General features: G+C 41.1%; 1 protein-coding gene across 2 annotated transcripts; it reads right to left on the reverse strand.

Annotated features, from left to right (window-relative positions):
- Nucleotides 1-13929: 13929 nt before the first annotated feature.
- TMEM65 (transmembrane protein 65) lies at nucleotides 13930-54433 on the reverse strand. Of its 2 annotated transcripts, XM_036031412.1 has the most exons (8): nucleotides 53612-54433; nucleotides 38861-38941; nucleotides 30813-30857; nucleotides 27748-27815; nucleotides 23304-23358; nucleotides 22181-22223; nucleotides 20301-20406; nucleotides 13930-17336 (listed from the first exon to the last, which is right to left on the reverse strand). In XM_036031412.1, exons 1-8 carry the CDS (start codon nucleotides 53910-53912, stop codon nucleotides 17235-17237), a joined length of 801 nt encoding a protein of 266 aa, XP_035887305.1. In that variant the 5' UTR covers nucleotides 53913-54433; the 3' UTR covers nucleotides 13930-17234. The 2 variants fall into 2 exon arrangements, with proteins under 2 accessions (XP_035887305.1, XP_028389661.1); XM_028533860.2 differs by lacking the exon at nucleotides 38861-38941 and having other exon boundaries at nucleotides 53612-54429.
- Nucleotides 54434-60948: the final 6515 nt, after the last annotated feature.

Below are 60948 nucleotides of genomic sequence, written 5' to 3' on the forward strand. Positions count from 1 at the left end.
AGTCGGGCCAGGAGTAGTTGCACCCGGAAGCTCAATGGTAGGAGGTCACTCAGGCCAGCTCGCACCATGTTCCCTAAGATGTAAATCAATAAATCTTTACGTAAAGAGGATCAAAGGTACACTGACCATTGAGGGTTCCGGCCATTCACGGACTTTGGCATGACACTTATGCAGAATCATTGTCCTTTTTCAGAAAAAGTGGTACTCTTTGGATTTTGACAACATCCTTTTTTTTTAAAGTCCCTGTGCTTGTTTTTATCCTGGAAACACCTGGTTGCAGGCTGGGCCAAGGGACACTGCACACAGGTGACCCCAGGTCCTTTGGGTGCACATGTCCCCTCCTCACCCAGTTCACTTTAACTCAAAAGACCCCAGAGGCTTTGGGGAGGCAGGTTGGACTCCTAGTATTTCTATCACTTGGGATGTTAAGCGGTAACCCCACCCCGCCCCCAGGTTAATTTTCGGTGCTACTAATGTGTGGAGGACCCGATGCTATCAACGAGTCAGCTTTAGTGGAATGTGTTCTCACCAGGGGAGAGCCTGTCTCTGTGCTGCCCCCAGCGGGGCCCCTTAGTCAGAGACAGCCAGTGCCTGGGTTCCGGGAAGGCACGGCTTCAAGACCCAGGGCCTTTCCTGCAAGTCCCGGGAGCCTTCTTTACCTGCCGCCATCCACGACGGCCTCACTTTCTCCCCTCACCACCCCCGCCCCTCTCTCTCTCAGTATCTAATGGTTAAGCATGCAATTATCTGATTGTTTCTGATTGTAAATTCCTGAGTTTTGTGAGGTGGAGAAGAGCAGGGGGCTGTCTTATGGACAACCATAGCCCCACACAGGCCGGGCCCAGGGTCCGGCCCACGTTCGCCCAATCTTGGCCAGCTGTCTGGAACCTGTCTGCGTCCTCCAAGTCCTGGCTACAGTGTGGCCTGCTCCTGGAATTCCTTTCTGTGACTTCTGTTTCCACTTAGAGTATATGCACTCAAAAAAAAAAAAATTGGAGAGAGAGACATGCGAAGCCAAAGGAACAGTAGCCAAGATCAGGGCTCTAACCCTGGAATTAGAACTGGCTCTTCGGGAATGCCCCTCTCCTGCACACGGGAATCTCATTTTGATTAACGCAGCCCGTTAGGGGGGTAGGTGCATTCTGAAAGCAGCACCGCGGTGTCTGCAGAGACCATGCTTGGAACAGCCACTTAGCTGTCAAGTCTCTTTACAATGATTCCAACTTTCACTTCTGCCTGAGCCTCCCCTGTTCTTCTGTCTCCCTCTGCGCCCAGAACTGAAAGTGAAGTCCATGAGAGAAGTGATTTGTGGGGTGGGATGAGGATGCGCTTTGGGGTCTGACAGGAATGGGTCTGAATCCCACCTCCCTGTCTCAGGGGCTGCGAGCTCTCTTGCAGGGCTTCTGCCCTGATTGAAAGAGACTATGTGTACATGTGTGGAGCACGGAGTAAGGGCTCTCTACGTAGAAATGGCTTGATTCATGTCACTGGGAACCCTGAACACACCTCGCTGTCACAGCTGGTTCTGCCCGGCATGAACAGCCATCTCTGCTGTTGCCACCCTATCCGTCTTTTCAGAGGTATCGTTAACTGATACCTCTTCCAGGAAGCAGGCCATGATTTCCAAGTCAAATAACCCATCGCACATGGAAATGTGACCATGTCCTTTCCCTACTCAAAGTCACTGGATGACTCTTCATTGTCCAGAGAACACAACCTACTCTCTTTAGGGAGACCAACAAGGCCCTTCATGATTTAACCTTTGTCCCCAATCCTTCTGCAAACTCTGCCTTCCTTTCACATTCCAGCCATACGCATCACTGTGGTTTCCTGAATACAACTGGCTCCCTCGTATTTCCCTACTGCTGGTGGCTGCACCATGAAAACCAGGTGGTTAAATCAACTTGCACTTGGATTTCTAGGACACGGGGCATGCAAACCCTGGGGCCCAGTTGTAAAAGGGCACTTTGAAAAGTTCTTTCCTTAGAGAGACATCCAGAATCATGCCCAAGGTCGCTGGGGTCTTTGCGTCTGCATCTTGCAAATAGAGCACTGTGTGAGTTCATCTGCGGCCACCCTCAGGATGGCCATGGCAGGTGTGCTTGTGGCTCCACTCCCCCAGCCAACCTGTCCTGCCTGCCCGCCTGTCAGCAGTCTGGGCTCGGAACTCCGCCACTGCCCTGTCCGGGTGAGAGCAGCCCCAGGCAGAGGCACTCCTGTGCCAACCCTGAGTAATCACTTACCAGCTATGGGACCTCAGACAGGTTTCTGAAACCCCCATTTCTTCACCTGGGAGAGGGAAGTGGTAATAACACCCCAAAATGTTATGGGCAGTGGTACCTGGCATATAGCAGGTGTGCAATAAAGGTTTACTGTTATTAGAATTTCTGGAAGCAACAGGCAATAGTTCCTCTGAATTACCACTGGGCCACAGTAAGCGTTTGGGCCGGGTTTGCACTGTCTGAGTAGAATGACCCAACCACCTTGAATTTATCTATAGCTCAACATTAAAGGGTCAAGGTCATATCCTCTGTTCTCATCCTTCCCTTCCAGAGGCCTTCCTGTGGAAATCAGTTTATAGAGTCTGGTAAGTCCCGTCTCTGGAGCAAAGCATCTCTGTGCTCAAGGGAATGTGTTCAAGAACTCAGCCTCTGCAACTCGACTCTTCAGGACTTATTGTATGATGTGTGGGTTATGGTGTGAAGAGAACCAAGAGCTTGGAGGCAGAGGACCTGAGTTCTAGCCCTGGCCCAGCTGGTTACCAGCTGAGCTGTGTGATTTTGGCTAAGTCACTTGGCCTCTCTGAACCTCAGGTTGCTCTTCTGTTAGTACCTGGTGGCTAACTCACAGATACAATGAGACGAAAGGTATTTTGTAAACTACAAAGTATGGCTCAGGTCTAAGATTCTTGGGTTTGCTTTTTTTTTTTTTTCTCTAGGCCTATTTTATTATAGGTTAAAAATCTCTTATCCACAACTCCAAAATGCAAACACTTCTGAGAAATGATGTTTTCTGTAGCTCATTTGGCTGCAATACTTGATCTGAATCGATGTGAGTCTATTTACAGACTATCCCACGTATGGTGGGTATTCAGGTTTTACTGCAGAAATAATAATGTTTAATTTGGGAGTGCTGTTCCAGTCACCTCTGGGGGTGAAAAGTAATGCACAAGATACTCTGAATTCCAAAACACATCTCGCCCTGAGAGTGTCCCTTGAGTAGGTACAAATTCCTATTCTAGGTGCAGATCCCGCGTTGTGGTCATGCATATACCACTTTTCTGATCTTTGTGATATCCTTTTTGTTTGCTTTATGTATATTTTAACAGATTCTGTTTTCTTACTTTTTTTCAAATCAATCTTTTTAGAAATACATGGTAAAATAAATCCTAATTATATCTGAGAAGTGTCTGTCCAGGTGATACCCCAAACCAGGCCGCACATCACAGTGCAGGGATGCACCTCACCACACTCGCGGCAACAGTGATCCGGCGCCGGTGCAGCACGCTCGCTCGTCAACAGCCGGAAGACCAAGGAAGAGGGTGACCATCATGAGGTTGGGGCTCATCTTTGAGCTTCTCAATTGCTATAAATATTCGGCAGTTCAGTTCCATCAGGTGCTGCTGCACCCCTGCTGTGAGCCCTGGACTTGATCGCATCAGCCCTTAAGTTCTGTTCACACACCACGAAATGGCCGGCGGAGGTGGGAGGTGAATCTCAGCTTCCTAACAGCTCATGCGCCATAACTTCTTCACTAACCTTGCCACCGCCACCTGGCCTCACCTCCACCCGCAGCAGAGACAGTATCAGGAGGACTGGAAACGAGGGCCCCAGGCCCGCCCTGGCTGACAGCTCTGCCTAAGATCTCACACATCACAGGCGGAGCGGAGCGCACCTTTGGGTGTCTGCTGCAGACACAGTGGGTCCTGGTCTCGCTCTTGCTCACATCAGGGCACTGCTGGTGCCCCTTTTCTACCGCGGGTTCATTCGATGATACTCACAAACGGCCGGGTTTTCCAGCCCACTCTCAGCCTGACACAGCCCCTCACGGCGCAGCTATTATTCTCGGCCACTTCTCCATGAACAGGCTCCGTCCACAGTGGCTGAATGAGTCTGATGAGGTTTCGAGCATCTTCAGGACGGACCAACAATTAGGGGCCTGTCTTGGCATCTGCTACAAAGTTAGGGGAACAGCAGTTTATGGAAATGGGGCAGAGCCCAGAAAAAATCTGTTTCAAAGCCATATGACACCACAATTCAGTGTTTTGGTAAATATCTTTTAAAAACCACGATTTCTGGAGGAATCCAGAATTTCCCAAATATCTAAACAAGGAAAGAAAAATCGGGAGTTCCTGCTCTTTCTTTTCACGAGAATCACTGATGTTCCCAGCTTTCCTCTTTCTCTCCCACGTGCGAGGTCCTGAAAGAGAGATTACGCTGGGCATCAGGAGCCTGCGTCCTGAGCTCTGGCCTGATGCCACCCAGCCCCGCGTTGATGCCACCCTGCCTCCTGTAGACAGACGCAGAGGCACGATGCTCTAAGGAGCCGGCCTGCAGCGCAGCGTGGGAATCGAGCAGACATGTTTCCGTCCCAGCTCTCGCCCTTGGACACGTCATTTAGATTTTTCTGAGCCCCCCCTTTCACCATCTACTAACCCTATCTCAAAGACGCTAATGAGAATTAAAGAACAAACTGGACCACCCGATCGCTCCCAGAGTGACTTTTTGTTTCCCCAGATGAAAAAAGTCCTCGAAGGGAAATGTTTGTTGCTGTGGAAGAAGTGAAACAAAAAACAGCAGAAGCACTAAAAGGCATGGAAATCGACCCGTTCAGAAACCGTTCTGAGCAGTGGGGAACGCCATCTTGACAGGCGCACTGCATCAGAGGCAGAGTACTCTGAAGGTGACTGAAGTTTAAATGTATAAGAATGCATACACCATTTTTAATAAGTAAACTCCAGAATTTGGGGTCCCCCCTTGTGGGTGTGTACACCGCCCCCCTCCACCCGCTTGGATGGGGGAGGACCAGGCCAACTACTCTGCCACTTCTAAGTTGCACCCTAAGTTACTTTGTCTTAAACTCTGGGCTGCAGCTGGTTTCGATGCGGCTCTAATCAGAGGCCAGCCCGTGAGGAATCGGTCTTGATGAGTCAGCCCTTACTTCCCAGTGGGGTAGCAAAGAATACTCTTTGTTTCCCATCTGGGTTCTGAACTTCTGCAGAGACAGATGAACCAGCAGGTGAAGCAAACAGAGCAGCCGTGCTGCTGATGAAGCCGGGGTGGACGTCTGGGGGAGGCGCCAGCGACCACGGCCTTTCTGATTCTGCGCTCCAGAACGGGGCAGGGCAGCTCCCAAGACACAGGTATCCTTTGTGAACCATGGGCCTCTCCTGGAGGCAGCAAAATGTTTTCTAATAAAACCATCATGTGGCCAATTTCTCTGTGCAGGCAGATCCCAAAGGGGACCCTGTACGTGACAAGTTCCCTTCAATCCAACATCATAAGCAAAGTATGTTAGTAGGCAGATACAATCCGGGGAAGGAGAGGAGCCAGGTTAGTGACTGAGAGGCTGAAACTGTTCAAACAGATGCCCCATGAAGAAATAAGTGCTGTGAGCTTAAACATCTCCTCTTAACTGATTCTGAAGATTGCAGCGACCTGTAGTTAGTCCTGTTTCCCTTGGAAATGGGGTGTGTCTGCAGTTTTCCATTAAACTGAGGTCCACATTTCACCTCCACGGATGTTCAGTATTATTACAACTTAGGATAACAGCTACCCCCATGGCAAAGCCACCTCCCATGCACTGTTTTGTTCAACCCTAAAACGAACCTGTGGAATGCCACTCATCACGTCTAGTACTCATTTGGCAGATGAGCTCAGTGACTTGCAGAGGATCAAACAGCTAGGAAACCGAAGACCTGAGACTTCCACTTAAATATTATTTCAATAAAACTAGAGGAGTTTTGTAGGTTTTTACAACACGCAAGAAAAATACTGGGAGGCTGCACGCCATTGCACCTCAGTGCAGGTATTTCAGGGGCAGCAGGGAACAAGGAACTTCAAAATCACGTGTTTGATCTGGATTATGTTATGGTGGCTTGAACTTTCATCAAGGATGTGTCTGATGAACAGAAATGGCGATACTTAACACAAAATAAAGTCCCAGCGTAAATGCCCAAAGAGAAAGTGGAATGTTTTCACTTTCCAATGATTCCTGAGCGGTGTTTTTTCCTCCCTCTCTTTCTCCCTTCCTTCCCTCCTCTCTAAAAATAAATAAATAAAATCTTTTGAAAAAATATTCAACAGTTTTCATTTTTCTTTCAAATCTTTAACCACCAAAGGGAAGACAGGAGAAAGTCCTAAAAAGCACTACCTTCACTACAACCATTTACTGAGCCCTTCCACATTCTCAGCACCTTCTATAGCCACCAGGCAGTATAAACACATGATCTCAATTCCTAAAACCCTGTAAGAGATGCTATTGTCTTAACTGTATAAACGGGGACAGTCAGAGAGATTGGTCCTCATGTGTAAATTCCCACAGCGAGGACTTGATGGACTCAGAGCTGTTGGATTCCAAATGACACATACCATTAACACAGTTTCAGAAAAGCAAAGGACCTCAGCTGCGAAAGCAGGTCTTCCTCTGTGACCTGCTGCCGGGTCTATCAGCAGCAACCACCACCCTCAGAGGCTCAGAGGCTGAAGGCTTAAAAGGAGCATTGACAACAAGTGAGTTTAAATCTAGCCGTGTGCATTTAATGAGTTTACAACTCTCCCATCAAGCGTCCAGAAGTTCAAAATACTGGTGCTAAAAAGACATAGGGGGGGGGTAACCTGTAACATAAACGGTGATGAACACCAAGGGCACAAAGGAGGAGATGCAGCCCTGCCTCCGCGCTGAGATTTCTCAGAGGAGATGTGTGCCGATGTGCTAATGTGCCAACCGGGAGTGGGGCCGTGGAGGATGCAACTCATGAATTTACACAGAACTGTTTAATACATGAAATGTTCCTTCGCTACGTTTCATTTATATTTTTCCTGAACTGAAGTAATTTACTGTTGTTATTTAAAGGTTACTTACATCTTCCTGCAGAATAAAGATGAACTAATGTGAATATGTCAAGATGACTATCATTTTATATGTTTATGTAAGAAAAACTATTTCTTTTTTTTTAAGAACTTATTTATTTATTTTTAGAGAGGGAAGGGAGGGAGAAAGAGAGAGAGAGAGAAACATCAATGTGCGGTTGCTGGGGGCCGTGGCCTGCAACCCAGGCATGTGCCCTGGCTGGGAATGGAACTTGCGATACTTTGGTTCGCAGCCTACACTCAATCCACTGAGCTACGCCAGCCAGGGTGAAAAACTATAATTTCTGTATTGCAAGAACTTAGCAGCGTGGTGGACCACGTGGGTCACTCGGAATCACACAGTTCTGGAGCCTGCAGAGTGCCCAGAGATTGCCCATCTCTCTGGTACCAGAAGACCCTCCGCAGAAGACACCAAACCTCACGATTCTGTGGACCCCCATCCCTCACAACCCGGTTCACTACTGGACACCCAGCGCAATGGTAGGGGCGACAGCAGAAAACAGTTTTTCTTCTGAGCTGCGTTTTGAATTTCTAAATTTTGCAGAAGCAAACAAAAAAGATGCCTTTTAAATTAGTTAAACTATTTATTAGTTGTCTGAGTGGGAAGAATATCGCAGGGAGATATAATTATAAAACCCGAATATAGCTGGCATCCAGCCTGGCGTTTTCAGCCTGTTTATAAAACATGCCAAATCTCAGATGGCACGCAACTGGTAATCTGTTAATAGCAGGGAACCACAACACAGGCTGCACTTTCCAGGAAAGACCAAAGACTTTGACTAGGCTTTTGGCAGGGCTGTTCTGCAACATGCTCCTTCTCTTGAAGTCTAACTGCTCAGAAACAGAAATTACTTGCAATAAGTGAGGACAGTTTCTTTTAAGTACCCGAAGCATGGTTCTTCCGAGAACTTTCATTTTCTGTACAAGGGAATTCAAATATGGAAGCAGAGCAGCAACCACCGGAATATTCAGGCTGCGAACACCCGTAAGAAAAAGGAGCTTCCGGGCGAGATGGCGACAGAGGTGGTTGCACCCCACCTCTTCACACAGCCACACCAAAATTACAACTAACGCACAGAACAATCACCACTCCGAACCACCAGACATCGAGCTGCATGGGAGTCTGACAACTCCGGAGCTAGAGAAACCACACCCACCCAGACCGGTAGGAGGGGCGCAGGCGTGGAGAGGGCAGGTCTCGCACGCACGTGTGGCGGATAACATTTTGGGAAGAACATCTCAGAAGTGAGCAGACCCAGCCCCGCATCGGGCTCCCCAGCCCAGGCTTCCAGTGCCAGGGAGATATGTCCCCACCACTTCTGGCTGCAACAAGCAGAGGGGATGGAATTGGTGGAAGAAACTGCTAGAGCCACGAGCAGTTGCTCTTAAAGAACCCACACACGGACTCGCCTACGCAGGCTCCCTTGAGCCCCAGCGCCCAGGGTAGCAGCTTGAAGGGCACCAGTGGCGTATGAGGACAGGCTGAAGCACCTGGCATCGGGGGGAGCAGAGGACACTGTCCTTTTTCTGAGCCCTGCCCTGCAGAGCCATGGAGCTGGCAGGCTGGGGCCACATTTAAGACTCCATCCACCTGGCTAACAGTCTGACCTGCGCTGGAGATCCCCAGAGACTCCGCCCCACCCAAGTTGTTAATGGTGACCCTTTCCCTACAAACGGCTGCTTCACAACCTCCTGAGTCCTACCAAGCAACAGCTGGCCTCAATGAACTCCAGGCCGGGCACTAGCAGCAGCCAGCCTAGATTCACAGCTTGGCTTCACCTGGGACTCTCCCAGCCCAGCACAAGTAGCTGCCAACTCAGATTGCTTTATAGCTCAGGAAGGGTGTCCCTGAGCAAAACACAAGCGGGGGTTGACCTTGGCCTGCACCACCCAGGAAACCCCAGGGCCAGCGTACCTGGTAGACAACTACAGACCACGTCAGAGCACCACCACCCTGCCCCTGCACAGTGATCCTCCACGGAGGGCGGAGGTTTGTGGTAAGTGCAGCCAATCCTTGCAGCTGACTGGCCTAGGTAAATCCTCCCCATTGATCTGCCAACAGCAACCAAGGCTCAACTATAAGAGAAGGGTGTACTCAGCCCACATGAAGGGCACACCTCAAATACCCAGCTTGAGTGACAGGGGAGGCTGTGCCACTGGACCCTACAGGACGCCTACTCCATTAGGCCACACTACCAAAACACAGAGTCAAAGCAGCTCTACCTAACACATAGAAACAAACACAGGAAGGCTGCCAAAACAAGGAGACAAAGGAACATGGCCCAAATGAAAAAAGAAAAGAAGATAAAAACTCCAGAAAAAGAACTAAACTAAATGGAGATAAGCAATCTATCAGATGCAGAGTTCAGAATACTGATTATAAGGATGCTCAAGGAACTTAGTGAGGACCCCTGTAGCATAAAAAAGATCTAGTCAGAAATGAAGGATTCACTAATTGAAATAAAGAACAATTTACAGAGAAGCAACAGTAGAGTGAATGAAGCCGAGGGTCAAATCAATGATTTGGAACATAAGAAAGCAAAAAACAACCAATCAGGACAACATGAAGAAAAAAGAATCTGAAAAAACAAGGGTAGTATAAACAGCCTCTGGGATGACTTCATTTGCATCATAGGGGTGCCAGAAGAGAAGATAAAGAGCAAGAAATTGAATCTATCTGAAAAAATAATGAAAGAAAACTTCCCTATTTTGGCGAAGGAAATAGACATGCAAGTTCAGGAAGAACAGTCCCAATTGAGTTGGACCCAAAAAGGCCCACTCCAAGACACGTCATAATTAAAATGCCGACGGTGAAGGATGAAGAAAGAATCCTACAAGCAGCAAGAGACAAGCAGAGAATTACCTACAAAGGAGTTCCCATAAGACTGTCAGCTGATTTCTCAAAATAAACTTAACAGGCAAGAAGGGGCTGGCAAGAAGTATCCACAGGGATGAAAAGCAAAGACCTACAACCAAGATGACTCTGTCCAGCAAAGCTATCATTTGGGATGAAAGGGCAGATAAAGTGCTGCCCAGACAAAGTAAAACTAAAGGAATTCATCATCACCAAGCCATTATCACGTGAAATGTTAAAGGGACTTAATTAACAAAAAGAAAAAGGTCAAAACTATGAACATTAAAATGACAACAAACTCACAACTATCAACAACTGAATCTAAAAACTAAACACAAAAACTAAGCAAACAATAAGAACAGGAGCAGAATCATAGATATGGGGATCATTTGGAGGGTTATCAGCAGGGAGGTGGAAGGGGGAGAAAGGGGAACAAGGTTCAGGGATCAAGAGCATAATTGGGAGGGAGAAAATAGACAGGGGGATGTGAAAAATAGCATAGAAAAGAGAGAAGCCAAAGAACTTATATGCATGACCCATGGACATGAACTAAGGGGGGGACTGCTGGAAGGAAGGGGTGTAACAGGTGGAGGGGGGACAGAGAAAAAAATTAGGACAACTATAAGAGCATAATCAATAAAATATACTTTAAAAAAACAAAAAGAGAAAAAAATGCCCAACCCCCCCCCCAATTTATTTACCCCCTCTCCATAATGTAATCCTACAACACCTGAAGGAAGAAAAAGGGGCCTAGAATTCGGAATCAGAAGAGTTGTATGTAAATAAAGGTCTGGTTACTTACATGACATTGCAACTCTTCTCATTTATAAAATTGAGAAATGTATTGCCCTCACCTATTTTGCTATACAAATGCTATAATTATTAAGATATTCCAATGGCTCATCAATAGTTGCTATTTGCTTTTGCCTGCTTTGCTGTCATTGATTTTAGCAATGGTTTTATGGATCTGACTTCAAAGGCCAGGGCAACAGCAAAACTAAACAAACAGGCCCACATCAAGCTAAAGAGCTTCCACACACCAAAGGAAGCCATCAAAAAACCAAAAAGGCAACCTACTGAATGGGGGAAATAGCAAATCACATATCTGATAAGGGTTAATAGTCAAAGTATATAAATAACTCATACAACGCAATAACAACAACAAAAGATCCAGTTAAAAAATGGGCAGAGGATCTGAACAGACATTTTCCCAAAGACAGACAGACAGCCACCAAGTACATGGAAAGATGCTCTACATTACTAATAATCATGGAAATGCAGATGAAAACTGCAATGAGGTACCACCTCACACCTGTCAGAATGCCTATTATTAAAAAGACGATAAACAAGTCTTGATTAGGATGTGGAGAAAGGGGAACAGTCATGTATGGTTGGTAGGAATAGAAATTGGTGCATCCACTATGGAAACCAGTATGGAGATCCCTCACATTTTAGAAATAGGACTACCCTATGATCCAGCAGTTCCACTTCTGGGTATTTTTTTTCTTTCTTTATTTATTTTTAGAGAGGGAAGGGAGGGAGATAGAGAGAGAGAAACATCAATGTGTGGTTGCTCGAGGTTATGGCCTGCAACCCAGGCATGTACCCTGGCTGGGAATCGAACCTGCGACACTTTGGTTCACAGCCCACGCTCAATCCACTGAGCTATGCCAGCCAGGGCTCCACTTCTGGGTATTACCCAAAGAAAATGAAAACACTCATTTGAGAAGGTATACGCAACCATATGTTCACTGCAGCATTGTTTATAGTAGCCAAGATATGGAAACAACCTAAGTGTCCATCTATGGATGAATGGATAAAGATCTGGGGTGTGTGTATGTATGTATATATTTATACACACATATATACTGGAATGCCATAAAAAAATAGAAATCTAGCCATTCATGACAACACAGATGGAACTTCAGGGTATTAAGTTAATTAAGTCAGAGAAAAACAAATACTGTTTGATTTCATGTATATGTGGAATCTAAAAAAACAAAACAAAACAAAACAAGGAACAAACAAAACCAAACCAGTGTCACAGACACAGAACACAGACTGAGGGCTGCCAGAGGGAAGTGGGTTTGGCGGTGGGCAAAGTGGGTGAGGAGGATCAAGATGTACAAACTTCCAGTCATTAAGTAAGCCATTGGGATGTGATGCACAGCTTGGTGACTACAGTCAATAATATTATATTGCAAAATTGAAAGCTGCTAAGAAAATTTTGAAGTTCCCATCACAAGAGAAGACACTCTGTAACTCTGTCTGGTGACAGGCAGGAAATAGGCTTCGTGTGATCACTTTGCAGTGTATGCAGATGTTGAACCATGATGTTGTACACCTGAAACCAGTATGTTGTATGTCAAGAATACCTCAGTAAAAAAGGAAGACTTCTTAATTCTCATTAAAGTACCTTAGAGTTTCCTTTGACTCAATTACCCCTCTGAAACCCCATTTATGTCCAGCATCTGTGTATTTTATAAATTATAAAGCATGATATAAATGGACAGCTTTCATATTTATAGCAAATGCCGAGTCTCCATGAATTTCATTGTTCTCATAAAAATCCCTTTACCCCACAGTTTTAGAGGGTTCTCATCTCCCTGCCAAAGCAGTTCCTTTGAGTTTACCTTTCCAGTCATCATCTCACATTTTATTCATTTAAACAAAAAAAAATCTGTCTTGTAGTTGTAGAGAAATTATAAGATCCCTCAGATGCCTACTCTTTAAACTTAGTAGGAGTTAAAAAAAACTACTCAAATTTCTTTCATTCATAAACTTATCACATAAAAACCAGTACATGACACCACGTGCTTCATATGGCAGGCAGCATAAGATCAGTAGACTCTGAGGGTCCTGAAACTTCAAAGTCAAAATTAAAATTAAGTTGTCCCTATTTTAATTACTATTCCACTTCAAAAATCTTACAGGAGAAAAAAACCGATGTCTGTTACAACTCATATGCCAATAGCATTTATTGCTTTGGTGAACAGAGATCTGCTCATAAGGTTTCATTGTGAGCACACAACAAACCCTCAATGATGTGCCAACGGTCAACTGCCTTCACGAATTCCAGGGTACCCTCCCCATGCTTCTGGGTCACCTCCCTCTACTGATGTCTGCAAATATGCAGGGGCATTAATCTTAGTATTTAAATACTAATCTTTCAGGTTAATCCACAAAACCTGAGTAATTAAAAAAACCCAAAAACATCATCAGTGCATTCCAAAGTGAAATATATTTCACATGTTGGATGTTTTCTTACCATCACTTTCTAGAACCTAGCACGATGCCCTCTGTTCGCAGCACTGTTGATGCTTTCACAACTCTCAGGGTTTCCCTGACCACTCTGCATAAAAATAACCCCCACCCCCACATATGACCACTGGTACTTCCTGTCTTCCTTGGTCATTTACAGCTACAGAGCTTATCACCATCTGGCATAAAATACATTTAGTGCACATTTGCTTTTCTGTATTCTCCTCCCCCACAGTATAAGCTTCACAAAGCAAGGGATGTTCTGGCTGTTCAGTCGGTGCCTTGAGCAGCTCCTAGCACACAGCATGCAACCAAAACACGGGATTTGTGGAAGGAGCCTTGAGAGAGTAAGCACCATGCCCCTGGGTTATAGACGAGGAAGTGACTCCACAGATGGGCAGGAAAAAGGAGCCTACCAGAGAACAGACGCTACAAAGCCCATGCAACTGATGTCCCCATCACACAGGAGTCCAGCGCATGGGCTTTGTACTTGGGCAAAGCTCGATCCCAGCCCACTCATTAGTAGTGGCATGGCGGACAAATCAACCTCTTCATGTCTGAATTGATCCAGCGTGAAATAGGAATAATAACAGCACCAACTCATTGTTGTTATTAAAGTGGTTAAACGTGCTAATGGGTGTAAAACATCACAGTTCATAGCAATAAATAGTGCTTAATGGAAGGGATCTAACTCTGTATGTATCATCACCATCATCATGTCGCTCAGGCTCCACAGTCGATTTATTAATATTTCCCAAGTAATTTGTGGCAAAACTCGCTATCTAGTTTCTAACACCATACAGTAGCCAGGAAGCAGAAAATTAGAGAAACAAAGCAATTGCCAGAAATGAGAGCAGCAAAAAAAAAAATAAAAGGGAGAGAAATGAGAAATAAAATACAGATTCCCGAGATACTGCATTATACAACACAATACACAGGTCCAAGAAAATGATGCTTAGCCACTAAAAAAAAAGTTACATTACATTTAATATACTCCTAAGACAGCAAGAAAATATAATTCTAAAATTGGAAAGATTTACTGCAGAATGGTTTGGACAAACTTTTGTTGTAAAAGATAAATTTCCATTACCTTCACAGCTCACCCTCTAGAGAAAGGCAGCAAAGTAAATGAGGCATTACTACATGGAAGGCTTGACTGTGACTGCTGTGAATGCCCATGGGTGTAATTCATGCCAATCTTTCTAAAGGTTTTTTCGACACCCTCTTAAAGATAAATTACCCCCATATGGGATCCTTCTTCTCTCGTAACTGTTATGCTGTACCGCAGGTGTGGGTTTCAGTGAGGCGATAAACAGTTCCGCTCCACTCTCTCAGGAGCATTGCTAAACCCTGCAACATATCTGATCCACTAGTCCCATATCCTTTAGTGACACAAATAACCAGAACTTTCTGAGATCAGGAAGAAAATCAAATCTCACAATCAAAGCCACATTCCAAATTTCTTAAAAGACTTTTTTTGTTCAGCTCTTTTGTAAAAACATTGGTCACCATTTAACGTACAGTGGCAACGAAACACACCCAATTTACATGCATCCAGAAGTCAATAAACCGTAACGCATGGACAACATGAATTTTAAGTGAACAGTACTAAAAAGCAGCTCGCGTTGCATTTCACTGCAGTGATAGTGCTCCCAATAAATAAATAGCTGATATGAGAAATGAGAATTCCAGTTTCAATCTGAAATAAGGTTCTCTGTGACAAATAACAAACTAATGATTCCATAAAGTAATTATCTTAAAGGGACCCATTTTTCAGAAATCACTCTGTGCAAAGCACCAAACTAGTACACAGCACGATCCTGAAAACAATGTGTATCTTAGGTTAAAGACAAAAGGGCGCCATTTTTTGAAAAGTAATTACCTAAATGATGCAAATTTTTATTGTGTCCAAAAATTAAAATACCTTTCAATACAAAGATTTTATGTTACATGACTGGACACCTTAAATAACTCTGTAGATGTTCAGCTAAGCTGAAATATTTTGTAGGGCTGGGTTATTTTAAACAGAAAAACAAAACAAAACAAAAAAAAAACCCCAGCACTCAAAAGCCCTTTCTCAACTCACAGGCAAGGTTTCTGGATATGGGATTTAATTAATAAGAAAAAAATTTAAGCACCACAATAAAACACTTTTTCAGAAAACAGAAAGGTCAAGTTAGGGACAAAAGCATGTAAACATAAATAAAAAATTTTAATAAGCACTCTAGTCCTCTCCTCTGAAATAACAAAAGCAAAACTTGGTGTGTGTCTGGTATCCTGTTTAATAAGATAACATGGCCTATAATTCTAATTTGATCAAATGAGACTGTCATGTATCTGTACATAAGAATAGTATGTATTTATTTTCATACTGTATGATTTATTTTTTTCCTTAAAAATCCATGATTAAAGGATAGCACTAAATTCTTTTGAAGTGCACCAAAGAGAATTTATGATAAATTGCCTAGTGGGAAAAATCAGCTCCTCTGGAAAAGAGCTCAAAGTAAACATATGCAAATAAAATTTTAAAATAAGGTGGCTGTATTTACAGCCACCTTATAAATTTCCTTTATTTTGCATCTATTTATCAACATAAATAGCTTCAGCAGCCCAAGTAGTAATTTTAATTTCAGTTTTTCTCCTCCATGATGTGTTTAGTTACTCTTACAAGTAAGAGTCATTTTTTAGCATGGGTAACAACTTTAAGTGTTCATAAAATTAAATTTTATGTTTCCCACATGGTTATATTTAAGTCAGATATACAAGACTGAAAATAAGTAGCTTCAGCCTAGAATATGATTTAAATACCACAAAAGAAAAAAGACCAACAAAAAGCAGAATTTCAACTCATGTAACTTTTGACAGACTATATATAGCAAAAAGATATATATATATGTATATATATAAAATATTTAGTTTTCACCTCAAAAGAAGTTATCCAGAAATAAAACTCACTAAACAAGATGCAACACACAGGATTATGAGTAGGAAGTAGTCAGATTCACTCAATTCAGATGACAAGACACTTTGGAGTGGGGGGAGGAATCCTTTCCAAACAATATAAATTATATCTCATTAACCTTACAAACATCCTTTCAACTTTACCTTTTATACCATAAATCTTCTTGACATTTCCCATTTTCTATTTCTCTAAAAAAAATTTTTAGCCTCTTAATTTCCAAGTGTCATGACAAACCCCTTAGCTCCCTGTAATTCCACAATCACCATTAAAAAGATCCCAAAATAATATTTTTCTTCCTCTCAGGAGTCAAAAACCACCATGTGATTATGTAAAATTGAGAAATTAAAAGTAAAAACATCAGTTCAAAATAATATACTTAGCGTATATGATATTATGTAAGTAGGGAGACCACATAATTAATTGCTCATTCTGACTGACCTCTGGCACTTGAGACAGTAAGGTTAGAAAATTAAAATAAGTAATAAACACTTAAAATATTTAAAGTCTACATCCATCTGGAATAGACATGGGAGTAAAAAATGATGACAAATTATATAACTGTGAATGTTTACTGTGAAACAGTACAAAATTGATGTTGCCAGAAAGAGAGTAAAAAATCTCCAACTGATATTAAACATCTTAAGTAATTTGGAGAAATCTTAAGGTTGAATTGCAGCTATCCAGCGCACAACAACGGAAACGCTTGCATGCATGCACACGTTAGATGACAAATAGGCAAACCCCAAGTCAGTACACTACACCAATGACTGGTACTTAGATGATATTTGGATATACAAAGAAAGAGCAGAAAAAATAAAACGCTGATTGCCATTGATGGAAAAGCATTTTGACAATTTACACAACATGATACTAAACAGTTTTTTTTTAAAAAAAGATGTCCTAAGAAAACCAAACCACAATAAGTTAGTGTTTTCCACAATACATGCTGAAATTATTTGATCCCGTATCTATACACTGTTACTGCCTTAATTCCTAAATGTCGTGACAGCATAGTTAATAATTGAGGTACATTAGTTTACATCTTTTTATAGGTACTGTACGAGGGTTAATTTTTCTTTTCCAGTTTTTCATCTTCTTCACCTACTCCAAAGAAAATCAAGGGGAACATTCCTAGAATGCAGCCAATCGTCACCCCAACAGCTTTGCCCTAAGGAAACAAAAGAAAACATTTTTTGACAGTTATTGTATCCCTGTAGGAGGAATCCTTGCTTAAGTATTTACTATAAACAATGACTATGTACTATAAAATTCAACTGTGACTGCATGTCATTTGATCATAGTAACTTAAATATTAAAAAAAGTCCTGGCTGTTGTGGCTCAGTGGACTAAGTGCCCAACTGCGAACTGAAAGGTCGCTGGTTCTATTCCCAGTCGGGACACATGCCTGGGTTGAGGGCCAGGTCCCCAGCTGGGGGCATGTGAGAGGCCAGCAATCTATGTATCTCTTGCACATCAACGTTTCTCTCCCCCTCCTCCTCCCTCCATTCCCCTCGCTAAAAATAAAAATAAATAAATAAAGTCTTTTTTAAAAAGAAGCTACAAAATGATTCTAGAACAAATGATATTTAAAGTTCAACACAACCAGGAAATTTTTTTTATCAAACAGGAATAAAAATAACATCAAAGAAATATTTAATTAGAAAACACTTACTAAAAATTGTACATATATTTTAATGTCAGAAGACAAGAAAAAAACCTCACTTTGATTCTTATTTTAACCTTAGATGATGTTGTTACTTATATATACACTTATAGAGACCATACTCTGTTTTAGATTCCTGACTTCCTCATGTATATATATATATGAAATGACCACTGCTAATAGACTCGGCTTCTGCTTCCCACCCTTTCTGTTAGAATGTCTGCTACCACCGTCCACGAAAACCAAGGCTTTCTTCCCCCGCACCGGAAGGATGCCAGTCAACAAGCTCCAATCCAATTATCTCAACTGGCATAAAATCAATAGGCAGAGGAGGAGGAGAGAAATGGGACTTCCTTTTCTGGCTCCCTGGTCACACATTTTCCACTGTTAAGAATAGTTACTTACATGTATTATTTTCAGATCTTATGATACTAGATCCTGTAGTTAACTGTAGCATACTGGAGCTAACCAAGGACTTAGGTACATCCAAAATATTGTTTTGCAAAAAAAAAAGTATTTTCAGAGTTTCAAACAACCAAATTAACAAATGAGGTTTTTAAATACAACATATGTCAGTTAGAAGCTGCACGTGTGTTGGCATATATTCTGTTATGTAGAACTTCAGAGTTAGCTCATGTCATCACTAGATGGCTGATCACTAGCCTCAACCACTAGGGGCTGTTCATCACCAAACGCTATGTTACCGAACAGAAGGTCTGATCCTAACATAAAACGAGCAGAGTCAGCAACTAAGGAAAATGCTTATGGAGTTTGATCAAAACACACACACACGAATACATATATATAATTAACAGTTTAATAACTGAAGTGCTTTTGTTATAGGAGAGGGAAAGGGACCTACTTCTAATATAGGAAGAAAACAGAATCATCATTTATGTGAGAAGACCCCAGGACAATACTCTCTTGGTCCCGACTGTGGTGGTAAACTGTCAAGCCAAATTACGAGAATGTCAGAACATCCTTACTCCTCAACAACTCCGGCTGATGTTAGCTAGCTAGTTCATCACTTCGGTTCACCTACAAATGGCAGATATGGACACGCGCACACACTCACGTGTAATCTTTTATACAGCAGTAGACAGGTGTAAGGCAGGGCCTGAGAATCCGCACATCTAACAAGCTCCCAGGCACCGCTGATCCTGCTGGTCCCGGCATCGCACGCAGAGGACCACTGCCCTCCACAGTCGCCTTCCCTCACGGTTTTAACCGCCACCGGCCCTTTCACTGAGGCCTGCGGCGACCCTCCCGTGTGACGCTGCGGTCTGTCTGCGTCCTAGCATTCCTTTACTCGGCTCGGCTTTCTTTTTGCTTTAATTCCCGTAACACTGTGAGCTTCTAATATAATAAATATCTCATCTGCCGGGGTTTTAGAATAGCTTTTCTCCCCTCAGGCTATTAGAACATAAGATTCGCCAGAAAAAAAAAACCAAAACCATTTTGTTTTGTTAGCCAGTATATTCAAAACTCCTAGATCTGTGCCCTGCATATTATAAGTAAACAATAAATATTTGTTGAATGAATGAATGATAACATCATTCTCTCTGTGTCAGAACTCTGTAAAACTTGACCTTTAACCCAAATACCTACTAGGTGTCACCGTTTGAGCATCCTACTAGTATCTCAAATGCAGCATGCCCAAATCAGAACTCATTCTCCTCCCCTGCAAACAAGGTTTTCCTCCTCTTCTTGACTTAATTGGTGGCAATGTGATCGCCTGGTTTCCTTCCTTCCTATTTAAAATAGCCCTCCATCACCTAGGTATGAGGTTCAGGCTCCTTAGCATGATTTATACGTCAACAGGAGAGTGTCTTTCTCATCTGATCCGTTCTTGCTGCTCCAGTGCTGTGTTCCACTACTGCTTCTACCCACGACCACTGCATACTGTATCCCAGCAATACCCAGTTTCTTGTATCTCTCTGAACACACCCTGCTTTGATCGTGCTTTTCTGCCTGCTGGTCAATATACTTGGAATCTCTTGTCCACCTAGTAAACATCTCACCAATAATAAAAAAAATCAGCTTAGATCTAATAATCACCAAGAAATCTCCTCGACAAAAGAAATTTCTCCCCAATAAGTGTTCATTCTTTTACTTGTGCTATTATTATATCTCCTGTAAAATTCTATTACCGCACCTGTCACACTAAATTATAATTTGTTTAAATGTCTGGTTCTCTACCTAAACAATCCTCAAAAAGAACTATAGTTAATTATTCACTTTATGACTAAGCTATAACTAATACCTCAAGATTAACTGAGGTATATGAAGAAATTTTTAAAAATCAAGTACACCTACAAAAAATAAGTCAAGAAAAAATTACTCTTTCACTGAAAACTGCCAAGGCTTGGACAGTTTAAAAACTCCATGCTAATAAATTTTTGTCTCAGAAGGGACTGAACTTGACCTGGCTGCCCGAATGCACCGTCACCAGCCACACGAAGCACTTACCAGGTGTGAACTGACACGCGTCTGCCACATGTCCACTTGCTTTGGTGTGAGATCAGGGATTGACAGGCCCAACCTGGAAGCCAGAGCTTCGACGTAGCCTGCGAGTCTTCAAAATACATGAGGACAGAACACAGGTTGTTAAAGAGACGCGCAAATATTCTCGGGCAGTAAAAAACTAATTATTGCAAAGAGAAACAAAATAATTTTAAACCTATAATTAATTGGCATCTTAGAAATGCTATAAACATTTTCATAAACTTTTATTTTTTATTGTGCATAAATGTATCCAATTTAAAACAATTTTCATTACTATATTAATACATAGATAAATTAACTAACTTAGAGAAATTATTCTCTACTATTAATTTAAAAAGACCAATTCAAGGTATATAAAATTGTTTTACAATTACAATTTATGCATTTAATCTAAATTCAAAGTAAAGCACTTTAATATATGGTATAAATTAATAATTGTTATCAGAAAGCAAAAATTTCCAAAATTTATCAGATAGATGACAAAGACAGCCTAGAATGTTCAGGACAATCTCAAGTATTTATCAATTCTAAGTTGCCATCACTTATTGGATACAATCTTACTTTGTAAACTGTAAAAAAAGAAAAAACCGCCAATGCCAGATACATTAAGTCTCAAAAAAACTGTGTATCTAAGAACTGATAAACTGTGGTATGTGTTAATGATTTTTTTTTAAGGCAGAGAAGAAATAGTTCTCAAATATAAAGTCTTCCAACAAAATCTTTATCTATAAACAAAAGTAATTGTTTTATGAAGCAATCTAAAGCTAAATGGCCTTAAAATCTATTAAGTCATTTTGTTCTATTAAATATAAAATGCTATCACAGAAGCTATATCATTATTAACTTCAATATTGGAAACTGGGAAATGGAATGCTTGGGGAGTGATATCATTACAGATTTATGCCAGAAATTCTAGGAATATAAAATTTCTGCCCTGGCCCCAAAGCAAAGGAACTTGGGTTTTAAAACCAGTAGCTTTGGCCCCAACTCCAGTGCAGATCACTTACGCAGCTGCCTTTGCCTACATTTCAGGGCTAAAGAGGCCTCTATTAACCCCAAATCTAAATTTCAAAATTTATCACTCCAACAAACCAGGGAAGGAAGAAAGAGAACCAAAAATTGAGTAAAAGAGAGTATAGTTATCACTATAATTAATGCCAATTTACTCCCGTTTATACTGCCCAGACTTGCCCAAGCTCAGGAAGCAGCCCAGGCCTTTTGTTGCTTGGAAATGAGGGTAAAAGGAGAGAACTGGGGGCTTTTCTCAGTAGACTCCCTCAGTTTGTTTCATCATTCCTGCCACATGAAGTAAAAAGACAAAAACTGGCCAAATACATACATGTATGCTTTGGCCATTACTCCCTGCAAGTTTCTCTCTCTAGAAAATATTCCCAGCATCCCCACCTCTGAGCCGTATCTCTTCTCTTTGGGCTTAGTGGGAGCAGGGTGGGGTGACATAGTGATAGGAGTTCTCACAATTAATCCTGTCCCAGCCTCGGAAATGTATATAAAACACATACATATAAATACTTAACTCTGCTTACATTGTGACAGTTTTAGAAAATATTGTGCATATCTCAGAACTGCTTGAGAAGATTATTAAACGCAAATATCAGGGCCCCATCCCCAGAAATACTAATTCTGTACGACTGGGGTGCAACCCTGGCATCTATATTTGATGCACGACAAAGATTTAGTACTACTGATATAGAAACTTTAAAATTTAGTTCTAAAACACACACAGAAATAAACGTTTCTTTTTTAGCCTTCTTAATCACAGGAGAAGGAAGAAGAGAAAGACAGCAAGTACACACATGCACAGATGAAGAAATGAAGGGACCTACCCAAGTCCAGCCAAATCTGACACAAGATTTCCCAAAGCAGCAGCTAAAAAAAGTGGAAAATGACAAGTGAATTGCTACATGGAAGTCATTAAAATCATTATAATACATTACTTTGTCATCAGTAAGTCACTTGTCTGGAAGCGTTATCACATTTCTCAAACTAAAACCACTGTCTGCATTCAAAGTAACTCCCTGGATAGCTCTGCCCCTCAAGAACTCAGAGTAGAACACAGTTCTTCTGAGATTATAGTATTCACCTCCATCAAGGAGTAGGGTTTCTGTTGTAGCAGCCAGTTTTGATTTTGGTTTCAATGTTAAGATGTGTACAATATTTTGTAGTTGTAACTTTCAGACAATATTTGTTAAAGGGAATTCAGATATTTGGAAGAGAGTAAAGCAACATGTACAATTCTGAAATTCAAGAAAACCAAGAAGCAGTATCTCTTTCATTCATTCATTGACTTCATGTGCTCCACATAACACATACAACACAGGACTAACCCCAAATTTCAGCATCATGAACAGAGTGTTAACTGGGGGAAAAGATGAAGCTAGAACCAAAATGGATTTTCCATCATGTATTTCCTTCTTTGATTTTTCTACCCAACTTAAAAATAATTTAATAGAGAAAAAAAGGGAGAAAGGTAACCAGTAATTAAAAGAAAAACTTTGTTTAACATAGTCAATACAGTAGATTATTGTTACCCATTAACTAACAAAGTTCCTAAAATTTCTCAGAATGTTTCATATACAAAATTAAGAATTAAATGAATAGGATTTAGGAGATAAACTAGTAGACATTTTTTAAAGATTGTATTTATTTTTAGAGAGAGGGGAAGGGAAGGACAAAGAGAGGGAGAGAAACACACCTATTCACTGCCTCTTGCACACACCCCAGCGGGGGCAAACCCAGGCATGCACATGCCCTGACGGGAATCGAACTGGCGAACTTTTGCTTTGCAGGACGACACCCAACCAACTGAGCTACGCTGGCCAGGACAAACTAATAGACATTTTTATGAGTAAATTCATTCCAATAAATTATCCTCTTCTAAACTTAACCTACTAAAATGGCTTTTAAACATATGGACAATACAATGATAACATTACTATTATTAAATACCTGCCATAGTTGAAATTCCCAAAATAATTCCAATAGACATCTCAATATGGGTTCCCTGAAAAATGATTGCAAAGAAATTAATCTTAAAATATTAAAGTTCTAGTGACTATGCAGTAATTCATTTAATTATTAAGTATATGCACTAATGCAGAAATAACAAATATTTTCTTGATTAAAATTAGGTTCCCATTAAAATTAAAAATAGCAACACATATACAAAACATATTAAGAATCTAGGATTTATATTTTCCTGTCACAGAAAAAGCTGCTTTAAAGCTCTTTGAGCACAAAGATAACACACTCACCTAAATTTTACATTTTGCATGCTACATCTATACTATTGCTATTTATCCTACGAAAGATCAAAAAGACAGACTACACCAATTTGTAGGGACCCTAAACATCATTAACTTCAGCAATTACCCTTATAACACTTAGTTCTTTAGTCGTTAAGTAGTGAGACTATCTGACTCGTTTATGAGTAACAATCCCATTAAATACAATAGAGCCAAAGCAAAAATGAGGCTCCATTGTATTTCCACGGCACTCATTTCCTGTACTCCTCCATACACGGCAGAGTACAGGTATTCTAATGGGTAATTACACAGACTAATGAAGAAATCCTGGGATCTACAGTGCTAGTTCAATTCTAATCCTCGGACAATGCTTCCATAAATGAACTTAATTTTCAAAAGTTCTCCTGAATGCGAATGCTTGAAGTGCTTTTAAAATATGAATGATATTTGTGGAAGAGAAAAAAAAGAACGCCCTATCTGGTATGTAGAAATACTGAGTTAATCAATTATTTATCAAACTGAAGAGAAGCTAAGTTAAGCTTTCCTCAATTTTCTTTCCCCTAAGCCTTTTGGTTTTGCCCCTTTAAAATCAACTCTTATAGACCTGATACACAGAAGTCTCCCGGGCACTTAAAATTACAAGGTTGCAAAGGTACCCAAAGAAAGAGATTTCTGAAGAATAAAAACAAAGGACAGGCACAAAGCATAAAGACGTGTATCTTTATAGATGGATACAAAAACAAAACAACGCTGGAGCTTTAATACTGAGGAGAAGCACCTGACAGTTACAGTGTATGAAAAATAAATACAGCATCTTTAACAGCCATGAGTCATTAGGAATGACTAAAGAAGAATCTGTTTGCAATATGTGTTTAAAAAAGTATTTAAGTGCTTAATCATTTAATTAAATTTAAGGAAGCTGAAGGTTCTTCCAAAAGCATAAAAAGCCTCATATAAAGTCAAAGTCAGTTTGAAGGCAATAGACAATCCACTCCTTTACTTTTTCGCATGGTTCAATCAAATTTCATGTAACAGGTGAGTTAGAAGTTATAAACAAATCAAACACTAGTTGTCTTAAAGTTATACCTGGTCCATCACCTTAATACAATTCATCTACTCCAGAATTCTAACAAATTCTATCCTAATTAATTTGCAAGAAAAATAATCCCAAACCCCACTAAATTACAGAAAAAAATCCCCATAATATAAAAATATAATTTTAAAAAGCTATGAACTAAAAGCTCAGTATGAATAGCAGTTAACAATAAAGGTTGAATCTATCATAGGAAGTTACATATAAATTTGTCTTTACTACTACAGCTAGGGCAGCAGCAGCCCAGAGAGTACACCTCAGAGGGAGGAAAAAATACCAAATGTCCATGGCACGATGGGGAAGCAGAACCAAATAGCTCCCTAACTTACTGTCTTCCCACAGTGTTAGGAGGCGGTCAGTGTGCATGTATGTGTGTGTGTGTGTGTGTGTGTGTGTTTTAAGTAAAAAAATTCTTATAATAGTAATGATCACTTGTTTCCCTTTTCATAGATTCTACAGTTATATTATTTATGTATTTTAGTCTCAGCAGCGTATTATAAAACCTCTTTGGAAAATTTCTCTGCCCCTGAACTAGTCTGCAATGATTACAGGATAATATTTTTGCCATACCTGCTACTCTCAATCAGGTATTGAAGCCAGCGATTTAAATATGTATTTTAGTATTATGTAAATGATAACCTGGTGATAAGTCCCTGAAACTGGATTTCAGTGTAAACTAGAAAAACAAATGTCACTAAACTGGAGTCTACCATCTGGGGCCTGCAAAAATAGTCCGCCCTCACACTAATAATGAGACATGGGCCTAAAACACACAAAGCAGGGAACAACAGTGCAATAATTTGACTCTAGAATGTGGGTGTTTTGTTTTGTTGGTAGCTCTCTTTAAACATAAGTATCTGTTACTTTAGATATTTATTTTCCAGCCAATGATAACACCATACTTGAAGGTCTTCTTCGGGACCTAAAAAGCTACCCAGTTTCCCTGGTCTGATCCCCCTTCAAAATCTCCCTGAGCCCCTCTTGATGCAAAATATGTCACCGCAGCACTTCCCTGTAGCGAGGTCAGTCTTTCAGCATTTGAATATCTAAGCTCTACCCTGCTGAGGTAAAAAAAAAAAAAGAGATTTTTAAGATGGCAGCATGGAAGCTAGCAGCTGTTAGTAAAGAGAATCTGAATTCTTGAGTGAGTCATATAAAATTAAAAGAAATATTTATCACAGACTTTAATTCAGACAATGTATTGAAGAAACACAAGTCTTAACTGGAGCTTATAAATTCATCATAATGAGGTTTTCATTGCAGTTAGATCTGACTTACATTAACTATTTAAATAGTCTAACCAATTCAGCTTTTAGTAATTTCAGAAAAGTGTCATTGTAACTGGCTAAGTTTTCCACATTCCCAGATACCTAAATTGGCCAATTTGATTCTTTTTTAAAGATTTTATTTATTTATTTTTAGAGAGGGAAGGGAGGGGGAGAGAGAGAGAGAGAGGAGAGAGAGAGAAACATCGATGTGCGGTTGCTGGGGGCCATGGCCTGCAACCTAGGCATGTGCCCTGACTGGGAATCGAACCTGCAATGTCTGGTTACGCAGCCCACACTCAATTCACTGAGCTACACCAGCCAGGGCAAGATTCTTTTATATATATATATATATATATATATATATATATATATATATATATATATTAGGAAAATGCTGAAATCAGTCAAAACACTAGCCTTTTGAAATGTTTTACAGGCTTTTGCCAGACTACTCTGTGAAGGAATTATCCCACAGGTGCTGAACACCTTCGACCTGTGTGCGTGTGGGAGTGTCTTCTGTGACTGTGTGGGGGCAGGTACCCACCCTCCTGCTGTGTGACCCTGCCGGATTCCTCAGCCAGGTGAATGGCTGGACTTTCTGGATACCTGATTCCCATGGATCTGGACACCAATGAGACTATATGGCAAAGAAAACCATTCTTGAATGAACCAATTTTAGATATTCTTTAAGCAAACATTATAATCTATACAATATGAATTGCCCTTTTATCCCTATTTGGAAACCAAATACTCCATTTACGTCCATTTGTGGTAATGCACGTGACCTCCAAGACCCAAAAAACAAACCAACCCCAAAACTTTGCATCTCTCATATGTATTTTCCTCATATTCAATAATCCAAAAATCATTACTTTTTTTTAAAACACCGAGCTCAAGTGAGCTTCACTGGCCTACCCACTGAGGATGGACTGGGGGTGGGAGGGGGGCTGGAAGTGGGGGAGAAAGGCGGGCGGGGTGACAGGAGGAGGAGCTAAGGCGGGCTTTGCTCCAGGACCGGCATTGAGGACCCCTGTCACGCATAATGGCTGGAGTTGATAGAATTTCACTGAATTTGGAGTCAGTTAAGAGCTGATAGAGCACTGGGTGGTTTCAAAATAGTTGCATTTTAATCATGGACTTATTTCTGACTTTAGAATCTGAACCCAACACTGGGATCCATTAACAATAGGTGCCCCGTAACAGTAAAAAAGAGAAATCAGCCCTCCCTGAGACTAAACAACACTTTTAAAGAACACCCTCACGTTGAGCACAGAAAAGGAAAACTCTTTTCAACATCACAGTGAAACAAAGACAGAAGAGGTGTGTATTCACAGTGCTCTGAATTGAAATTTAGAACATCTTCTGGTTAAATGGATACATAGACTATATAAAAACACCCTTTAAAATATTTTTTGCAAGGGAAAATTGAACAAGGAACTAATCAAATAACATACATGATATAAACTGCTGATACAATTAAAGAACATCAGAAAATTTTACATACTTTTTTATTTAATAAGAATGTTGAAACCAGAACAGGATAATATAGACCACTGCAATACATATGTGTTTATTATTGTCCATGCTTTACCAAAAAGTCTTAATAATTAATATATATGATGCTTTAAAATTAAGCTACAGTCTAACATAAAATATAGTTAAAAAGTGGCTTCATTCATGATACTAATTAAAACTTAATAGCTATAATATGCAAATTACCAGAAAAATTTAGAACACATAAGTGTCTTTATTTACTCAAAATAGAAGGGGTGAGAGAAAGCACTTACTGCAACAATCATAATTGCATTATCCAAAAAGCCAAACCCTATGAAAGGTATCGCATTGTGGATGAATACTGAAAAACATCAAAAACAGAAAAATATATTTTAAGATTTCTATAATTTTAAAATGACAAAACAGACCATATGATTAAAGTCTCCTGGATTGGATAAGCTTTGGGATTTGCTTTCCATTCCCCATAGCCATAAGGGTCTGCTCCTGCTGTAGTTCCACTACTTGGTAGGAGCTATACTGAGGGGGGAAAAAATTAAAAACACATAACATGTAAAAACAACTGTGTTAGGCTTTTCTGTTTCTTATTGGCAACACACACACAAATTACAGACAGTTAATGGCAGAATAAGTAAATAAATACTTTGAATACCATGTTAATTGATATTGATATCAATCTGTTTCTCTCTTAGACCGATATTATAAAATTGATCTCCGCACTAGAAATAACAAAAAATTCTCTGAATTTTTTGGAAGCCATTTGGTCACTATTTCAGGGAAGCTATTTGGTCACTGTTACTCACTAAAGATTTTTTTAAACAAACGTTAGAAAAATGTGATTATCTTATCTATATTTTAGGTGCCTATGTGCAAAGTCTTTTTTCCCCCTCACGATGCACCAGTATCCCTGAATACTTTCACAAACTATAAACAAACAATATTGTATTTAAAGCAAAACGTAACTTGGCCTCTTCCTACCAAAGGCACACCTTACCTCATCTGTCTTGTATACATAATCTGAATAACCTGAGACAAGAGAAGCTAAGAAGAATTCCTATATAATTTTTATACACTAAGTCTCATTCTATTCATGTTTGCATCTTCAGCACATTGCAGAATGCCTAGTGCATAGTAGATGCTCAATAAACATTAGCTAAGTAAATTGAGGACCACTAACCTGGAAAGGAAGAGAACTCCAGATTGAGAGAACTGAACGCAGACTGTGAAATAGTTTAAAAGCTAGGGATAGTTAAAAGACTTTATTCTAATTAATCTATAAAACTGTCAAGGTATAGTCTGTATCAATTCAACTAAGGAGGGTTTTTTTTTAAAGATAAACATCAAAGCTCCTAGTTTTATACTATATCCAAAATATAAAGTCCAGTAAACCAATTGGTTATGTGTTCAGTTTCAGTGACTTTAGAGTTCTTTTTTTAGGCAGTAACACCCACAAATAGTATAATTAAAATATAACCCAGAAATTATGAAGGTCTGGTATTACTATAATGAGACAATCAGGGAAGGCTAATAAATAGTCTAAAATACCTACAAAAAAAAACCCCTCTACCCACAATGACTATCAAAGACTAAGATCAAGGGAAATTAGTACATGTCCGAGGTCATTTCAGATTTCCTCTTGTTATCAAGCAAGAATGTCCGAGATAAAAAGCACATCTTCTAATTATAAAGAATATTATTTTAAAACCTATTAAAGATGATAAAAATTAAATAGCACATAATGAAATGGTATTTTTCAATTAAAGAGTCTAGTCTTCTTTGACTTTTTGTCTATGTCTAGTTGCTTAACTACTAAACACTCAAAATTTTATAAGTAGCCAAAACATATACACAATCTCAATTTCCAAAAAATATAAAAGAAATTTGATAGGTCAAAAGAGGACAATGAAACTTTTAAAATTTACTGAATGAAACAATTTACAGTGAAGAAAAAACTACTTACATATATCTCTCTGGAGAAAAAGCCTCCCAAATCATCTTCTCAACTGTCTTTTAAATATAAATGTGACAAAGTAACTACAAATCTTTGGGATTACTTAACATTTTGGCATCTCTAAAACTGGCCAGTTACAAATACCTTAAAGTTATGTATTAAGGTTATTAAACTAAGATTAGATTAATTGGTATTAGTTAAAACTTGGTCTATAAAACCAAGGCAGGTTGCTATTCTAACTCTGAATTATAAAATACATCAAAGTTTTACGTTCAGACCTAGATAAATGTGACCTATAAAAATGTATTTTCAACCCAAAGGAAAAATATAATTTTCAAAAGGTTAAGTAAATGTACTGAATACTCCACTAGGCACTTGAGATACAAAGACAAGTGAGACTTGTTTACCAGCCCTCAGGATGTTGGAGTGTGATAACACACTCACGTAAATAGTTCATTTCAATATGACCAAGGATGATAACAGTATTATATGGTGCTATGGACACAGAACGTATGAATATAGGCTATTAGAATCAGGAAAGGTTACGTGAAGTCTTAATTCCTAAACTGCTTTGGTATTTGGGGACAGTTACTCATTTCTAACATAAATTATATTCTACCTCTGAGAGAAAAAAGCACTGACTATGAAATATGTTTTTAAAAATTTGTATATTTGCTCTCCAGTGTACTGATCTCCTTTCAATTTGTGATTTCTTCCATTTCCTTTGGGGAATACTATTCTATAACTCAGCAGTTACCAGCAAATCACATCTCATATTTAGCTTTAACTTAAAAACCTACTAAAATTCACTGCACTAATAAATAATTCTCTTCTTCCACTGTCTTTATAATAAGCCCCCGAACTGATTCACATCACTTCGGCATTAGCCTTTGAATATGTACTCCTGTCGCAAACAGCAAGGACAGCACGCCAGCAGCATCCTAAGGTTCTTCTTCCCGGTGGTTTTAAATGAACTCCCCTTTCTCCATCACCACGAGCAGTAAGTGGAAAGGGTTTCTCCCCCAGAGAACCTAGCTTTGAGCCTAGTAATTCTAGCTGGGTAATTGCCCAACTTAAATTCAAACTAAAGGAAATATATCCTTTTTCCTGGAAATTAGGAAAACCTCTACAATAAGTATAATTCTATTTCAAGGTGGTAAAATATTTAAACAACAATAAATATGGGTAACAATGTTAGAAATGCCATAATATTGTGATAAGTCTTAAACCAAAGTTTATAAAGTTTTTGCTCTGGCATAATAAATAAGATAAACCCCTCTATCTGGAAAGAAATAATTTATTGACTCTTTTGCACTATCAGTGAATGATAATAGTTATTGCAAGTCCAAAAGACAGATGCACAGTACTTAACAATCATAGAACCATTACCATATCTCAGCTGTCCCGGGGTGGGTGGTGGAGCTTCCAGTTTTTCTAAAGGGGAAAAAAAGGGCGTGGGGCAAGAATTAGTGACTGTAGCATGATTTCTTTTTTTCTATTACAATGAAGAAAACACCAGTAGATTTACAAAGTGGGAAAATATCAGTTTATTCACAAATTATCTTTCAGTTAATGGACCAAACTTATCCACACAGAAAATATGTGGTACAGACTAAATCCAAGGCTAGAAAAGACAACTGAGATTAGGCACAACCTGCCATTGAGTCTATAATCCTGGATAAATCATTTGCTTTTCAGAGTTTTTTTTTTAAGTCCTTGCATCTGTATAATAAGCCTGTTTACATTAATTACAGTTTTAAAAACTTCAAAAATACAGCTACCATTCTTTAAGATGGCAACCCTAGATGACTTAAGAAATTTGTATTTAAATGAACACTGATAGCAAAGGAAAAAAAAGAATATTCAAGTAGACCTAGATGTCCATTAAAAATAGAAAAATAGCATTTTGAAGCAATGTATTATCATAATGATTGTGTTCTATTCCTTAATTAATTTCCCTTGATAATATACTAAATATTTTGAGTTCTGAAACCTGTACTACTGGATGATATAGAACGTTCTACACATTAAAATAAGCTAAAAATATAGGGAGTTATTCAACAAGTAACAAGATACTATTTGTAATATAAGTCATAATAAACATACAAAGTTTTCCCAAGTATATATCAAATAAATACCTTCAAGTGCCATCATTAAATCTAAAAGCTAATAATAATTACAAAAAAGCGACCTACCTAATCTCAAAATAACAACCACATCCCCATCTGTGTAAGTACAAGAGAAAGCTACGGTAAAGTGGTAGAGAACCCTACTGTACCCTCTTCATCCATCAAAAACCTAACAAGAAAAACCCACAGCGTGGATTGCTCTCCTCTAAAGATTTAACACAACCAGGTTTTCCAAGGAAGCATAATACATTTTCTAAAGTATTTATATATAATCTATGACAACATAAAAACGGAAGGATTTAGTTTTTTAAAAAGCAAAATGCAAATAAACCACCATTTATAAGCTATATAAAAAACAGAGTTCGAATCATATTTGTGGACATTATTAAAAAAGCATGTGGTACCACAACAGCTTTATAATAACACACTAAAACCTAGACTTAAACAATTATTGTATTATTCACAAAGTGCTAAGAATAAAGTTTAAGTTTTGTTTTTCCTCTTTTAGAAGTGTTAAAGACTAAAGATAAGCTAATCTTTGTAGAATTTTACATCTCATTAAAATATATCCTCCACTCTTTGGCACTACTACCTCAAAATTCACTTTGAGGGTATGCAAATAGCTTTCCAAATTTTTAACAAGGAATACAGGATAGCACTGTGGTGCACGGAGTTTTCTGGTGAGGTAAACGAGCAAGAGTGGTTACAGACCAGAGCCATTTGTCAGCCGCATTACTCTTCCCATCACCACAGCTCTGACACTTTTGTCAGAAGTCCCTGGCAATTGACTGGAACATCTTGAAACATCTAAAAATTCACACACGCAGGACGTTCCCAACAGAATGAGTATATAATGTGCTTGCTTTCACTTCTTCAAATTTGCTACATATTAACCAAAATATTTCAGATATTTTGTAACTCCTAAGGTCTAGGGGCTAGGCAAATGTATAATGGGTTGCAGGAAAGAGAAACAAATCAAATAATGTTATAAGTTCCTAATCTTTCTTTCCAACTACACAAAAAGGACTAAAAAATTCAAGGTAATGAAAAATAACTGTTTAAGAGAAAGAGACACAAAGTAAAGGAGACGGAGCAGAAAGGAAAACCGCTGGCATGGAGTTGGAAGTAAAATCACGTACAGATTCTGTCTCCCGCTTCGCAAAGAACCTCAGGAGCAACCAGAAGAAATATGAAAGGAACATTTACTAGAAAGTAGACATTTTATGAATTTTATGGAAAGTACCTATCAAAATAATTTAAATTATAAAGTGATCATTTTGAATGTGAATGACCATTTGAAGATATTTGAATTGATATTCAAATGCATGGCTGATCTACGAATCATACACAGGTGCAGGGAAACCTCCCCCGCCACCCCCAAATCCTACCTAAGTATAAAATAATGAAAGATTTGAGCTTCAGCCCAAGAGACAGTTTGTAGTCTGAACCTAACCATTAATGGCCAGCTAAAACAAACTTTAAAAATCCATACTTGAAAAAAATAAAACAGAAGCCAGAGTCTCTGTAACATAAAATTACTTCACAAAGAAACAGGAAAACACGACCCATTTTCAGGGGGAAAAAAAAAGTAGACAAAGACCAATCTCAAGTAATTCAAATGTTAGAAAGAACAGGCAAAGACTCTAAAGTAGCAATTAAAATTATACTCAAGATGTAAATGAAAATATGCTCAAATAGAAACTGTAAAAAAGAACCAAATTAATTTTGAGAACTGAAAAATATATGATCTGAAACTTAAAATGAACTGATAAGGATTAAAATCAAAATGGCGGTGATAGAAGAAAAAGTTAGTGAACATGATGATATATTGGTAAAAATTTCCCAATCTGAAAAATACAAAGATTAAAAGATAAGGAACCAGAGTTTCAGGACCTTTGGCTAAATATCAAAAGGTCAGTATATGTATAACTGAAGTTCCAGAAGATGAGGAGACAGGACCAAATTTTTTTGAATAATGGCTAAAAATTTCCCAAATTTGGTGGAAGACAGAACTTTCAAGAGCTACAAGAAGTTCAGTGAACTCCTAGTAAATATGAAGAAAACCAGTAATGTAAAAAAAATCATGAAAGCAGTCAGAAAAAAATGGCACATTAAATACAGGAAAACAATTACATGAAAAGGCTGAAAGGAAAAAAACTGTCAGTCTAGTATCATATATTCAGAAAAATTATTCTTCAAGAATGAAGGCAAAATACATCACAAATAAACTAAAACCGTGAGGATGAGTTGCCAGGCAACCTGCACAACAGGAAATACAAAAGGAAGTTCTTCAGACTGAGGGGCAACACCAGTTACAAAGCAGGAACTTCAGAAAAGAATGAAGAGCATCAGAAGTGGTAAATATTGGTAAATGTAAAAAATGGACTTTTTCCTAGTAATTTAAAAGATTTTATTTTATTGATTTTAGAGAGAGGGAAGAGAGGGAGAGAGGGGGGGAGAGAAACATTGATGTGAGAGAGAAACATGGATGGGTTGCCTCCTGTGTGCACTCAACCAGGACCAAACCTGTAACCTAGGCCTGAGCCCTGACTGGGAATTGAACCCACAACCTCTCAGTCCACAGGACCATGTTCCAACCAAACGAGTCACACTGGCCAGGGATTTTACCTAGTAATTCAAGTTAACCTGCCTGTTTATAGCAAAAAATTACAACGTGGCCTTGTGGCATCTATAACATTGGTAGATGTGATACATGTGACATCAAAGAGTAAAGGGTGAAGAGGGTTACAAATGGACCAAGTGGTAATTTGGTTGCAATATTTCTACAACATGTATGAAGTGGTACAACAGTAGCTCTTACTGGTTCAGAAGGCATATTTGTAATCCCAAGAGCAACCACACAGACAAAATGCAATGAAAACATAGTTGAAAAGCTAAATAAATAACTTAAAGAGAATTCCAAAATGCATGAAGTCAAAAGAAACAGGAAATGAGAAAAGAGAAACGAAAAAACAGGGACAAACAGAAACCAAATAGTAAAATAGTAAAACCTATAACTAATCATATCAATAATTATATTCAATGTTAATGAGCCAAACACTTGTATATCTTCTTCAACAATCTCTAATTAAAAGGCAGAGATTGTCAAAATGTATAAAAAGCAAGACCCAAGTACATATCAGGGAGAATTACACTTCAATAGGTTGGAAGTAAATGGGTGGTAAAGATATACTGTATAAACAGGAAGCTTACAGAAGCTGGAATGGCTATACTAATATCAGATAAAGTAGACTTAAAAACAAAGAGTACTGTATTACCAGAACCAGGTTTAGATGATAAAAGAGTTAATTCATAGAAAAGGCAAAAAAAAATTGTTTATACCTAACAACAAAGTGCAAATAAACATTCCCACAATCACACTTGGAAATATAAAAGCTTCTCAGCAGCTGACATCGAAGAAATATAAATGGAACACCTATAGTTTCTACATTTTAATTTCCATTATAAAACAAAACATATGTACAGTGATGATGCTAGAAAACACCATGAAGGCCCTTGGTATATAGAGCCAGTTCTAGGACCTTGTGTAATAGAAACTAGAGTTCTATAGTTTGTCACTTTCATTGCTAAACATTCCATTAAATGTAACCATACTTCACAAGTTTTCAAGTTATAAATCCAAACTTGAAACAAACAAAAAAAAATCTGAAAAACAAAGAGTCTTGTTTTCTATTACACATTCATGGCAATGATAATTCTAAACATTCCGACTTATTCCAGTCTGTTACCATGGGCATACACATCAATATAACATCACAAATCAAGGGGAAAATTCAAAATCACTTATAATAGACTTAGTAAGTACCAAAGCAACCTCACCCTGAATGACAGAACAGTTTAATGCATACACTATACCTTTAATTATAAAGAACTAAATACTCTTTAAGTGACCAATTATCTACTTTCTATTCTGCTGACCACCTAATAGTATTTGCTGCAGGCCCCACCCTAGCAGCTTCCCGAGAAAGTATACAGGTGTAGACTTGGCAATATAAATTACTATTGGGTCTCATAAGAGAGTTATAAAAAGGACACAGATAAAACTACTTCATTTAAGCAATAATTTGGGGGCTATATTTCTGAACATTATAAATAACTATTTAGACTTTAAATAGAACTAAAGTTCCAATGGATGAAGTAAGATTTACAATAAATATATGAGGTCTGTCCAGAAAAAGTCCAACCACTGTTAATATAACAAGAACAGTTTGCATGGCATCGATGTAACCTGGCAGCCAAGGAGAGTGAGCTGGAATGTGCATGTGTGAACACTGGTGACTTTACTGTACTAGTCAGTGGGGGTGGTAGACACTGTTGAGTGAGCCTGTGTACTGTGTGGCTGCCACATTCAATAGAGCAAGTAGGGCAATGGATCTGCATCAAATTTTGTGTCAAGCTTGAACATTCCTCTGCAGAAACTGGTCGGATGATTCAGAAGGCTGCAGCTATGGGCAACTGGTGATTGGCAGCTTCATCACAACAACGTGCCTGCTCATGCATCACGTCTTGTGCAGTTTTTTGGCAAAACATCAAATCATCCAGGTGACTCAGACCCACTACAGCCCAGATTTGGTGCCCTGTGATACTGGCTTTCCCCTAAAATAAAATCACCTTTAAAAGGGAAGAGATTTCAGACTGTCCATGAGATTCAGGAAAATACGACGGGGCAGCTGATGGTGATTGGGAGAACTGTGTGAGGTCCCAGGGTGCAGATTTGGAAGGGGACTGAGGCTTCATTGTCCTATGTACAATGTTTCCTGTATCTTATATCTTCTACAAGAAATGTCTCTATTTTTCATATTACGTGGCTGAATGCTTTCTGGACAAACCTCATATAACATTAAAAAATACAAACTTAAAGTGCAAACCATGCTGTATGAAAAGTAATTTAAGCAAATCATATTAAATGCCAAAAAATCAAACATGCACCAAAATGAGTTTGTGAAGCTACAGAGCAATATTTTTTTAAAAAAATAAATGAGTTAATATCTCTAAGAAATATAAAAACTAATACTCAAAATTGAAAAATGAAAATACCCTATAGAAATAGCAAGGAGCTTAACTTCTTAACTTAGTAAATTTCAAACAACAGGTTTTGTCTTTTAAAATAAAGACTATAATTACAAAACAACTTTAAAATTTATTTTAAAATATGCTCTAAGACCCCCTAAAAAGAAATTGAGTACGGTTTTGTCATTTTATTTAGCATTCAAGTTTCCTACACATTATGTGGTAAAGGAATCTATACAGATCACATAATACTGCCACCTCATTAACCTTCTGGGGTACATGTCATGCAACCTGGGGCTTCTTTGCAACCCAGACTGCAGCCCAGATTCCTTAAGGACAACTACCCCATTCCTGGGCTGAGGCAGGCCAGTGGCTTAACAGTTGAGAACAGAAGTGGCCCGTAGTAATGATGAGGAAGGTGACAGTGCTCGATGAGTCATCATCCTCATTAGCCTCATTAATACACTAGCCTCTTAACTGTTTACCTGACTTAAGAAAAAGTAAACACTAGAGGCATAATAATTGACTCATATTTCTCTTATAGCTGTCATCTCATGGAGGGTTTTTTTGGATAATCAAACATACTATTGAATAGTGGTTGCTTTTATATGCCTAACGAGTACTTGGGACAATTGTATACAGTTCTTAATACGGAGGCTATATTCCTTCCTTTCCTTCACACCAAAGGAAGACAAAAAAATAATTACTATATATGATGATATTCCTTTTTAAAAAAGACTAAGATATTAAAACAACAGCACACAAAAAAACCAGATCTTGTTACTTTAACTTATTAGGTATAGAGAGAGCACTATAATGTATAAACCCTCAAGATGTCATTCTCATGGCACTAAAATGAGTTTAGGTCTCTGTGATCCCTTCTAGCTCTGTGGTTCTGAGTCTACTGCTTTTAAATCCTGCCTAACTCGCAGGATTTAAAAAACAGATGTACCACCCAAACACTCCTGAAGAAGCACACTACAGTGAGCAGAGCTGTAACTAAACACCTAGTCTCAGAAGGTGATCACTGACAGGTACATCCTACCATCAGTTTAGCTACTGTTCGGCAGCACCTTACCTCCTAGTGAAAAAAAAAATCATTTTTTTTCTACCCTATCCTAAAAATGAGGGCTAACTAAACAATCTGCAGAATAATTCAAAATTTAAACTTTATTCTTCAAAAGGCCTTTGCATCAAGCTTTTAACATCTACATATAAACTGTGGTTAAAATTTTTAATTTTAGAATGACACTAGAACTGGTAAAGTATACAGGGGGATTTTTGCAGACATGTACTGACATGTTAACATATACATATATGTATACGTGTAGACACACACACTATTATGCCTCTAGCTCTCTGAAGTTCTTCAAGTTTGGTTTTTGCTCATTGGCAAAAGTAGGTTTCCAGTTATGAGTACACAAAACACAGAGTTTACTCTTGTATTATCTATTTAACCTGCACATCTTCTTCATACAAACTGTATTTACTTTTTCCCTCCCTGTATACAGCCTAAGAAAACTAAGTTGCATTTACTCTTTATCCTTTTAAAATTTCAACTGGTCCATAAAATATTTCTGATTCTTTTTCATATACTGTGTCATACTTCCTAGGCAATGTGTCTATATTAAATAGTAATAAAAAATAAAATAAGAACAGAGAGATTATTTATTTTTATACCTACCCATCTTCCGGCCTTCCTCCCTCTCTCCTCTCTCTCAAGCTGTATGGGGACTGAATCAAAAAAAAACTTTTTTGTGGCTGGCCTTAAAATAAAATTATCTAAGACTTCCAAATTATTTGAGAATATATTTTTAAAATATATATTTTCCTGAAGTTCAGTTACTTAAACACAGTTTCTCTTTATAATATATATTCTGAAGGTTTTCCTGTGTGGTCTTTTTTCCTACTCATTTGTCCTAAAGAAATTAATAGTCTTTGTTGCTTTTTATAAGTATCTTGCCAGGGTTATTACATTTTTTAAAATACACTATTTAAATATAACTAAATATAAATGATTTTGTCTTTTGTTAAGGTCATAAATTTAATCCTTCAGTTAATTAAACATGCAATTATTATTCCATCATATCCAGAGTCTAGGATTAGATAGTAAAAAGTATTCTGTAGACAATCTAAAACAATGATGCAAAAAAAATTATTATAACTAAAGCATGCTATTTCAAACCAGCAAGAAGTCAAAAGTTCTGTCAAACAGATGCTTTGCTATTTGCAATAAACATCTAACGAGCAACCGGTACTGTTAAGATTGTACTATACCAAAACTATCAGGGACCTCTGCTGCTGATACCTTCTTTGCTGGCTTCACAACAGGAATCTCAGGTTTGGGGTATCTGCATGCTGAAAATATTTTAAAATCAAAATGTATTCAAGCAATAAAGTAAATAAAGTATGTATAAATAAAAAGTGTGAAAGGAAATTCTGAAGTGAATCACGCTAGAATACAGGCAGTCCTCACTTCGAACAATAGTGTGGGGCCCTTAACCTGCCAACGCAGGCTGAAACCGTGCAAAATGGAGAAAATTACAATTGTTCTGTGGCCTTTAAAATGTCTTTCCAAACATTAAAGCCTCTTACAAGAAAACCAAAGTCTGGAACTATGTATGGTGACAGGTGTTAACCAGACTTATCACGGTGATCATTTTGCAACACATACAAACATCAAATCATTATCTTGTATATCTGAAACTAATATATGTCTGTTACACTGCAATGAAAAGTTTTTTAAAAACTCTACTTTTAGAAATATAAAAAAAATTGAAATAGTAAAATTAATGTTTATTTAGTATACCATAATTTAAAATACCAGAAACACTGATGATTAAAGTTTTATTCTTTAAAAAAAATTACCAAAGGTAGTAGCTTCCACAGTTCAGTGCCCTTCTCACCATATGACACGACACGGAGCAGGCCTCTCTCCCGGGCCCTGGTGGACTGCCACACCCCTTTCTGCGTCTGGATTGGCTCACACATTCTAAAACCCTGTGTATTTTCAATGTCATAAAGTATCTCCGAGAGTCCTTTAGTGTGAGGTTTGCACCAGAGTCAGTTCCTCTGGAACATCTTCATCCTTTTCATCACCTTCCCGGGCTCCTCCGCCTGCACAGCTGGAGTCTCTCAAACGGCAGCAGCTCCACATTGCCCCATCTCCGAGGCCCGCCTGGCTGAAGAATGCCGCCCAAAGAATGCTGCCTCTCCCAAAGCTCCGCACCCTGCCCAGGGCAACGCACCTCTTTGAACCTGGGCCCAACAGCTCGTTTCCACAGTGGCAGAGGCCCAGACCTCCAACCCAACTCAGGACAACACTGAAGGGTCCCTGTGTCTCTAGAAACCTCCACAGGGTCAGCTGAGGCTTCCACTGAGGTCGCATCACTTTACTCCTACCTCTGCCCAAACCTGCTTCCCTCCTTTCTTCCCAAGGTTAGCATTCCAACCGCACTCCCCAACAAACGTCGTGCGTGCTAATCACTGTCGCAGAGGCTGCTTCCCAAGGAACTTAACCTGTGACAAGCATAACAGGGCAGCATGTTAGCACCACGTTCTCAAACGTCTGGAGGCGGGGGAGGGGGCGGGGGAGGTTGGGGGCGGGGCCTATTGTACTACACCTAAAACTTTTCTATAAATTTGAGATTGTTTCAAAATTTAGAAAGTAATATAAAGTTAAATGGAGAAAGCACAATTACACTAAAAAGTCCTCATTGTATAGCTAGAAAATCAGTGTTATCAATGAACAGTTTTTCTAATGTCTTTAGGAAGCCTCTTTGAGGAAAAAAAAAAATTGGGTAATGTTTTTTAAACCAGAAGATCTTTCTCAAGCACAAACATAAAATTCCGCTGCCTCACCAAAAGTACCACATCTTACATCATCACTCTCATACCTGTTTGCCTGTCTCCTTGCACGATTCAAACATGCCTGAGCTTATCTATGAGGTCTGTCTGGAACAAGTCCAGCCATTGTTAATATAACGAGAACTGTTTTGTGATATCAGTGCAAGCTGGCAGCCAAGGAGAGTGGACTGGAATGGGCATGTGTGAACAATGATGACTTCACTGTACTAGTCAGTGGGGACAGTAGGTGCCATTGAGAGAGCATGTGTACTGTGTGGCCGACGCATTCAAAATGACTGAGTGAGTAGAGCAATGAATCCGCATCAAATTTTGCACTAACCTTGAACATTCCTCTGCAGAAACTACTAGAATGATTTGGAGGGCTCTCGACGACAATGCAATGAGTGCAGCACAAATAAAAGTGTGGCACAAGCCCTTTGAAGATGGTCAGGAATCCGCTGAAAGTGATCCCTGTTCTGGAAGGCCTGTGACAAGCAGAACGCCTGAGAATGGTGAATGTGTTCGGGCTGCAATCAACAAGGATCACGGACTGACAGCGGGAGAAGCAGAAGCTGACCCGGGGATTCCCAAAGCCACCGTGTCCAAGATTTTGAGGCAGGATCTTGGCATGAAATATGTTGTAGCAAAATTCATTTCATGGCTTCTGCTACCAGAGCAGAAAGAACATTGTGTTGCAATTGCTAACAACTTGATTCAAACCACTACCAGTGAACCAGCTTTCCTCAAGAACATCATAAACGGAGATGAACTGTCAGTCTTCGGCTAGGATCCTCAAACAAAGGCCCAGGCATCTCAATAGAGGTCCCCTGGTTCTCCACGCCTGAAGGACACAGCAAGATCAAGACCATGTTAACTGTGTCTTTTGATTGGGAAGGTGCTGCCCATCAAGAGGACGCCCCTCCAGGCCAAACAATGAACAAGGAGTACTACCTCAATGTTCCTCGTCAGCTGAGGGGGCAATACGGCCCAGACGGCTGCAGCTATGGGCAGCTTCATCACCTGCCCATGAGTTACATCTCGTGCAGAATTTTGGGTGGGGGAACACCAAATCACCCAGGTGACTCAGCTCCCCTACAGCCCAGATTTGGCGCCCTGTTACTTCTGGTTTTTTCCAAAGCTATAATCACTTTTGAAAAGAAAGAGATTTCAGACTGTCTATGAGATTCAGGAAACTACAACAGGGCAGCTGATGCCAATTCCAACAAAGGATGTTGCAGAGTAATATATACGGTGGAAGAGACACTGGGGGAACTGTGTGAGGTCCCAAGGTGCAAACTTGGAAGGGGACTGAGGCGTCACTGTCCTATGCACAATGTGTCTTATATCTTATGTCTTCTTCAGTAAGTGTCTCTGTTTTTCACATCACACGGGTGGATACCTCTGGACCGACCTTACATGTGACCTTACCTCTCTCCCACCTTAAGGCCAAAACAAAAACCACTTTCTATAACCTTGCTACTCACGGTCCCTGGGCCTGAGGCATCAGAATCACTGGAAAGGTTAGAAGTGCCATCTCTGGCATTCTCTGGAACCTACTGAAGGAGAACCTGCATTTCAGTAAGCTAGACTCCCAGATGATTTTATACACACTTCAAACTTCGTGAAGCAAAGTTTCCACCGTGGGGTGTGGACAGCGACACAGAGCACGGCTACCACCCTTACAGGAAACCAAGTCAAACTCAATTCACACTCATGATGTATTTCCAGCACGACCCGTAAGGGAAGTGAAGTCCCAGAGCAAACAGCATGGCCTGAGTCAAAGGAGAGGCAAACACCTGCAAGGGCAGAGGGGACGTCAGCACTTGCTTACGTGGGACCAGTGCAACCAGACACCCGGAGAAGGGTACGGCTGGAACAGTAGGGGACAGGCGAAGGCAGGGTGCAGGCCGGCGGGGCGGTGGGAAGGCACTAGCACACACAGAGACTGGGGGAGTCTGCACTTCCTTGCAGGCTCTCTCACCAGAAACCCCACCAGACACGAAAGGTGGTAAAACAGGGAACCTTGAGAAAGCGTCTGTTTTGGTGCAGACCTGCAGGAGCAAGAACAGCGGCCGGGCGGAGGGAACGTGAAATTCTACCTGGATCCTTTTTCCCACCTCTCCTGAGAGTCAAAAACTTCAATCTGTGAGGAGGTCAAAAATATGGTCAGGTAGGGTGACCAACTGTCCAGTTTGCCGGGGGCTGTCTTAGTTTTAGCAATGAGAGTCCTATAGCCTGGAAAAAAAGTGTGACCCCGCAGCTCTTAGATGCTGTAATTTGAAAAATAGAGTTGCAAATCATCTTCTTGATTCTATAAGCTACTTGCCAAAGAAAATAAAAAGATCTTACCTGCTAAAGGGCCTGCATATTTCCTAAAGAATGCTGCTATAGAAGAGCGTGATATGCTTACCGGTGATATTTTATTTTTCTCTGATGAACTAGAATTCTACACAGGACTGTCTGTAAAAACAATGAATATACTAGTAACAAACATTTTAAATAAGCTCAGACCTCTAACCTGTGAGTAGAGAGATAATCTCAGTGGAACTCCAGCCACTGCAGCAGTACTATCCACAGTTCCCTTTAAGAGCTGAATCCTCCTTAATCGATACTCCCTCCTCAGCTGGCACAGTTCTTAGAAAACTGCTTCTGACAAAGACATCAGTCTTTTCTGTGTTATTAAGTCCTATGCGCCTTCTTTTTTCCCCACGGTCTTCCCTTTACTTGACTCATCTAAAGCACCAGATCATTTCTCCGTCGTCTTCACTCAGCTTCTGGAATATGCCATTCTTGTAATTCTTCCTGTGGAAAGGAAGTTTGTGGAAACTCCTCCTCAGTCTCCTTCGAATTCTGGTTCTTCTTCCTCTTCCCTGCCAACAAACATCAGTGTTCTCTCCTGGACCTCCTCCTCCATCTATATACAGTTGTGGGCACCCATGCTGAACATCTTCAGCCTCAACTTCCCCTATGAGTTTCAGGTTTACGTCACAAGTACAAGTACACACATGCACACACCCCTAATTACTTGGTATGTCCACTCACAAAGGTATCTTAAACTTGACACATCCAAAATTAACAATTTTAATTTCCATCCCCAACATTATTTTTCCCCAGACTTCTCCCTCAGTTAACAGGACCATCTTTTGCTCAATCACTAGTCAGAAACCTAATCCTCACCTTCTACTTTCTTCCCCTGAATCACCTGCCTATTTCTAATGCACCAGCAAGTCCCATCAATTCACTCTCAGATAAGTATCTTGAACCCATCCCCTTTTCTCAGACTCCGCAGCCACCTAGTCTCATCCATCACCCCCAGCCTAGACTACTGCGACAGCTTCCTAACTGGTCTCTTACACATTTGCACCCTTCCTCAGTCCATTGGCAGCCAAAGTGCTCTTTAACTGATCACACTCTTGTGTTCGAATCCTCAAGTGGCTTTCCTGAAGTTTACCGAGAAAGACCCTGACTAACCTGGCGTCTGTCTACCTGCTCATCTCACTCCGCACTCCCCTTTGCTCACTAAATCCCACCCGCGCTTGCTTTCTGCCCATCCCTACGGTCTGCCAAGTCCCTTCCCACCTCAGGTCTTGGTATCTGCCTTTCCTTCTTCTCAGGATGCTCTTCCTCCAGCTGTCCGAATGACTGGCTTCTCGGTCCTTCACTTCCAGCTTAAATGCTACCTACACAAAGGCCTTCTTCCCAGATCACCTTCCCTAAAGTAAGTGTCATTCTGTTCATTCTAACAGCCAAGACTACCTATAATTATTTTATTTATTTACTATATTACACATATCTTTCCTTTGTCAAAAATGTAAGCTTCATGAGCGTACAACGTCAAGTTAATTCTCTGATGTACCCCTAACAGTGTCTACTATATTATAGAAAGAGTAATAAATATTTGTTAAGTAAACAAATTTTCAAAGTTTGGAAAGCTTTTCTATGAAGAGTATGTTAGCTATCTTTCATAAAACTCATTCAAAAACCAGAAGAAAAATTAGAGTACAGGTTAGAAATTTATGATAGTTAGGAGTCCCCCAATACTAGTTTTCTGACTTTTCCAAATTCCTCGTATAATTTATAAACTTTTCTGCTCACAGATTTTACTTTGATGTCCCTTATTTTAAAGTAACAATACCATATTTGCTTTTGTATTGACTGTTGTATATAACATACAAAAGATAGAATAAGATATGTGACTTTTATTGAGCATTTGAGGTGTAACCTTTTTCCCCAGCATGTGCTAAAAAAAAACCCCTGGTAAAAAGTGTCCAGAAAGGTATAATAATAAAACTATGGGTTTTAGAGTCAAACAAAGCTAAGCTAAAAAATTCTACTCTGCCACATGGGTTACAGGACCTAGGGCAAACTCCCTTTAGCCTCGGTTTCTTAATCTATAAAACAGATCATTCCTTTTCTCTCCAAGTAAACAAAATAATTACATAAAAACTCATTTACTTCAATATGTTTGACACACAACAAATACTCACTAATTGCTAAGTAATTGTAGTGACGATGGTGTTAACAGCAATAGTGGTAGCTACAGAATGCTTTCTATAAAACATAAGAACCAGTCCTGGCTGGTGTGGCTCAGTGAATTGAGCACCTGCCTGCAAAGCAAAGGGTCTCCGGTTCGTTTCCCAGTCAGGGCACATGCCTGGGTTGTGGGTCAGGCTCCCAGCAGGGGGAGTGCAAAAGACAACCACACACTGATGTTTCTCTCCCTCTCTTTCTCCTTCTCTTCCCCTCACTCTAAAAATAAAATTAAATAAAGTCTTTGAACATTAAAAATAAATAAATAAATAAAATATAAGAACCATCTTATAATAGAAATTCAGAAGTTGTGTTATAAAACACCAGGCTGTTTTTTTAAAGTACAAATGTTTTTAATAATACAGTGTACTAAATAATCTACCCTAAAGTTCAGAAAGAAAATGGAAAATCTAAACTAAACCAACTAAGAAAAGCATTCTAATATAAAATTCCCCAGAACGTTAAGGTCCAAAAATAGTTAATACCTCAGTCAAATGACCCTTTGAACAGCCAGAATGCAGAAATTAGCAAAAGTACTCACAAGATCTTCAATGTGGGATCTAAAGAGTCACAAATCAATACCAATGTGACAGATGCAACTAGCTAGCTGGAAAGACAAAGGAGGGTAGTGGTCTATGACCTGGAAATGTGTATCAGGATTAAACCCTACTGAGAAGCATAGGGGGATCAAAAACAAAGGGAGGATAAAAGAAAAAGAATGAACACTACGGAAGAGTGACAAAGAGCACACGCTAAAAACAATAACAGAGATGCCAAGCAGCAGACCTCCTTACACAGCAGAAGAGAGCTTACCACAACCACAGGGGATGAATGAGAACAGAGCAGAACAGTCTGAGGCACTGGGGGAGGGGGCGGGTACTATAAGCCCAGCACATTTTACTATGACAGAGTCTAAAAAGCCTGCCAACTGAAATGGCACAGCGTTCCAGAGGCACGCGGTACGATGACTAGCATGTCTACAAATAGAAGTAGCCCCAAAGAAAATCACTGCATTAAAATACAGTAAATAAGGACTCCAGCATCGAGTAGAAACCACATTATGCCCATTACACTTTTATGAAGGGAGAGAAAAACGCAGCACATTCAAATATGCTTCCAACAGAAGCTATCCAAGTAAAGGTTTCCAGTCTTAAGAGGAATGACGTCTTGTTACCTGTGAGCTCCTTTGTCTGGAAAATCTCTCCTTTACCAGGTGGTTTTAGGTAATTAAGTTATTATATTTTAACATCTAACATTTGGGTTTTCTTTTTTTTTAAGACTATTTATTTGTAGAGAGAGGGGAAGAGAGGGAGAAAGAGAGGGAGAGAAACAGCCATCAGCTGCCTCTTGCAGGCCGCCAACTGGGAACCTGGCCCACGGCACAGGCATGTGCCCTGACCTGGAACAAAACCACCGACCTGTCACTCCGAGGGACGACGCCCAACTGAGCCACCCCGGTCAGGGCTCCACCTTCTTGTTTTTAATGTGGCTGTTTCCACTGACATAAAGCAGACATAAACCTGTGAGTCAAACACAAGGGGCGAGTCCCATAAATCTACATAATAATTAATTCATCCGACTTGAAAAAAATGCTAATAAAATCTTCACTCAAGGATTTAGTCTCTATTTGTTCCAGGTACCTTTATACTGACATACCAAAAAAAAAAAAAAGAAACCCCCAAAAAACCCCACAATAAACAAACAGACAAAAGTGTGGTTATGCAAATTCATCACTATTTCTAGAAAAACTAAAACTATTAACAGTTCAATATCGGGTCATTCCCAATAGTCAAGATCATCCATTATCTTTAGTTCTGGATGAACCTATTAAGTAGTTATAAACTTTACATTATTTCAATTTTCTTATCCACAAATTTGTTTATAAAAATCTGCTTCTCATGATTGCTGTAAAAAAGTTAGCAGTCAGTGACTGTTGAAATGAACAACAAACACCAAATTAATTAGTGGTGAATTAAACACTATAGCAGTGTTTAACTTATGTGAAGCCATATTTCCTAAGTGCCTACCATTGAGAATCTAGTCAAGAACTCAGAAGTGAAGAGGCATCAAAGCCAAGGAAAACAGTTCCCGCACGGCTCATTTATTTGACAGAGAGGTGAGGAGTGCGACAGGCAGGTAAGGACTACTCCTCTGCCCCTACCCAGAGACAAACACATGTAACATAAGGCAATGCGGAGAAGCCGAGAGAACAAACACGCTGACAGGCAGGAGCGGTGAGGCAGAGAACTGAAGAAGAAACAGCCTACAGCATTCACAGAAAGGAATGGCTCTCAACCAGGACAGTGTTGCCACCCTCCTCCTCTTCCCCTCAGCCCATGTCTTCTCCACGGACATCTGGCAATGTCTGGAAATAATTTTGTTCCCAGACCTGGGGGTGAGGTGGGTAGGAGGGTGCCTCTGTCACCTAGCAGGTAGAAGACAGGCATGCTGCTCAATATCCTCTGCGGAGGACAGTCCCCACAACAAAGAATTATCTAGCCCGAAATGTCAAAAGTGCGGATGTTGAGAAATACTGATATGGAGGAAGGACTCTTACATGTCTTGATATATAAAAGGAATCACCGTTCTGGCACTCAGCACAAGAGCTAATGTTCAAATTTCTTAAAACAAACCAAAACCTCATGTTAATGGTACATACGTTAATAGAGAAAGATGTAATACAAGATTTCTAACGGGTATGATTCATATTTTTAAATGTACTGATAGAAAGAACAAATTGTAACTATGAGGTGTGGCCCCCTACCTGAAATACCTCCTCCTAATTGTCCTTCCCTTGAATCCAGACTGGCCTTAGTGGCTCGCTCCCCCAATAGCATGCAGCAGAAACAGCATCCTGGGACTTCCGAAGCAAGGTCATAACAAGTCAGGTGGTAAGGTGAATAATGGTCCCCAAATATGTCCACATCCTGATCCTCCAACCTGTGAATATGTCACCTTATACGGCAAGGGAGATGTTGCAGGTATAGTTAAGGATTTTGAGAGAGTGAGATTATCCAGGTAGGATGTTATATATTATCCTAAATATTATCATGGGGGTCTTCATAAGCGGGAGGGGGAAAAAAGGTCGATGAAGGAGATGGTGTGACGATCAAAAGCAGAGGTTAGAGTGACGTGGCCTGGAACCAACAAACCACAAAAGCTGAAAAAGACAAGGAACAGATCCTCCCACGGGGCCTCCAGTAGGACAGAACCTTGCTGACGCTTTTCTTTTAGTGGCTTAAGTCTCATTTTGGACTTCAAACCTCCAGAACACTAAGAGAACAAACTCGAGTTGTTTTAAACCACTAAATCTGTGGCAATTTGTTGTAACAGCAATATGAACCTAACAAAGTCATAAAGCTTCTCTCTAGCCCCCTTGGAGCATTTCCTCTGGGACTTCTGGTCTACCCTAGCTATTGCAGCATCCTAGGGTTGCTATGCGGGTGAGGCCGCACGTGCCTACTCTGGTCAACCACTCCGGTTGAGCCCAGCCTTCCAGCCATCTCTGCCCAAGTGCCAGACATGAGCGAAGCCATCTTGGACCCGGTAACCAGCCCATCTCCCAGCTGAACTTTACAGAGTGACCTCCATAGAGACCACATGAAACCCATGAATCATCCGGCCGAGCCCTGACTATATTCCCGATCCACAAAATCAAGAGATACAACAGATGTTTTAAATCACACCATAGCTCCAGATATTAAGTTATATGTAAGTGACTATTAAAGATTGTTAAACAGTGTATATCCATTTTATAATGGGAAAAAATCTTGTGTTGCCTGTTCTCTACTGGGAGTAATCCCTAGGAACAGGGGCCACTCCAATATGCCCAGTAACTCTGAAATATCCAGAATTAAGCTTGTTGAAATGTACTGATATAATTAGTTTCTTTCTATTCTGGTAAAATAATTGGTCATGGCAAAGCTTATTTAACACATCTAGGCGCAAGACACAGAAGCGCTCAGCTCATCAGATATCTCTCTCCCCCTGATTCAGTTCTCACTGCCGAGCCTCGTCCTGGCTCCCCGCCCCCTGCTGCATCCGGCTGGGGCTCCAGGTTCCTTACTCCTTCTTCACCATTTCAACCGAGGCACCGAAACATCTTTCCGTATCTATCTTAGCTGGGAGTAGGAAATGTTTTCCTCGCCCTCTTTCTTACTCTCTTGGAGCAAAAGCCGAAATGATCTCCAATTCATCCCAGAGGTTAACAGTTAATAGCTTAACACAGCTGCTACTTTCTCGTATAATCCTGAACGACAGGACGAGAAAAATGGAGATACTCCCCTGAAGAGTCCAAAATTCCAAGTGGATCCGCACTCCATGGAACGTCTTGTTGTTAAGCGTTCCAGGTATCCACTTTGATGCCAGCCTGGTCTCTTCCAGCCTGTCACTTCGACAAAGGCCCCGTATGCTGTATGGAAGTTCTCAGAACAAAGCTCCTCATCCTACCCTAAATCATCACAAAAGGTGGCAACTACAAGATGACAGTTTAAGATTATATGACGTGTCTATTAGCATGTAAGGTAAATGGTAAAAAGCAAACGTAAATGTATACAATGACCACTTAGACAATGAAAAAGAAAAAAATGAAAACTGATTAAGATTCAACATTGATTTAAAAAACTGCTCTGTTCACACCAATACATTTTATGTGTTATATGTAAAAAGAATCCCATTTTTTAAAATACATTAAGCACACATTTAACAAAAATATTACCTAGGAAGCTCCTACTTTCCAAATCAAATCTTTTATTGTGTCTCCCCAAAGGCCAGCTCTTACTCTCTATGTAATTCTGCAATAAACATGAATCACAACACCTTTGATAAGTGTGGAAGTCAGCCCCTAAGACATCCCCCCAGTGACTCCCGCCTCCTGGTGTTACACCCTGTACAGTGCCCTCCTCCGATGTGCCAGGGCAGGAGAGATGGACTATCTCTCCTCAGATTGGGTAATAAAACACTGTGGCTTCCAGCTTCGACTATGTCATCACTTGTTCTGGAAAGCCAACTGCCAAACCTTGGGAACACTCAGGCGCAGCCCTGGGGAGAGGCCCACACGGCACGAAACTGAGGCTTTCGGCCAAGGGCCACGTGAACGAGCCTTTCCGGGGAATGCATCCTCCGGCCCCAGTCAGGACTTCCAATGTGCAGCCCCAGCTGAAAGCTTCATCCCACCTTCGTGAGAGACCCTGAATCAGACACATCCCACGAAGCTGTTCCAGGAGTCCTGTTCCTCAGAAAGTATAAAACAATACAGATTTGTTTTAAGCTGTTCCATTACGGGACAATTTGTAATACTACGATGTGTAGCGATGTGTAGCTAGTACGATGAGCAATGCCATCGCACATCCTTCAAAAATCAAATTGCTACACATTTGGCCCTCTGTATCCGTGGGTTCTGCATCTGGGCATTCAGCCAACCACAGATCAAAAATATTTGGGAAAAAAGCTACTTGTTGCTGACAACATAGTTAGTTAGGCCTAGGGTGTTTGTGCCTGTACTGAAGTTGTGCAGGCTTTTTGTTCTTGTCGTTATTCCCTAAACAATACAGTATAAAAACTATTTACAAAGCATTTATATTAGATATTATAATTAATCTAGAGAGAATTTAAAGTATATGGGGATGGTGTGCATATGTCACATGCAAATAGTGCGCCATTTACATAAGGGACTTGAACGTCCACAGATTTTGGCATCCACAGCGGTCCTGGGACCAGTTTTTAAAAACAGTTAGAAATTATAATTGCAAAAACGGTGGGAGAGAAAAGTGGGGGATTTTTACAAAGTTTGTTTTGAAAATCTTGGCTAAAATTAAAGACAACTGTAATGACGACTGCTTGCCAGCCCTACTTGTGAAAACAATGAACGAACAGCGTCCTATCCGGAGAACATGAACTGTTGCTGGAAAAAGACCAGGTTGAACAGGCCAGTTGAGAACACATCGTCAACTCTTTAAAATTGGAGGAAATCAGTTTGTAAATTAAAAATCACATGACAAGACACCCCACAATGTAGGCCTGATCTAATATAAGTTGATTCTAAGGCTTTATCTTGTCATAGACCGTACCCCATGCCTGCTGATGCACACGTGAGAGACAGAAGGGCGAAAGGACCAAACCTCAGCAGTAGATGCCACTGACACACCAAAGCATGAATGGTCTGTTTTCCTGTAATGTTTCCAATGGAAACATTCCATAAATTCCACCAAATCCAAAAGGCTTCATTAGATCATATAAGTGACCTTCCCAGGAATACATAAGATTTCCTACAATAGGAAAAAGGCCTTTCATCAGAACTTATTTCATTAGAAAATGCACTAAGTATACACATTTAATGAGTCGGGTATTTAGAAACATTCAAAAAGCAACAATAAAAGAAAGACAGGAATTTTTCGTTTGTCTGGGAAAAGAAATGTTGGTTTCAGCAATGGAATGAGTTGTGTTCATGTGCAACATAATAAAACCCTCTTCACCTTTGTTAATGAATAAGGTAATTATTAGTGAGGAGTCCTGTTATCTCCATAGTAACTACATACGTTGATATTGAAAACAATAAGGAACACTAAGACTGTCCTAAAAAGTAAAGCCGTCGCATAATTTAAATGTCATTCGAGTCAAAGGGCAATGATTTAGTCATCAACATTGACAAAAATAGTTGGTTTAAACTTCGAAGTTCTTTAGTCTATAAATAGGAGATAAGCACCTGACAACCACATTGCTTCCTGTATCCTTGCCTGTTTCTTTTGAAGAAAGACAAATCACTAACTTCTCTCTCATATAACTTACACATTTATTAAGTATAATGGACCCTAACTGATCTCCACTGACTAGTTTACAGGTCCTTTCTAGTGTACTTAAAACCATGTTAAATTGAAAAACAGTATCTTCATTGGAAAATGTAGGTAGCATCTCTATTGTAATGTGCAATAGGTATGACATAAAATTTAACCATGAGTGCTTCTTCAACAATTGTCATAAAATTATATTAATAGGGCCCTCCAGTCTTGCAACAATGATACTGCAGCATTTCCGAGAAATTACTTAGAAGAAGTCAAATGTGTTTTCAAACAGTGTTGCCCACAGAGAAAGATTCCTAAAATTAATGCTTTGGCATATGAGTGTCTATATTGGTTTTCAAGGAGCTCATTTTCAGAACTGAGTATTTTAAAAACCACATTCTGAGCACACACACAGCTTACAAAACATGCTAGCATTCAATTAGAACTTCATATAACATGATTACTCATTTAATAAATGAATTCATTGCAATGTTACATTTTTCCTGTAATAGCACTGTGGGTAGATGATGTCTCAAATCATCAAGTACTGTAAATTGCTCCACAATTCCCTGAACTGAGGGGAAAACAGTGGTTAAGGCACAACTAATACAAAGTTCCTGAAGTATCGATAGTGTTAGATAAGTCATGCTAATACGAGGTCGGTAACTCCTCCATCCTGTGCATAGGCCAAAGAAAAACCTTCAAGAGCCTGGGACAAATCAAATGCCATGTTCCAAATCAATGTGCTCTAAACTTAAGGAGTCTATAGCATGGTACCTACAAACTTTAGGGGGAAAGTAGACTTTTCATTTTCAAACACATCAGAATGTAACATAAAATTGTAACAATGTATTTTTTCTGTATTACCATATTTAAAAGGCAAAAATATTTTAAGACTGAATGATTTTATCCTTTGCTCCTTTCATCCTTTTGATTTCATGAATTTTTAGCTTTTTCAGCTGGACTCAAATTCTGACCTACCAGCAGCATTCTGCGCTGGTTTTAAAAATATCCCATTTTAACATGTTGGCTTAAAAATAGCTTTGCTTTCACCGTTCCAGATTACTTTTGAGCAGAAGTAGTTTGCTTTTTCTTGTAGAGCCACAGTTTCCCAGAAAATAACCTTCTTGTTTACTTCATTCTTTCAACCTCTGGGGGAACAACAAAAACTGGAGTTTCACTAGCGAAGCGCCGAACTTACGTGGGCTTACAATTATGTATCTGCAGTTGTTGGTTTGATCCAGTCTTTCCATTTCCCAGGGAAATGTTGCCTTCGGCGGCTCAAAGTAAAACAACCAGATGTGTGTGCAAAGAATCGGCGGAGAGCATCTCCGTCTGTGAAGCAACATCCCTTCTTAGGGGTACCTATACGTCTTCGTTTCACAACCATTCAAGAAAGTTTCTTCCTGCCTCTCGGGTCTGCAGCACTTTCGGAGGACGCAGGCATGCCACCGGCACAGCTGCACGTTCACCAGAAAGCATCGAGGACTTAGGGACAACTGGGCTGGGGAGGGGAGGGGAGGCGCACAGCAAATCAAAACAGTATCAGTTGGCAATGAGGGCTGAGGCTCGGGCTTCTGAGGTTGGGGAAGAACGAGCCAGCCAAGCGTTGGCCCTGGGTGGCTGGCTCGATCGGCGCCAGTCCTACCTGCCCCCCGGGACACTCAGGAGGCGGAAAGTTACCCCCTCCGACGTCCCAGGCGCTGGGCCAGGAAGGCAAGGGGGTCTGGCGGGTGGGGCAGCGACGAGGTCCCAAGTCGAGGGGCTGCGGGTCTTTCCGGGGCTGCAGGGCGTCCCGGGCAGGCGGGGCAGGGGAGGGCGCCAGGCCCCCAGACTCATCGCATGCACACACACCCCCCCCCCCCCACCTTACCTTGGGCGATGGCAATGGACTCGAAGCGGTGCAGCTCCTTGAGCAGGCAGCTCCGCTCGGTGGAGTGCAGGCTGTAGATGAAGTCGCGCGCGCCCTGCGCCGTGTTCAGCGCCTCCATGGGTTCCTTCTTGGGATGGGTGCCCAGCCCCCGGGGGCCACCGGGGGAGCGTCCAGGGACCGCAAACGCCAGCAGCCCCCGCCCGCAGCAGCACCAAGACGGCAGGCGAGGCGCGGCGGCGGCCGGGCCCGGCCTCAGGCTGCCCCTGGTCCGGCTCCTCAGCAGCGGCAGCAGCCGGGACATGGCGGGTTGGGGCGCGGGGACCCCCGCGGCAGTCCCGGAGGGCGACTGCTAGCGAGGCTAAGGCTAGAAGAAGGAGCCGGGCTCAGTCGACCCCGCCCCGATGTCCTCCAGATGGGCAGCCCAAGCGCCGGGAACCATTCACTGCCCGGGCCCGCACGGCGCTCGCCTCCTCTTCCGATCCCCGTTCCCTTGCAGGAGACTCCTCGGCGCCTCGGGTCCCTCGGAGGAGAAAAACTTTGTCTGAGGCTGTTGGGCCGGGAGAGCTCCGGGAGAGGGCGGGCGGGCGCCTCCCAGCAGCGAGGAGCGGGGCGGGCGGGCTCGGCGAGGGCTCGAGCCTGTCAGTCTGCCTCTCCAGGGGGATGAGTCAGCCACGCGCCGCCCTCCTCCGGCGCCGCCCTTCTCCCCCGCCAGCTCTCCCACCCTCGTGCCAGCCCTGGCTCCCACTCGGAACGGCTTCTGCGCCCTCGAAGCGGCCAAGTTCTCCGGCCACAGCCACCGCCGCTACCCCTAGCGGCGGTGAATGGGGTAATGGGGCGGGGCAAGGGGAGGGGCGGGGCCAAGGGGAGGGGAGGGGGCGCGCAGGCGCAGTCTGCTAGTTCGTCCGCCGCGTTTTCGGTAGAGAACCAGCAAGCGTGCCCACCCCCTCCGGTGCTAGGAGTGGAGGGAGGGAGGGCGCCACCGGGTTGTGCTGGCATCCGTCACCTTTAAATCCAGGGGAGTAAATAGCGAGGAAGAGCTTTGAGCCCCTCGCCAGGCTAAGTAGTGCAGCTGTCACCCGGCCTGCCTTAGCGCTAGGCCTAAATCTGGGGCTCCTTCGGAACAAAGCCCAAGCGTGCTCCACCCCTGTCTTGGCACCGGCCGGGTGGACCCTGGCTAGGCGGCCCCGGACAGCTGCACTACCGCTCCGAACCTCACGGGGTCACAGAACCCAGATTCAGCTTTTGGAGATTGAAGCTCCCCAGCTGCGCTCTGCGAAGTCAGCGCCCACCGTGGCCTCGGGCAGACACTTGTCTCGAAGGCACCCGCTCTGGGAGCCCCAGTTAAGAGGGCGAGGCCGGTTCTACCCCTTGGCTAGAAGGGTTTGAGACTGAGGGCTTGACCCGGAGACCACCCTTCCTCGTTCTGATGCCAACAGCTTGCAGACTGTTAATGCTGGAGCGCTGGAGGCAAGAATGTCATAAATCTTTTCTGGGTGTTTGTCAAGGTTTGTTTGTTTTCTCTATGCCAAAACAAAGAATTTCGCGATCCCCCACAACTTCCAAATGTCCAGGTCCTAGGCATCTTCCAGGTCCCCACCTCAGAGTCGTCTACTCCAAGCTTTCCTTTCTCTTTTCATCTGAACCTGTCTTGGAGAATAGATCCACTTAGAGACTAAATCTGCTCAAGTGTGATCAAGGTCCAGATCCATCCTTATCGTATCTGCAGCTGCAGCCAACCCAAGTCCTTGTATGTGGTAGACGTGCTATAAACACGTAAGTGCAATATATAACTGTGAGCAGAGGGAGGAATGCTGTCACTAAATCCCCTTGCTCTCAGTGGTTCTCAAAGTATGGTCCCCGCACAGCAGAGCTCGTTAGAGCTGCACAATGGTGTGCTCCACCCAGACCTCCTGAAGCAGAAACTGCGGGTTAGGCCCCGGCATGTGTGTTTTCACAGGCCCTCCAGGCAATACTGATGCACACAAAAGCTAGGACACCACTGCTCTAACTTACACGGACACAGAGAGCAGTGTTCTTGTTTAAATCTCAAGGCCTCTGGTGTAGTAATGACAATTAAAGATGCATTCTGTGGAAACTGTAGGTTCTTGGAGTGTAGAGACGGTGTCTTGTCTTTCTTGTTTTTGAAACCCTCTGTAGCCCCAGTGTGTGCTGGAATTCTCCGCAAAGTTATTTTAATCTTGAGTTCTTGGTATCAGCGCCACCCTTTCCCCCATATCTCTTACCCACAAGAAATTCTGACTCATTGGGTTAGGAGTGGGGTCCTGGGAAGAAAGGTTTGGAAAAGCTCCTCACTAAGAACCCATCTCCAACAGTTTCTAGGACACCAGCTTTGTGTGTGGGCTCCAAAAACAGATTGCTGAGAGTCTGGTAACTGGATCAACCATTTCCTAACCAGTTTTTGGGGGTAGATTGTAACAGTTGTGGTCCCAGTGAATCGTGCCTCATGGTATTCATTCCCTTATGTAGACCTGTCCCTCATTGACTATGGGTTTTGGCCACGTGACTTGCTTAAGCCAATTAGTGAGATGTCACAAACCTGATAAGTAGTTGTTGGTTGGGGCTTGGTGTAATGTGTTTGCTGCATGATTTACGAATATTCCATTCTGCTACAGAAAATAGGAGAAACTGAAATGTACACACAATTTGCTCGTGAGCCATGTTACACATAAAATAAATAAAGTAAACACAGATAAAAATGGGGAAAATGAGAGTGCTACTTTAGATAAAGACAGGAACTGCAGAACACTTTGGGTATAAAAATTACCTGAGAAATCCTAAATCAATCCTGAGTTAGGATCTTTTGGATGCTTTGCATCCCTGTCCATCAGCCACTCAATACTACTCTTTATCGTCAGTTCTGTGGCACTTGATTTCTAATGAGTTAATCTTCACATTGGAAAGTGCCCATCACTGGGAAAGGTATAGTATCTCAAGGAAGCAAGATAAAAAATGTAAGGGAGGAGCTATCAATTTGAACTCAAAATTCCTGTCCTCAATTTCATGCTCTATGAAGCTCATATTTACCTGTCCACAAACATACCTGTAGACAACAAGACTGTGGCTGTCCCACATCCCACATGAAAAGTGCACATGCATACTTAATTCCCACATGCATGCATGCATGAATATAAACTTATATGACTCTTTCAGGGCAATATTTTATAACTGTTTTCCCCTTGCAGGCTTCCTATCACACTTGAAGTTGGGGAGGGAGAATGATCAAGATAAATATAAACAACAGGGCTATGAAATGCCTCCTCTTCAAACTTTAAACTCAGATTTTTAGTGAGGCTTCCAAATATTTAGATGTGGTATATATTTGTTTTTCCTGACTCAGATAAAAGGAAACAGGGTCCTCTTTTCCTCTGTCTGGTTTCGGAGCTTTATGAGAGTTTGGGACCACATAAATTTGGGGCTCAACAACATTAAGGAAGTGGTTAAATCCATGCAAGTGGATGAGGTTGTTTATAGAAAATGTGTAAATGAAAACATAAGAGGACAGAAGCCTGGGAAACAGCCTCATTTAAGGGAAAAGCAGTGGAAGAAGAAAGAACCCAGGAAAGGAGTTGAGATGATATGGCGAAAGAGAAAAAAAAACTATGGTCACTGACACCAAAGGATGATAAAGTTTCTAGAATGAGTGGGCTAGAGTTTCAAAGGCGGCGGCAAAGTAAAGCAAATTAAGAACAAGAAAGGATTCGTTCGAAATGGTGGGCTGGACCCATGTAATTAAGACCACTTTGTAATATAAGTGCACTACAATGAAAGTCGGTGGATCTAGAAAGAACACAGCCTTGCAGGCACAGAGTTCATGGGGGACTAGATGACGGCAACACAATGATACACAATGGAGAGCCGGCGGAGGAGTGGTAACCTGCTCCTTTAGAGCAAGGCGAAAACTAAGCTGGACCGAGCTGAAATGGAGCAACCTAGAAGAAGGAGAATTTGTATAACTGCCTCAAAAAAATATGGGAATTGGAGATGCCAGGTACCTCTGAAGGTAGAAGTATAATTGAACTAAAAAAAAAAAAAGACCGAGATGAAAAATTTCAAGGGAGCAATTATAAAGCCAGATCCTCCCCTACACCCAGTGTGGCTGGGAGATTGCCACTTCCTTGCCCTGGCAGAAGGCTAGCAGTTTCCTCGTGGAGGCACCCCAGGCTTGGGGGCACCAGGAACACTGGAGGGCAAGGGAAGCATACCGGAAACAAGAGGGTTGAGTGAATGCCACATTCTGACTCATGAGGCCTCCTCTCTTCTCTAGGAGAGAAAAAGAACACTTTCTGGCATCTCTTCTCATAAGGGCACTAATCCCGTCATGAGGTCATGAGTTCATCTAAACCTAATTGCCTTCCCCAAACCCTGTCTCCAAAAAGCAACACAATTGGGGTGGGAGGGACAAACATTCAGTCCACAGCAAGAAGTGTGTGTGTGTGTGTGTGTGTGTGTGTTTACGTATAGCGTAGAACAAGGAAGCAGGAGTAAGAAAGCTAAATCTTTATCTTTCAGAGTAAGCGCGCCGAGAAGGGGGACAACAGGACATGGTAGTACACTGTAAGTGGGATAACCTGAGGAGGGTTTATTTCCAGGGGGGCAATTTATAAAGGTGCAGGAGTAGGGGCATTACAAGAGATCGTGCGGTGACCCAAGACTTAGTAGCAATTGCAGTCACCGACCTTAGGCCCAAAGGGGTAGCAATGGAGAGCATGGGGACCACAGTTTAGAGTGAGGGTCAAGTAGAGCAGCCCTCCTTGAGAGAAGCAGTGACCTCCAGCTGAAAACACAGCCGGAGGCTGTAGATCATCAAGGGGGGAGCCACGGGGATAAATACTCTGATATCGCTCTCTCCCTCCCCTCCCTCCCCCTCGGTCCCCCTCCCCCTCTCCCCCTTCCTCTCCCCCTCCTATCTCCTCTTCAGGTTTTCCCCCACACAAACTCAACTGAAAGCCAAAGGGACCATTTGTAAACCCACTGATGTGGTTCATACGGGTGAGTTTCCCTGAGCAGAGAGCAAGGAAGGGGGTATAGAGTAGATCCAAGGGACAGATGGAAAATATCCAACACAATGAGAACACACACACACGAAGATGAAGAAACAATAGGCATAATCCTATCATGGACCCAGAAGAAGCTGCTAAAAGAGCCGGCTATAATTGCCTTTCTGAAATAAAAATTGGAAATAGGGAGCCACGGGGCTGGAAACTGGTTTTTTACATTATATACTTTGTGGAACTATTCGACTTTTATAACAAAATGCAACTTTGATAAAAATAATGTTTAAGTGCTCTTTGGATTTGCAATGGGAAAACCTTTGTCGTGTGACTTCAGTTAAGTGCTGGGAGCGCAGGGCAGATTATAGTGGGTTGAGAAGGGGAGCTAAGGCGAGAGGGAGAGGAAATCTAAGGCAGCCACATGTTATTCAGATGTTTAGTCACTTGGTTTAGATAAATGAGAAGTGCGCTTCATGTGAATTGTGTTGTGATGAGCTCTGTATATGACTGCTCCGGGCCCGTGTGCATAACCCGTGTTCATGCACAGTTTGGGGTTTTACAACAACTTTTTGTGCTTTTAATTACTAACATGGCTCCTAGCTATTATTTCTTAAACTGTCCCCAAAATATCATCTTGCTGCTGACACGTGTTCCTCTTGCTGAATTTCCTTTGTATACGTCCCAAACTCAGACTCCAACTTTGAACCATCCTGGACCTCCTCTTTCACTTCCAATGTGGGTTATGGCTTCTCAGTTCCAACAGGACTTTTCAGTCCCTGCCCCCCACATCTTTTCCTGAACAATCCTTTGGGTTTGTTTGTTTTTTCTTTTATCTTGCTGGTACCTAGGACAGAGATGGCTGGTCTTATTATGATGACAGCTCCCTAAGGTGACTGCTATTTTTTGTCTTTTAAATAACAGTATTTCATCAAATTAAATATTGATTAGAAGAATCGCGGTTACCAGTGGGCAGAGAGGGACAGGGAGTTGTTTGATGGTGTGCAGTCACAGTCACACGGGCGAGTGGGTTCCAGAGACCGCTGGACAACACGGCACCTGTGGTCGCCACCAGGTGTCGCGTGCTTACAGTCTGTGAAGGTCGGCCTCATGTTAAGTGTTTTCACCAAAATAAAAACAAAAGGACACAAGAGAACTTTTGGAAGTGATGCATAGATTCATTACCTTGATTTCGGTGATGGTATCACAAGTGTGTACCTATGTCCAAACTTACCAAATGATGTACATTAATAACGTACAGCTTTTTTGAATGCCAAGTATATTTGTATATTTTGTATGTAATTCGATAAAAAAAAGAACAAAATACTGACTGGCTACTTAATTTTAAATTCAACAAATGGCCCTGGCTGATGTGGCTCAGTGGATTGAGTGCTGGCCTGTGAACCAAGGGGTTTTGGGTTCAATTCCCAGTCAGGGCACATGCCTGAGTTGCAGGCCAGGTCCCTGGTGGGGGGCATGCAAGAGGCAACCACCCATTGATGTTTCTCTCCCTCTCTTCCTCCCTCCCTTCTCCTCTGTCTAAAAATAAATGAATAAAATATTTTAAAAAATTCAACAAATGTACTGAGTGTGCATATTTACAGGATACTATGCTAGCTGCTAAGTGAAAACAAAGACAAATCAGGCAGGGAAGACTCCTTCAAGGTGCTTTTAAGTGAGACACCCTAAGAGCTAGAACACAAGGAGACGGTTCAGAAAAAGAACTTGCATCTTCATGGAAAGCACCTCCAAGAGCCACCTCAGGAATGAGAAAGCATTTGAGCTGGGGCCTGAAAAATGGAAAAGATTACACACGTAGAGAAAATGAGGAGGTACCACCTCACACCTGTTAAGAAGGCGAGTACCAGGAAGACAAGAGCTAGCAAGTGTTGGCTCAGGTGGGGAGAAAAGGGAACTCTTGTACAGTGCTGGTGGGAATGCAAATTGGTGCAGCCATTATGGAAAATAGTATGAAGCTTCCTCAAAAAAATTAAAAATAAAACTACCATCCCTGGCTGGCGTAGCTCAGTTGGATTGAGCACACACTGCGAACCAAAGTGTCGCAGGTTCGATTCCCAGCCAGGGTACATGCCTGGGTTGCAGGCCATAACCCCCAGCAACTGCACATTGATGTTTCTCTCTCTCTATCTCCCTCCCTTCCCTCTCTAAAAAATAAATAAATAAAATCTTAAAAAAAACAAAAAATAATAAAACTACCATATGATCAGTATCTCAAAGAAATGTCTGTATTCCTATGTTCATTGCAGAATTATTCACAATAGCAAGATATAGAAATAACCTAAGTGTCTGTCAACAGATGGTTGGATA

The sequence above is a fragment of the Phyllostomus discolor genome, chromosome 7, assembly GCF_004126475.2.
Source record: "Phyllostomus discolor isolate MPI-MPIP mPhyDis1 chromosome 7, mPhyDis1.pri.v3, whole genome shotgun sequence".
In the NCBI taxonomy this organism is placed as follows: Eukaryota; Metazoa; Chordata; class Mammalia; order Chiroptera; family Phyllostomidae; genus Phyllostomus; species Phyllostomus discolor.

Excerpts from the sequence above, each read along its gene's own strand:
- TMEM65 (XM_036031412.1), bottom strand. The coding sequence starts at position 53,912 with ATGTCCCGGCTGCTGCCGCTGCTGAGGAGCCGGACCAGGGGCAGCCTG. Across the intron at positions 30,858-38,860 it reads AGAGGTCCCTGATAGTTTTG|AAAAACTGGAAGCTCCACCA; the intron begins GTATAGTACAAT and ends TTTCCCCTTTAG. Across the intron at positions 27,816-30,812 it reads CCCGGGACAGCTGAGATATG|TATTCATCCACAATGCGATA; the intron begins GTAATGGTTCTA and ends GATGTTTTTCAG.